Source organism: Arachis hypogaea, chromosome 4 (genome assembly GCF_003086295.3).
Source record: "Arachis hypogaea cultivar Tifrunner chromosome 4, arahy.Tifrunner.gnm2.J5K5, whole genome shotgun sequence".
Lineage (NCBI taxonomy): Eukaryota > Viridiplantae > Streptophyta > Magnoliopsida > Fabales > Fabaceae > Arachis > Arachis hypogaea.
In genome coordinates this window covers 21,593,754-21,665,842 of record NC_092039.1, presented here as the reverse complement: position 1 = coordinate 21,665,842, position 72,089 = coordinate 21,593,754, and the positions used below count along the sequence as shown (strand labels likewise).

The window sequence follows — 72,089 nt, the reverse complement described above, 5'->3', positions numbered from 1 at the left end:
CCAGCTTTTATGCCAGTTTGGGCGTTTAACTCCCATCCTTGTGCCAGTTCCGGCGTTTAACGCTGGGAATTCTGAGGGTGACTTTGAACGCCGATTTGGGCCATCAAATATTGGGCAAAGTATGGACTATCATATATTGCTGAAAAGCCCAGGATGTCTACTTTCCAAAGCCGTTGAGAGCGCGCCAATTGGGCTTTTGTAGCTCCAGAAAATCCACTTCGAGTGCAGGGAGGTCAGAATCCAACAGCATCTGCAGTCCTTTTCAGTCTCTGAATCAGATTTTTGCTCAAGTCCCTCAATTTCAACCAGAAAATACCTGAAATCATAGAAAAACACACAAACTCATAGTAAAGTCCAGAAAAGTGAATTTTAACTAAAAACTAATAAAAATATATTAAAAACTAACTAGATCATACTAAAAACATACTAAAAACAATGCCAAAAAGCGTATAAATTATCCGCTCATCAGCCGCCAGCTTGCCTGCTCCTGGGGTCGGAGGGCCGATGTCGTTGCGCCTTAGGACGAGATCGTTCGGCCCGAATTCCCTTTTAAGCACTTTGGTGTTGTAGCGTAGGGCCATTCTTTGTTTCAGCACCGTCTCCGTCAAATGGGCCATTTCTCTGGCTTCGTCTATTAGGTCTTTCTCCACGGCTTCCTCTACTCCCTTCAAAAGTAGTCGGGGGCTTGGTTCCCCAATCTCCACGGATATCACCGCGTCTAAACCGTATGTTAGTCGGAAAGGAGTTTCCTTGGTGGAGGACTGCTCAGTTGTTCGGTAAGACCAGAGCACCGAGGCTAGCTCGTCGGCCCAAGCACCCTTTTTGTTATCCAATCGCTTCTTGAGTCCTAGTAGGATGATCTTGTTCGCGGACTCCACTTGTCCGTTCGTTTGGGGGTGCTCTACCGAGGAGAACTTCTGTCTTATGCCCAGGCCGGTGAAGAATTCTGTGAACTTCTTGTCGGTGAATTGTGTGCCGTTGTCCGAGATGACGACTTCTGGGATCCCAAATCGCATTATCACCTACCTCTACATGAATTTCCTGCAATTGGATGAGGATATGCTGGCCAGCGGCTCGGCCTCTATCCATTTGGTGTAGTAGTCAATGGCGACTATGAGGTATTTGACTTGCCCGGGATCGACTGGGAATGGCCCTAAGAGATCGAATCCCCATTGCGAGAATGGTCGGGAGGACGTTAACAGGCTTAACTCGGAGGCCGGCGCCCTGTGGAAATTGGCGTTCTCTTGACACTTGACACATTTTTTGACGAACTCCTTGGAATCTGCCATCATTGACGACCAATAGTATCCGGCTCGAATTAGTTTTCTTGCTAGGGCTTTGCCTCCTATGTGGTGTCCGCAGCAGCCTTCATGGACTTCCCTGAGGACGTAGTCCGTTTGGTCGGGGTGTAAGCATTTCAGTAGAGGTTGGTTGAACCCTTTCTTGAATAGCTGTCCTTGAATCACCGCATATTTAGCCGCTTCCCTTCTTAGCTTCACGGCGTCCTTTTCGTCGTCAGGGAGTTTGCCATTTTCTAGGAAGTTGGTGATGGGGTCAAGCCAAGAAGAGCTCAGCCTTGCCAAATGCAAGGTGACCGCCGGCTCCCTCGTCATTCCTTGGATGAGACACCGATTGCCTTCTCCTGGTTTGGTGCTGGCCAGTTTTGATAGGAGGTCTGCCCGTGTGTTCCTTTCTCTTGGAACGTGGTGGACCGTGACCTCCTCAAATTTTTGGCTTAAGTTCTTGACTTTTTCCAGGTACTTTTGTAATAACGAGTCTTTGGCTTGATAGCTCCCGTTTACCTGGGAGGTGACGACCTGAGAATCGCTACATATTTCCAACCTTGTTGCTCCGACTTCCGTTGCTAGGGTTAAGCCTCCTATGAGAGCTTCGTATTCTGCCTGGTTGTTCGAAATGGGGAATTCAAACCTAATCGACTGCTCGTATACAACTCCAACCGGGCTTTCCAGGATGATCCCGGTGCCCCCAGACGTCTGGTTGGAGGCTCCGTCCACGTGGAGCTTCCACCGTGCGCTCGTTTCTTCGGTTGGATCCCCCGTTACTTCTACTAGAAAATCTACCATTGCTTGCGCCTTGATGGCTTGCCGGGGCTCGTATCGTATGTCGTATTGGGAAAGTTCAATGGACCAAGTCATCATCCTTCCCGCCAAGTCGGGTTTTTGAAGTACTTGCCGGATTCCCTGGTCCGTTCTTACGACAACTTGGTGACCTTGGAAGTATTGCTTTAACCTCTGTGAGGAGGTCAAGAGTGCTAGATCTAGCTTTTCCAGTTTGCAGTACCTTAATTCCGCCCCTTGCAAGGCTTTGCTTACGAAATAGACTGGTTGTTGAGCCTTCTCTTCTTCTCGCACCAGAACTGCGGCCAGGGCTTCTCCTGTTATGGCGAGGTACAGGTATAACGGCTCCCCGTCCTTCGGCTTCCCGAGGACCGGGGGTGCCGCCAAGATTTCCTTGAAGTGCTGAAAAGCTTCTTCGCATGCGGGTGTCCACTCGAACGCTATCCCTTTCTTCATGAGGTTAAAAAACGGTAAGGCCTTTGTTGCCGATGCGCCGAGAAACCGGGATAAAGAGGTCAGCCGCCCTGCTAACCTTTGGACATCCTTGATACAACCCGGGCTCTTCATCTGCAATATCGCTTGGCACTTCTCCGGGTTGGCTTCTACCCCTCTCTGTGTTATCATGAATCCCAAGAATTTTCCAGCTTCCACGGCGAAGGCACATTTGAGGGGATTCAGCCTCATGCCGTGTTGTCGGAGAGACGCGAATACATTTGCCAGATCGTTCAAGAGGTCTTCGGGTCGCGTTGTTTTCGCGAGGATGTCGTCCACATAGACTTCAACAGTCTTGCCTATGAGGTCGTGGAATATCCTGTTCATTAACCTTTGGTATGTTGCCCCTGCATTTTTAAGGCCGAATGGCATCACCTTATAGCAGAAGGTTCCCCCCGGCGTTATGAACGCCGTCTTTTCTTCGTCTGGACGGTGCATCGGTATCTGGTTGTAACCGGAGTAGGCGTTCATGAAGCTTAGATAACGGTAGCCCGCCGCAGCGTCGACGAGTGCGTCTATGTTAGGGAGGGGGAACCAATCCTTAGGGCATGCTTTGTTAAGGTCAGAGTAGTCTACGCACATTCTCCACTTGCCGTTATGCTTTTTCACTAGAACTACATTCGAGAGCCACGTTGAGTAGTCTACTTCTCGTATAAAGCCTACTTCTAGGAGGCTGGCCGTCTGCCTGGCCACCTCCTCTGTCCTCTCCGTCGACATCTTTCTCCTCCGTTGGGCTACCGGGCATGCTTCCGGCTTGACGGCCAGATGGTGCAACATAATTTTTGGGTCTATGCCCGGCATGTCGGCCGGTGTCCAGGCGAACAAATCCCTATTGGCCCTTATCATTTCGACCAAGGGCTCCTTCAACTCATGCGGGAGGTTCTTGTTGATGAACGTGAATTTTTCCTCCGTGTCGCCGATCATAAATTTCTCCAGGTCCCCTTCTGGTTCCGGTCTGGGTTTGTCGTCTACTCTGGCATCCAGGTCGGCTAGAAACACGCCGGCCGCCTCTTTGGATTTCTTCCTTAGGGAGAGGCTGGCGTTGTCGCAAGCGACTGCCGTCTCAAGGTCTCCTCTTATGGACCCTATAGATCCGTCATCGGTAACAAACTTCATGACTAGCAGCTTCGTGTTGATTATCGCTTCAACATCGTTGATCGTCTTCCTTCCCAGGATGATATTATAGGCGGTGGAATCTCGGAGGATCACGAACTCAGCCATCGCCGATCTTCGGCCTTGAGACTGTCCCACTGAGATCGGCAGGGATATTACTCCGTCTAGTTTGATGAAGTGGTCGCCCAATCCAATGACCCCGTGTTGGTGAGTCGTCAGATCGGCGTCCCTTAGTCCCAGTGCGTCAAATACGTTGCGGAACATGATGTTCGAGTCAGCCCCTGTGTCAATAAGGATGCGTTTGACGAGACCGGTTTCCACTCTGGCCGTGATGACCATGGGTGGGTTTTCCGGGACGTCGTCAAACCATTGGTCTTCCGGGCCGAAAGAAATGGATGGAGGCTTCTTAGAGTTTCGCACCAACGAGGAGGAGATCGACAAGACCTTAGCATCTTTCTTGTGCGTCGATCGGGATCTTGGCGCGGCGTTTTTGGCCGTCACCACGTTTATCACAGTGAGGCCGTGATCTCTGTCTTCTGGCTCTTGTCGTCGCTTTGCCGAACGGGTTTTGCCTTCTTCGTCTTGGTCGCGATAACGTCTCCTCGGCTCTCTGATAAGATGGGAGAATGATGCTAGCTTACCTTCCCTTATCGCTTGTTCTAATGCATCCTTCAGGTCAAAGCAGTCCTGTGTTTGGTGACCGTAGCCTTTGTGGTAGTCACAATAGAGGTTTTTGTTTCCTCCCGTGCGGTCCTTGAGTGGTCGGGACTTCGGCAGGATTCCTTTCTCAGCTATTTGTTGATAAACTTCCACGATGGGAAGAGTGAGCGGAGTGTAGTTGGTGAATTTCCCAACCCGGGAGAATGGCCTTGGTGCCTTGCTTGGCGCCTCTTCCCTGGTTTGTTCCTTTAGTCTTTCTCCGTTGCCTTGTTGCCGAGGTTGGCTGTAGCTGGACTGCCGTTTATTGGCAGCCACAACTCGGCTGACTTCCTCGTCGTTTATATACTCTTTGGCTACCGTCTGGATCTCGTGCATCGTCCAAACTGGTTTCGTGGTGAGATGTTTTCGAAAGTTCTCGTTGAGGAGGCCGTTCGTCAGGCAAAGGCTGGCCACCGAATCGGTTAGGCCGTCGATTTCCAAGCATTCGTCGTTGAACCGATCCAGGTACTTTCTGGTCGGCTCTCCCTGTCTCTGGGTTATCCCCAGAAGGTTGATCGGGTGCTTTGCCTTTGCTATTCGTGTTGTAAACTGGGCCAGGAATGCACGACTGATGTCCGAGAAACTGTAGATGGATCCCTGCGGGAGGCCGTTAAACCACCTGATCGCGGGTCCCGCTAGGGTTACCGGGAAGGCTCGGCACCTCACCTCGTCCCCTACTCCCTCTAGGTTCATCCTGGCCTCGAAGGCCGTGAGGTGTTCTAGAGGGTCTTGAGTTCCATCGTACCTCATGTCCGTTGGTTTGTCGAAGTGTTTCGACAACCGGACTTCGAGGATGGATCGGTGGAATGGGATGACGCCCATTATCACAGGTTGTCGTGTCCTCCCGGACCTTCCTTCCCCGTCTTCCAATTTTTATGATTGAAAGCACCAGAAATGTCATCCTCTCCTGGGGATTTAAAAGTACCAATATTAAAAAAGGCCATTTTAATACTTTCTTCCGATGGGGTATGTAACGTTGATTCCACTATGTCCTTATCAATCGGAGGGAAAGATATAGTGCAAGGAGTATATCTCCTATCAAAATTCTCTTCATGAAACAACTTACTAAAATCGTTAGCTGTCATTCTTTCTAGCTCTTCTTGGTCCTCCACCCATCTACTTTCATCATCTCTCAGACAAATAATTTTATTTTTCCTTCTACTTATCACTGTTTTAACGTGATAATAGCGAATATTACGGTCGCCACTTTGATCTAATTAGCCCTGGACTTTTGCAACCAAAGCCTTTCTTCCTGGTCAAGAGTGGTATTAAGCTGGCTCTGAAGATCTTTTTCTAACACCTCCAATCGTCTACTTCTACCATACAACTCACACTTCTGAATGCCATCAATCATAGCCATGAGTCTGCGCATCCTTTGGAATATATTGCCAAAAACATGTTTCTTCCACACCTATATGTTTTGTTTCAGCTGGAATTCCTCCCTTCTTCTCGTTTGGGTCAGCAATGGAAATAAAATCACCAATCATTAACCAAGGTTTTGTTATCGTTCTCGCAAATTCCTTTATTTCCCTCCACGCCTCCTTTCTTTCATTTTCTCTAGGGCTTTCGTAGATAATAGAGAGAAACCAAGGAGTTCTCTGAGTTTCCTTTACCAAAGCATGGATATATTAGTTATTAGAAAGAATGAGCTGAATCACAATATCATCCGTATTCCAAATGATCCAGATGCCCCCACTATACCGCCTGGCTTCCACCATAATAAAATTCTTAAAACCCAAATCTTTAATAACTTTATTAGCATTTTCTCCACTACACTTTGTCTCTTGCAAAGCCATAATATCAGGTTTATTCATCTTAAGATATTCCTTGCACCTACTGAAACCCTTTCCGACAGCACATGTAGCATTCCATGATAATATTATCATTATAAACTTATCAATGAAAGGCCCAAAAAAGACTTAGACATGCATGTCGTTCTTCAAAATAGGAGAATCCACTATCATTTCTTCTTCTATTCGCATGTATTGAGCTGGGTTGTTTGGATGTTGGCCATTATCAATTGGGCCCTCTGAAACTAGTCTCGTTTCTTGCATGTTGATTTCTGTTGGTTTGGGCTCCTGCTCGCTATTTCCATTATTATTAGCACTCGCTTCCTCATTATCATCATTGTAATTTGGCTTAGTGGGACCCTTTCCCATGATTGGGAGAACCTGCTATTTTTCATTTTTCGCACTCCCACGGTTATCATTAGCAATGTTCCTCCTCATACTTCTGTACACATCAGGTGATGTCTCGGGCACCCTGCTAACTGAATCTTGTGAATCGTGGTTGTCATTGCTACCCACTACCATTTTTCCTTTTTCCTTTCTCCATTGACTTCCCGTGAGAAAATTTCTTTTCTCTCTTTCCACGCGCTTTTCACTCATCCCCATTCTCACCACACAATCCTCTTCCTCAACCCCCTCAATAGGTGTGTTAGATTCACTCCCAGCCAATGCATTGAACCTAGATAGAACGGCATTTTGTGCTTATTAGTCGTCCTTTCCTTGTTGGAAATTCCTTTTTTGCCCCTCCTTGATTTCTGGACAGTCATCCATTCGCCAAATTGCTCCAGGCTTCTTCTCAGATTCTTCTCCTGACCGTCGTCTCTCTAAACCTCCTTCTCCAAGTTATCTTTTGTCCCAGCTTTATTTTCCATCATATGGGGGAATTGCTCCTTACTCTGTCCATTTATACCACATTGAAAACATATGGTGTGTAGTCCTTCGTATTCCACAAAGGCTATTTTTCCCTTTATCTTTATATTTGGCCTTAATGGTTTTGTGAGGTCGAGTTCAACACAAACGCGGGCGAATTTACCACGCGTCTGCTCCGCTGTGTTGTAGTCGACCTTCAACGTCATCCTAATGGTGTTTCCTATGGTTCTCAGCACATACTTATCATAATATTCTATTGGAAGATCGGAAATCCTAACCCAAGCCACAATTTTGTTGAGATGTTCAACATTTGGGTTAAAATTCGGTCTCCATCTCTGCACCGCTAAATAGTGATCAAAGATCATCCATGGTCCTCCCTTAAAAGCTCCATCATAGTCTCCAAACGATGTGAACTAACCGAACTAAGAAGAAATCATTTCCAACATCTATCAGACTTATCATCCCTTCTTTGCTCCACATACTCTCAAGTTTCTTCTTAAGAACATTGAAACCAATATGTCTCCCTAGCAATTTCACGATAAGTGTATGCTCCCAATACTTGTTCAGCCTTGCTTGTTTCGCTCAGTTGATAATGAGGTTAGGAGATCCATCTGACTCCCAGACTATTTTCCTTCTTGGCAGCTCTCTACCTGCTCTCCAGTTTTCCGTCCCTGGAACCTCATATTCTCTCTCCGAGTATTCAAACTCTGACTCTTCTTCAGACTCACTCGTTTCCTCCATGGACTCCTCTTCGTCCTTCGAGTCGGTCTCATAGACAAAGTCTGGGCCTTTGACCATGCTCACGTAGGATCTCTTCACTCAGGGTTTCTTAGGGTTCTTCCATTGCTCTGCTCCACGAGAAGCTTTTGGTGTCCTCCTGGGTTGCAAGAAAGTTTCATTACCATCTTCATTGCGCAGTTTTCTCTTACTCCTTGTCAAGATATTTGCATCTTTGGCAGATTTTGGTTCTTCGACTCTCTCAGTAGCCATAACCATGCTTTGGTGTATTAGTTATATAAAATGTGTTTATATGCATTGAAGTAGCAAACACGAGGGACAATACATTAGTATTCTTAAGTCCATTAACAAAAACATAAGTTATAAGGAAAACAAAGTTATATTTGACTATTAGATATTTTTGTTAAATATTTAATAGTCCGCTTAAGCAAGTGTAGGGGTTCGAATTCTGTCTTGTGCATGCAGTAACTCATTGGCCAGCGACAAATCCTTAAATCGAGCTCAATAGATTAGTCATTGGCTTACTAGATTGAAAAATATCATAGAAAACAAAAAAAGAAAAAGACATTTTTGTTAAATATTTATTTTTTAAAAAATTATTTTATTCTTTTAAGATCATTTTTCTTAGCACAATAATTTTCTAGGTACTAAAACGTAATTATTTTTTTGAATAATTTGAAAGGAGAAATGCAAAAAAGACTATCAGAATTTATTGTTTTTAACCATCAATTAACCATCAATGTTCAAAAATATAGAATAAAGTATGTCTGATTACTGAATTAAAAAAATTAAATTGATGACTAAATAAAGACCAAATACAATAAATTCTAATGGCCCACCAGCATTTTTCATTTAAAAATATTAAAATTATTTATGTTTTGAATGTTACTATTTCTTTTGGTCTTTTACAAAATCTTGACAAACCAAAAAGATAGAAACTAAAAATAAAACCACAAAGAACTGTGTTTCACAACACTTCAGGTAGCTGGTACATATTACATAACAATGGGAATGCAGTCAATGAACACTACTGCAGTCTCTTATTATCATCATTTCCCATGTGTGAAGCATGATACCAAACTGGGGGTAATCAGCTCGGATAGAAGGTACAGAATGTTTGAATTGGTTTTGAACTCCAAAACTATATAATTCGGAGAAAATCCGGAAGCGAGAAGTCTTTCTTTTTTTTCATTTACGTAAAAACAATTCGTGACTCTATCATCTGAACGAGATATTGAAAAATGTGTAATAACATGTTGGTTTCATGTTTTGAAGTCCTAAAATCAATAGAGGAAAAGGGTCATTAGCTCATAGAGTTTTAAAGCAAGCAAACAAAACAAAACATCTAGACTAGAAGGAAGGATGAAAAAGGCCATTGGAAATAATTGATTTTCATATTGTGGCCTATGATTCATCCATGGGGAGTTCTAAATATATGGTATTCAAACCAAAAACGGCTTTCCAGATATCATGATCAGTAAATACAACTTTGCTTGCTAACATCCATCCCATACAGTGGGAACTTAAAAAAACAACTATTCAGGCTATGCCATAAATAAAATCATTTCTCTCACTAACATCTGAATCCATTCGACAAATTCCAACAACATTTTGATCTAACTAGGTAAATACTGACCACTGACAGAATGTCATGCTCTAACCCCCTATCAATTTTCCGATTGCAAGATGTCCTAATCTGCGATGATTAATGCCTCTTCTTGCTTCCTTTTGTGCTGGACTTTGATGGTGTAGCTCCCAGATACACAAACAGAACAATGATGGATATCACCGAGATAAGAGATCCATACTTAGCCAGCAACCTCTGCGGACAATAAAATTAATGACATTAGATAATGAAGTCAAACTGTAATGCACCAAAAGAGTGGTTGAAAAAGAACAATTCATCAGAATATAAAGAAATATGCATCTGAGAAAGAAAAGTGTAAAAGCATGCATAAACTGATAAACACATCAACTTTGTAGCAGCGCACACAACTTATTAAACTATATGATTCTCAACAAAGTTGCATCAGACAAATCTAATCATGGTTGACATATGACATGCATAAAACCAACCAAAATAGGTAGCACTCATGCTAATTCAATGTCATTCGCGTCATAAAACAATGTCTAAGACTTGCTATTAGATAGAGCACAACTAATGTACATACCTTAGCCTGAGAAATCCAGTCCAACCAGATGAGATTACATGCAACCAAAGAGCAAGATGCAAGTCAATAAAAACAACATTTGAGATCGGTGCATGTATCAATCAGGTATACAAGAGACATACCCATTCAAACTTCTGCTCAGGAGGTCTATCAGCAAGAACATCCAAGGGCAATATGGGAGTTGATAATGCCTCCAAAGAGCAAGAAATTATTATTCTTGTTATTATCAATTCATCACTATTACAAGAAAAATCTCAACACATAAAAATAGGCATCACTCTACCATATATTAAACCTGTAAAGCAGCCTTTGTGGGAACACGGAATTTTATGACAGCTGGTTCGCCAGCAAATACTCCCTTTGTATTTGTCTCAAGCTCAAAAGTGTGGGAGAGGATGCCACCACTGAAAAGTGCAAAAAATTTATTTGCTAAACAAAATATAATGAACCAAAATGCAACAAAGCAAACTGCAAGAGATAACCCAGAGTAGCAAAAAAGTTACAGCAAAAAACTCGACACTCACACATCAAGCTTCTCCCATGACTTTGTGGTGCTACCACTGATTACTGATTACACTAAATTTATCACTTGGCCAGCCATCATCTGTTAGACTTACATCATATGCAGTCCTTTCAAAGAAAAAAGAAAAGTAATTTAAGGGGCAATGATAAGAAAAAGAAAAGTAATGGCAAAAGAGGGATACTAAATAAAATTAGAGACCACAAGATAACTGTAGCTGTCATATATAAAATGAAATCTTCATCAACTTGTCATTCAAACTCATCCCATGATTGTGACACATCTCATTAATTATGCTTTACATGAATGGCTTCATGTACCTAAAAGTTCATTTTATATCACTCCTAATGAAATTTAGAAAGCAATCCTGTAAAGATTAAAATACATTCACGGGTATCAATTTGCGCAAATATATCAGAAAAGTATTGTGTTTGCGTAGAGCTCACACACAGTTTCACTACCGAAATTCCTCATGTTAATGCAATTCCATTATCCAGTAACAGAAAATCCTTTATTATAACAACTTAAAAAGTCAGTATAAACTTGCAAGCCTATTACGTTATGTGATAAGCAAAGAGTAAACAGCACTGAAGGTCCTATCTTATTGATTTGGAACCATTGCTACCATAGTCCATTTCGGTAAATGAAACCCCAGACCCATTAAAACAAGGAAGTTTCCTTCGCGTGTTGGTCCTATCTTGCACAAAAAATGCAACAGTTGAAAGCAACAAACCAAGCTCGCACTGTATCTCTCCATATCTTGAATTACAAACATCAACACATCAAATCAAATTTAGGGGTACAATCAGTATATATGCAATTGAAACCCGTATGAAACCACCAAAAGGTTCAAATTTTCTGTTTTCACAATATTAACTTCAACTTCGCTTATTGCCCCCTATCGATCTTTTCCGCAATTAGATGAAAAAATCGAAAACCGATCATTTTTCCTCCGCTTAATTACAAAAAATTGCCATTTTATATTTAATTTTCCACAGTATCAAAGAAAAGCGAGATCTCGCATAAATCTCTTATCTAATTACACAAGATACATGTACAAAAATCTGACAAATCTCAATAACCTAATTGCACCAATCGATCAGAGCATGGGAATTGAGATCTCAGACACATAAAACAAAATTCAACAAAATGAATAATAGTAAAGGAATAGGAAAATGTTAGGGTTGTAGATCCGAGCATACGAGGTTCCTTGGTTATAGACATCGATGGCGATGGAAACCATCTCAGCACATGAATTGATCCTGTCGAGTGTGGCCTTCTTGTGCCCGACGATAAGAGGGACGTCGGAGGAAGCAAGTGAGGAACACACCAACAGCGATGCTATCAGAGCTACGGCGGTGAGCCGGTGAGTGCCTTCATCATTGGATCTGCCATTAGAGAGAGGATGAGACAGAGATAGAGAAAGAGAGATGGTCAACGATGGAGAAGATGGATCTTTTAGATGCGAAGACTGGTTTATGTGGTTTATATGCAAGGGTCTGTTTGGTGGCCGACTTGGAAGTCAGAGATTTTTTTTAAATAAAATAAAAAAAATAATTATTTTTTAAAATTTTATTTTTTAACTCTCATTTCTCAAATACGATTTTTTATTTAGCGCAAATTCGTCGCATCTGGCGAACTCTATATTTTTTTTATAGAGTTAGCCTATCCATGCAAATTTTAACCCGGCAAACTTTATTCCATTTTTTTCTAAAACCAACGAAACGCAAATTTTTAAATCATTATCATCGTCTCTAAAAATACATATGGTTGCATTTGTTTTCGAAGATAGGACACAGAAACATAAACAACGAAAGTTTAAAAAGTATTTGGAGACAGAGACATGGACACTAAATTCTCGGGACTGTTTTTTATATTTTTGTATCCACTCTCTTACAAAGGACAATGATAGACACAGAGTTTAGAAAAGTCAACACATATTTTTTATTATTCCACTATTATCCCTTACACAGGTTTTTTATTATTCCACTATTATCCCTTCTTCTCTATATCGGTCATAGTTTTTTATTGCAGATGGTGGCTCATGGCGGTGAGCCAAAAATCCGCCATAAAGTTATAGCAGATGGCGTTACGGAAAATGACAGAAATGGCGGATTACCTAAAAAATACACATATATGTACAAAAAAATATGCAAAAAATTGCAAATATAATAAACTATAAAATCTATCTATATAAGCAACTTTCTAGTCATAAAACATCCAATTAATATAGCAAATAGAGCAGCAAATTTAGCAAATGAACATCAGCAGCACAACAATAGGACCAGCAGAGGCAGGGGTAGGGGCATTAGAATTAAGGGCTTGTCTAGAAGTGGACATAGTATACTGAATGGAAAAAAATGGAAGAAGAGAAGTTTAACACTGATTATTGATAAAGAAGGGGCAGCAGGGAAGAGAGAAAAGAAAAAAACAGGAGCAGAGAAGATGAAACATGTACGAACCAGCAGTGATGAACAGGTGATGAGCAGCAGTGATGAAAGAACAGAGACGAGCAGCGCGACGGGCAGAGCGACGGGCGGCGCGACGAGCGGCTAGATGGGCGGCGGCGATGGATGGCAGCGTGGTGAAAAAATCTGGGTCGCAAGGATGAGAGAACAGAGACGAAGAGAGGGATTTTTTTGAAGAAGAGGCAAAGGAGGTAGTTTTTGAATGAGGGGCTAAAAATTAGGGTTAGTGGTTAGTGGATCAGACTTAGGTTTATTAAATTACCCAAACCACCCTTAAATTTTTTTGAAAAACCTGAGAAACCCCCGCTATTTTCGCCATGCAGATTGCGTCCCGCCATGGCGCCACCGCAATTGCAGCCGCCATAGCGCCCCCTGTTATAACCCATCGCGGCGCCGAGTAAATGGCGCCGAGAAAATTGAGTATGTGTTACTCTGTTTCAGGGATTTGAAGTTGAATTTGTGATTTGTGATTTCTTGGGTCTTTTGTAATGCTGCTGATTTGAGTTTGGAATTTGTGATTATTGATTAGTGACTTGTTAAATTACTTTTGTTGTTATGCACTTATGCTGCTGTTTTGTTATGGACTTATGTCACTGAGTGTTTTAAATTTTGAATTTGTGATAAGTGATTTATAATTAGTGATTTTGTTATGCTGCTGTTTTGAATTAATTAGGAGTGATTAATTTTTATTTCTAGTTGTACTGCTACTGTTTGCACCATTGATTATAATTTATTAATTTCAGTTATGGACAGAACTAGTAATCAATAATGCATCTGTTAGTAATAATTCACCTGCCAATCCTAATTTTCCTGGTTCTAACAACAGTCAACCGCAAGGTTCTTCTAATTTACGGAGAAAAACAGATTTATTAGGATATGACATGTGTATTTTATTATAATGATAACATACGTATTTTATTAGATGATATTGATGCTGATTTATACAGTGATGGTAGTAATGGTCTTTATGCTGCATCTCTTGATTCATCTGCTCAAGAGGGTGGAAATGAAGGTGAAAATGGCCTCACCGAAACAAATATGCAACAAGTTCTTGCAGATCAATTATCAAATCTTCATGATATTTAGATATTTCTTTTCACTGTTTAACTTTTGAGACTGTATTTTGATAAGATCATATGGATTTGATTGACATTTCATATATTGTTTTAAATTTAGAAAATATTTAAAATTTATATTAGATTATAATTATATTTTATTATATTTATTTATAATTTATTTATTATTTTATTCTAAAATAATTTTTCTAGTTGAACTACTGGTTAAATCAGTTGGACCGACAAACCAATAAAACAATAATTAGAATAGTTTGATGACCGGTAATTTTTCAAACCTTGACACCTACACGTTTCTGAAGCGAGGCAATGTAAATTTTGATAAACTTATATTAAAGTAACCTATCATTTGTGTTCATAAAATTTTAAAATGTTAACAATCCTATCTATAAATAAATAAAATCAATTTTGTATTAATGAAAGACAAAAATACTATTTTTACTCGTAAAAATTTAAAATATTAAATAAATTTAATATGAATAAAATTAATAATTGAAATATTTTTGTCACATATAAAAATTATTTTTTGTAGGTATAAAATTAATTTTGTTCATTTATGATTAATATTATCAATGTTTTAAAGTTTTATAATTAGAAATAATAATTTATTATTTGTACTATTTTAAAAAAGTTTAATTTTTATGCTCTGATAATATAAAAATATTTTATAGAGTTATTCAATTAAATATATTCTTTTAAATGATTATTTATGCAATCAATATAAAAGATATATATTTTTACTAATGTGATGTTACATAATTAAATGTATGTGTAAAATTATTTTACACTAACAGTGTATCAAAATTAAATTCTTTTAAAAAAAATGCAAAGCTTTAGTAGAGATTGAAACATTAGAGTAAATTACTAAAATGGTGTTCAAAAAGACACACACAAAAAATGGTGTTCAAAATATTTTGTTGTTGACAAAAATAATCTTCAAAGACATGAGCAACGAAAATGCCTTCCTAAAAATAATTATATTTTACAAAAATAAGAGAAAGTATAGGAGAACAATGTATATAGTAAACAACGTGAACAACGAAATAAAAAAAAGATAAATTAATTCAGATTCTTAATTAATTAATTAATATTAATTTTTGAAATTTCAAAAATAAGAATTTACGTAACTCCATTGCCACTCATACAGTTAGTCCATTTTCCCACATCCGTCGCTTACCATACATCTTTCATCTCTGTCCACCACCACAACTCGGCGTCATCGCCAGAGACAGCCGTCCAAACACGGCCGTTCTCCCTCACCCCGTTCAGACGCAGCGGAATGCCGTTGTCCCCCTTCCCCACAGCTCGTGTAGATGTAGTGCAGCCACATCCGTCCGTTTTCGTCACCTTTCCGTGTTGCCTCTGTCTCCCCCATTCACGTGTATAGGAGCGCCACCGCCATGATTGTTGTCTTGCTGTTTTCACGCCACTCTTCCTTGGCGGTGTTACTAATGGTGTCGCGCCACCCTCTCGTGGAGTTGTTGCGGTGCCGCTTCCGACTGCTACCGCGAGAGTGATGCCATCGTGCGCGTTCTCCATGTGCCACTAAGACTGTCTCGTGTTCCATGGGGCGCTGCTACTGCTGCCTCGCGATCCTTGGGCGGCATTGTTGCTATCTCGTCGTCGTCCTCCTTCCGCCGCCGTGATTTTTCTCCTCCTCCTCTTCGTCCTCCTTTTTTTCGGATGTGGATGTTCATTTTACTAGGTATGTGGATGGTTATTTTCATTCTAAAATGGATATTCATTTAATTTGGATCAGATTTAAGTAAATATAATAAAATTTTTTGGATGTTCATTTTACTAGGCATATGGAATTATGGATGGTTATTTTCATTCTAAATCAATGACTTGATTGAGAAGAAGTTTGGCAGTGTTGAGGCTAGCTGGTGAGGGAGGGACCGACAAAACAATGAGGATTTGGGGAGGGGGTATGCGGCAGTAAAAAGGTTAGAAGGTGGATGATTAAAGTGTAAAAGGTGAAAGTAGGATTTTTAAGAGAGTAATTTGTGATGAATTATTTTTTTCACCTTCTGTGGGCCAAAAGTACAACCCATTATTTATGTTATTCACAATCTCCGGTGTCTATCTAGCGGAATTGCAAAAATAATCATCATTAAGTGATTATATTACCGTTAATGGAAAGCATTAAGTTTACTAATTAATTTGAGATGACAAATCTCAATGCACAATTGCGCATAACAATTTCATAACTACAATTAATCCGAATCTTCTACCACCTTCAACACCACCAATAATCCCTTATCTTTGCCATCTCATTTCACGACTGTTGTTATCACTCTAATATCTTACTCCAATTTCAGTCATTGTTAGGTGTCATCACCATCTTTTAGGTCGCATTTGTTTTTGTAAATAAGACAAAGAGACATGGACAATAAATATTTAAAAAAATTAAAAAAAGAGATATGGACACTGAATATAGTATCTTCAGGATAATTTTCTTTACTTTTGTGTCCACTTTTTTACGACGGACACTGATGGATACAGAATTTTACAAGATGGATACGAATTTTTTAATGAAAATATTCTCCCTTTTTGTCCATAGATATTTTTTATTATTCTACTATTACCCTCTTTTATTTTCTTACGAAGAACCCTAATTTAAACTTTTCTACAATACCGTTTTTAAAAAGGTACTCTCTTCTCTTTGCTCTCTCTTCTTCTTCTCTTATGAAAAACCCTAATTTGACATAACACCGTTCTCAAAGAGGTACTTTTCTCCTTGCTTTCTGTCTTTATCTTTTTCTTCTTCTTTTTCTTCTTATTTTCATTACCAAGAAAATGAAAATTCGTGGAGACAATCTTGGTTCTTGTGATGACATGGAGACAGATGAAACTATGAAAATCTAGCTAATCATCCTAAGAGCTTGTTTTCTACAAAATAAGTCTACTAAATTAATATTAAATCTAATTCTCAAACATAATTTTGGAAGAATATCTCTCTGAAGGCTACACAAAATCAGAAAAATAAATGGTATAAAGAAGATGAAGTGAGGTAAAGACAAGGTAGATAGGTCCCTTGAGACTTGCCTAAGCATTCCTATTTTCATAGAAGAGTACAATGAATTGTGCAAATCATGGCAGGTGTATCATAGTGAAAATATTTGAAAAACAAGTGGCTAAGGATATTCTAGAGAATAAACTGAAACACGACTGATTCAAGTTTTACTCATAAATCGTTTTAGACTATTGTGATTCAACTTTTGATCGTAAATTGTCAGATTTTAGGATGATTTACTTGTGTTTTTAACACACAATAGCACGATGTACCTCTATTTTTAGTTGGAACTTTAACTCTTAAATCGTCTCAAGGTAGAACAATTTATGTTCTAACTAAAGCTACGTATCAAATGACAATTTATATAAATAATGAAAGTATTATGAAACCACTTCTCCTAAAAGGTTAAAATCATAAAAAAAGGTACATAAATTATTATATCTTTAATATGTCTCTTAAACATGAGCTTGCACTGAGTCACCGTCGTTGCGCGGCCAAACCCCTCACCGAGTCGCCGCCGTTGCGCTGTTGAGCCCATCACGGAGTCATTGTTGTTGTCGAGCCCCTTTCCTCTAACCGTTGCAACTTCCTGTGTCGCCGTCTTCCTCCTCTGTCTCTTTGCCTATGGTAACGGGTAAGTTTTTCCTATCTCTCTCTCACATTATGAATGTGTGAAAAAATCTACATGTTTGAATCTAAATGTTGGAATCTGAATATTTTGGGAGGTGAATTACTTTTCATCTCAATTATGCTCTGTGTGTGTTTTTTTGGAAGTTTTTGATTGATTATTTGATTTGTTCTTCAATTCACTTCTATACCAATATTCAATATTCTTGTTGGGTTGGATTTGTCTTGTGACTTGTACTTGGTGACAGTACCCACAAAATATTGTGATCACTAAAGATCTATCGGTTTCGCTACGTTACTAACAACATATCTGTCAACTTCTGCCAACTCTTATTTATAATTGTGTTTCATGGAAGTGTGTTCGTGGATGTGTCTAATAAAAATGTCTTTTTTATAACTGTGTTTAATAGAAGTGTCTTTATAGATATATTTTCTGGATGTGTCTCTTTATATATGTATTTAAAATATATTAATTACTAGACACATCTACGAACATACTTCCATGAAACACAAATATAAATAAAAATTCAGAAGTTGGCGGATAATATGTTGATACCCTATATTTTTCTATCTACGAAGATAATGGGGTTTTTGCTCATTGGATTGATTTGGACACTTGTGGTTTTGATTAGAAAAGATATGAAACTTAATGGACTTTTGGGAGTGGGACTTTTGATAATTTACTTTGTTTCTCTGTTTTTGGGGCCGATTCAGATTAAAGGGTCTCTAGACCAATTCTAATAGAACTTGATAATTGATAATTCATAATTATTAAGCCTGCCATTATTGTAAAATTGGTATATTGATACAAGTTTAATAACATAGGTTTAGAAACATTAATGAATGAGTTTTTATTACAAGAGTTCTCAAGTTTATGATGCTATTAAAATTGTGTTCACGATGTAAGAATTATTTATTAGTAAGAATTTACCATAAGTGTTCTGTAGCTATTATTATTAGTATTGCTAAAATGGCTTTGTATTCTGTAAAGGAAACTACAATCTCAACCATGATAGAAAAGTCCGAAGTATAATTTTCATTGCTGCATAGATATTAATATAGAAATTTTGTTTATAGCTTTTATAGATGGTTGGTTAAAAGCTTTTTATTAAACAAAAGAAAAGTGGTTTTGATTTATCTGAAACTAAACCCTTTATGTTGTTTTCATTCTGTTTATTTTATTTGCTCTAATAAATGAATACATGTAGAAGAATTTCTGTTGTGTTGTGTTATGTTAACTTTTTATTGAAATCTATTGATTGACTAGTTTTTCAACTTTTTAAATATGGGTTTTTTAAAATAATTTTATAACTAATAATGTTAGAAAAGACACCTAAAACAATAATGTTGCTTTTAATGTTAATGAAATTGAAGTTTAAACTTTAAAGTAATACTAGACTTCTAATTCTGAATGAAACTTGCTATTATTTAACTGAAAGAGACTTAGATTTTAGATTTATAATAGCCAAAGGGCATGTTGCAGTTATTAGCGTGTTATTTTGATTTGGTTTGTAAGGTTCATATTCGTTGAAGATGATGATGTTTGATGGGAGTAAGAATATTAAAGTGACTTGCATTGAATTTGGTTTCTATATATTGGGTTTGTTTCCACCTACCATTGCTGATATATAGCTGATGAGTGAACTTTGCTACATGTCATGAAATCTATTATGAACAGAACCACATAATATTTATTCCTTGCATATGCTTAGCTTGCAGATACAAATATTCATAAATATATTTCTAATGCTTAAATTAAACTTGGTGTTTCATTCATATAGATATATATCATATGGTATTGCATAGACACGTTATAAATACATGTAAAAAATCTCTGACATATATGATATATAGCATTATTCAATTTCCTTCTTATTTTTCAGAACTATATGTAATATAAAAGGTTACATCCATTATGAAGCATTTAAGTTTATCATTAAATTCTAAAGATAAAAAATGGTCTAAGATGTCTAAAGATATATATGTTATTCGAGTGTCTACAATTATTTTTAAATTTGTTTTTAGTATAAGTGGTCGTGTAATTTTTCTATATTATGAAAAGTTTAAAAAATATATAATTAAAATTTTGATGTGTAACAAAATTAGTTGTGAATAACTTTCGAAAATAAAATAATATATTATTTAATATTTATTTATATTAATTTTTTATATAATACTAATTAATCATTATCTCTTTTGGTTTTTAGGTTTGAATCTTAATTTTTAAAATTTTAATGATGATAAAGATGTGAAAAGTGATAAAAAATAAGGATTGAAGATTTGAAGACTCTTATATATTTAATGATATAATTTTTTTATTATGGTGTTAAATTTGTAGTGATCAAACATTAATTTTTTTTTAATTTCAAATTATTTGATGTTGTATGAATCTTATGTTTGTATTTTAATTTAGGTATGACTTTTAAGTTTTTATCATAATTTTGAATATGTAAAAGTTAAAATGTTATTTAATTTTTATAGGAGTGGTATCCGCTTGAGCGGGTTAAGGTAGAACAGCCTACTACCCGCAAGTAAGGATGGGGCCAGTAGCAGTGAGTGTAAGGAAGGCGGGGTGGAGTCGGATAGGGCAAAAATCCACCTCTACCCGCTCCACTGCCATCCCTACTCCCACTAAGGTGTCAGATTTTTACTATACCACCAAGCTTATGAGGTGCTTGACAAACCGCTATAATAACGAGCACTTAATATACAACTCACGGGATATGATCATCACTTGTATATTAAGTCACTCCATTTAGAGACACCTTCTCTAAAAATTTTCTTGAGTGCTCAATATACCTCTTTGATATCCTCAATGAATATAGTGTATAAACAAGTCTCACAAACTTTGAAAAATTACATTCCAAATCACTTAACAAGAAGAGTTACAAAACTCTCATTTCGTAACTTAAGAAAACAGAAATTGAAGGCTCTCAAGAAGAATAAATAAATACAAATCAAACTCTAATGAACACAAATTTATATATCTTTCAAATTGTGTATAAAACACTTTAAAATTGTTTGAAAATTGATATATGAACTTACGAAATCTTCAAAAAAGCATTATGTATGAAATAATGACTTCAATACACCTATTTATAACATTTTCAAAACATTAGACCATTTCCAGTAGGGAACTCATCCTAATTCCTGTTTATGGCCCACCTGTCATAAAAAGTAACTCCACATTAGCTTTTACGTCATAAACAGTAAATAGGAACTCAAAGCATCTCTCTCTTCTCTATTAGGAGGAACTAACTTTAGTCCCTGTTGTGGTCCCACTTAATTAATTAATTAAAATACTTGTAATTAATGTAATTAATTTTTTTTAATAATGTAATTTAAATATTTAAATGTAAAAATAATTCACTATTAAAAGATATTAATATTAAATAAATTCATATATAACAATAATACACAATAAATGAATTCAGAGTTACACTAATTTGTAAAATTACTTAATACAAAGAAAAACATAATTAAACTCTATAGTTGACGACAAGCATTGTGAAATTGCCATATGTGTTCAATCAAGTCCTCCTTCAATTGTCTATGCTGCTGCCTATTTCGAAGTTGGGCATTTCTTTGGAGAAATTGATGGTATGGTGCAAAATCTTCCTCTCCCAGCTGAGGTTGTGATAAGCCATTTTCAACATCATCATACTCTAAGCCTTGAGCAAAATTTCTTGCATAGCTGTCTCTTTCATCCTCAACAATCATATTATGCAATATAATACAAGCTCTCATTATGTTGGCAAGCTTTTTCTTTTCCCAAAAACGAGCTGGACCACGTATAATTACAAAGCGTGCTTGCAACACTTCGAATGTTCGTTCCACATCTTTTTTTTGCCCTTCTTGGTATTGTGCAAATAACTTGCGTTTCTCACCTTGTGGCTTTGAGATTGATTTGACAAATGTGGCCCATTCAGGATAAATACCATCTGCTAAATAGTATCCCATTGTATAATTATTACCATTAATAGTATAATTTACCTCCGGAGCATGGTCATTTAGAATATCATCAAACACTGGAGAACGATCTAACACGTTGATATCATTATTTGAACCAGAAACTCCAAAGAATGCATGCCATATCCAAAGGTCTGAAGATGCTACAACCTCAAGTACTATGGTTGCAACCCCACGATAACCACTCATGTACATACCTTTCCACGCCTTTGGACAATTTTTCCATTGCCAATGCATGCAGTCAATGCTACCCAACATGCCAGGGAAGCCACGACCCTCCACCATTTGTAGCAGGCGTTGTACGTCATTTGGATTGTGTTTTCGCAAGTATTCATCCTAGAACACGGAAATGACACCTTCAACAAATTTTTCCAAGCATTCGATTGTAGTGCTCTCGCCTATGCGCACATAATCATCAACAGCATCAGCTGCTACGCCATATGCTAACATCCGTATCGCAGCGGTACATTTCTGAAGTGGCGACAAGCCTCTTCTTCCAGTTGCATCAACCCTCTGTTGGAAATACGGATAGACGTTTGAGAGAGCGTCTACTATCCGAAGGAACACATCTCTTCTCATTCGAAATCTCCGTCGGAAAATGTCAGCATTATACACCGGTTCATCTGCAAAGTAATCTTGAAAAAGGCGATCATGTCCTGCTTCTCGATCTCTGTTGATCCATCTACGAGGAATTGGGTTATGGCTTCTATCGATATCTTCTTCTTCTGAATCTTCGAGTAAATACTCATCGATCCAATTATCTATGAGTGTGTTATCTTGCCGTCTTCTTTTGCCATACAAAGCCTCATTGAACATATCATCAAAATTTTTAGCCATATGGAGAAATGTAATTTTTAGTTCTCTGTCGAGGTGAGAAACAAGAGTTGAAGTGGAGTTGTGGAGTCATTGATAGTTGATATTTATAAGTGTGTCTGCAATAAGTACCTTAACGGCTAGTTTTGTAATGGCTAGTTTTGCAACGACTAGTTTTGCAACGGCTAGTTTTCCTTAACGGCTACTTAACGGCTAGTTTTGCAACGGCTAATTAACGGCTAGTTTTGCAACGGTTACTTTCATGAACAATAACGACACAATAATATTGACTAATTTCAAAACTTACATCAGAAATAAATAAAACAAACTACATCACATACCAGTAATACGCAATAAATAAATAAGAATATACTACATAACTCTACGAATACAAGGAACCATTAAGTAAACCACTTGGCCATTATTTTCTCACATGCAATCTCATGAAGAGCTCGTCGTTTCTCACTCATTGTAGACGTGTCAGCATTAAGTATTTGCATATCCATTTCCCTTTCTTTTGCTTTTATCTCAATTTCTTTAATATACCTCTGAGTTTGTAATTGTTGTTCTTTCATTGCCGCTTGAATTTATAACTCTTTCTCTTTGATTGCCATCATCTTTGCTCTATGTTCCTTCTCTTCTTCTCTTTCTTTTTCCCTTTCCATTAGTTCCTTTTCTCTAACAATCTTAATATCTTCCATGAGAGAGAATTTTTGACAACCGATGATTTTCTTTGCTAAAATCTTCAGACATCTGTGCTTTTCCCTTACCTCGTCGCTTGCTCTTCTTTGATCCTTGTGGGCGAACGGAAGAGTCCACACCGGGTTCGTCAGCCACCGGTGTTTCTGGGTTTGATGAGGATGGGTATGCTCCAGTTGCATTAACCTTGGTTCTCTTTGAGCCGCCACTCTGTGTAGGTAGTTGACTTTTCCATTTTTGCTCCAACCGAAGCATGTTCCAATGCCTCTCAAAAGTGAATTTTTGACCATAATTTGTGGAATAAAGTTTATAAGCCAACTCCTTTATATCATCAGCGTTCGAACCACTCCTTATGTTTCGACTAGCTTGATCGTAGCAACCAGCAAATTGTGCAACAGCCTTGCTGATCTTATACCATCGTTTCTTATATGCAACCACCCCCTTGTCATGTCGGTGCAAAATTCTACACAGTAGCTATGAATTCGACTCCAAAATGTTTCCCCCTTTTGATCGGTACCAACTACAGGGTCAGTTGAAACATTTAACCATCCACTGATCAGCATCTCATCCTCTTTCCAATGTCAGTGTTGAATACTATCTTGCCTCCGATCTTCAATATCATCATCATTAAGGTCGATAGCATCTAATCCACGAGGGTTGGCAAAATCTGAATATTGCGAATTTGGACTAGATTGTATAGGAGTCTGAGAGGAAGGGTTAGAAGAGCCACCAACACTAGATGAGTTATGTCTTGATGCACTGGATTGAGTTGAAAACGACAAAGAAATTGGAGTAACATTTCCGAAGAGGGGTTAAATATGGATGAAAATGGAAGATGGGGTGTTTGTGAATTTTGATTTTGCGGTTGAAATATAGGAAATTGATTATTATAAGGAGTTTGAAAATTGAAATTAGAGAGATTTTGTGGATTTGGATTTTGAAATGTATTTGGTAGTATGAAGTTTTGATTTGGAACTTGAGAGTTTGAGGTTTGAGATTGTTGGGTATTTGAAATTTGAGAAAAGTTTTGTAAATAATTGAAAAAAGAGTTGAGTTGGTTTGGATCCATTTTTTCGAACAAAAAATAATAGTAGCAGAATTTTGATTTTGTAAACTTGGAAGAAGATGAAGAAGAGTAGTAGAGAACGTGAAAATACAAGTGTATCTAAGTGGTATATATAGAGTAAAAAAATATTAATTTATTAATAATAACGGTAACATAGTAACAGCTAGTTTCTAACGGTTATTTTTGCAACAGTTAGTTTTACAACGGCTAATTTAATATAATAATATAAATATAAATAATATTTAATAGTATTTTTGATATAAATAATTAATATAAATTATTAATTAAATAAAAATTAATTATTTAATCCAATTAATTATTATAATTATTAATAAATTAATTATAATTTAATTATTATTTAAATAATTAATATAAATCATTAATTAAATAAAAATATAATTACTTAATATAATTAATTATTATTTAATTATTTAATATAATTATTTATTTCAATATAATTATTTAATATAATTAATTAAAATTTTATATAATTATTTATTTAAATAATAACTTGCCAAATGACAAGTTATTAAGAGCACCTACAATGGTGAGTTCCTCTTTTACTTTTTTTTGACACATAGGAACTCTAACCATTGGAGGAGAGAAGGAATGAGTTCCTACACGGGTCTCAAGGTGAGGGAGTCCCTCTAAACAGGGACTCAAATTAACCAATAATAATTTACCATTTGGCAAGTTATTTTAAAAAAATAATAATATAAAATCTGAAATAATTAAATAATTATATTAAATAATAAAATAATAATTAAATTAGTAATAATTATAATAAAAATTATATTAAATAATCATATTTTTATTTAATTAATAATTTATATTAATTATTTAAATAATAATTAATTAGATTAAATAATTAAATTTTTATTTAATTAATGATTTATATTAATTATTTATATCATAATTAATATTGAATATTATTTATATTATTATATTAAATTATAATTAATTAAATTTACTTACATCAAAAAATAAATTTAATTTTTACACCTTACAAAATAATTCTTAGTTGAGTTAGTTATTTTTATTTTTAAATTTAAAATGCTAACGATATTATTAAAATTAGCAGTTGTAAACACAAAATTATAAATTAGTGTAATCCCGAATTATATATTGTGTATTATTGTTATATATAAATTTATTTAATATTAATATCTTTTAATAGTGAATTATTTTTAAATTTATAAATTTAAATAATATTATTAAAAAAATCAATTACATTAATTTTAAGTATTTTAATTAATTAATTAAGTGGGACCACAATAGGGACTAAAGTTAGTTCCTCCTAATGGAGAAGAGAGAGATGCTTTGAGTTCCTATTTACCGTTTATGACGCAAAAACTGATGTGGAGTTACTTTTTATGACATGTGGACCATAAATAGGAACTGAGATGAGTTCCCTATTGAAGATGGTCTTATTTGTTGCTCTCAGAGGGACTTTGTCCCATTGATCCTTGTGCAAGGATTTTACTCTATTTTGCTCCAACGGTCTCAGTTCCCATTTTATCAGAACAGGGCCTCAATATATACTCATTAGAGTTGCTCTTAGAACATTGTAGATTAAGTGAAAAAAACTTTTTTGTCAAAACTATCCATTTTAAATTTTGTGTCAACTAGAGAATGATTCTTTTATAAGAAAATCGATTTTTACTAGTCATTGTATGAAAAATTTTAAAATTCAAATAAAAGAATCAATTCTTTGGCTACAAAATCGATTCCAGAGATTTACAAAATTAAATTTTAATTTTGTAATGTCGGAGAATCTACTCTTTTGTTGGAAAATCAAGTTCTCGTTGAATGATGGTCTCCTAACTCAAAGAATTGCGCAGAAGCACACAATTATAAAAAGAACAATGCTATATCACCAACACTTATTATTTTAGATTAGCATTTAGTCAACAATAATATAAATTTGTACTTATATTTATAAAAATTATATATAAGAGACACATAATTTACATTTTTATTTATCAAAATTTATACAAACAAACTAATAAAATTTATGAACAAATTATTATTTGTATTTATAAAAATTTTAAATGCTGATAAATATATCTAAAAAATAATAAAATTAAAGTTATATTTATAAAAGATTAATTTTGTACGACAAAATTATCTAAATAAAATTAAATTACCCAAAACCCCTCAAATTACTCTCTACTCAGCTACCATCACACCCCCTCTCTCTCTCTCCACCCCAACCCAAATCAACCCTCACCAAAACCAACTCTCTCTCTCTCTCCTCATCCCAAATCAACTCCAGTGCAACCAACTCCAATTCACTTTCTTAATTTTAGCGAAAACTTATATGTGCACCACGATTATTGGTGGAGCTTTGATTTTACAGAGGCATAACTGTCTATGATATTCTCGTCCTCCATGACGGATTGTGATTGATGAATGAAGTAATTGAACCTTCTTTAGTACTTTGGATAAGTTGAAGTTGCTTAATTAATTTGCACTAGCAATCTTTACCAGAAACCAATAAGCTGAACATAACATGTGTTATCTGCTTGCTTTTTCGTCGCAGGGAATTCTTTGACGGCTACCACGCACATAATAACTGTGGTGATTGGGGCTGGGGTTTTGGCTCTAGCGGATGCCATGGCGCAGCTAGGGTGGATAGCTGGTATAGCGACTATGATAGCCTTCGCAGTCATCTCCACTTTCACTTACAATCTTGTAGCAGATTGCTATAGATTTCAGACCCAGTTACTGGCAAGAGAAATTACACTTACATGCAAGCTGTCAAGGCATACTTAGGTATTTACCCTTATCTCATTTAATGAGCAAGATAAAAATTTGAACCCATCTTGCAAAAGGAGAAATTGGGCTGAACCCAAGCACTCCAAGCCAGCTCAAATTCAGGGTCCTCTTCCCTTCCATCACAATCCAGACACAGAAGGCCAACAATCTCATTTCTCCTCTCTCCCTCTCAACTAAGTGCGGGGCTGCTGTCAAAAGAACCACCGTCGGCGAGCCAAGCACCACCGTCTGGCTCCAGTGGCTCCTTCTCCACCTTCCCTCAGTTCCGTCGCACCGTCCGTTGCAGAATCCAATGCTAGCTGCGGCAACCCGTCGCTATCTCGTGCTCCATCGTAATTCCCTGGAAACGCCACCGCCACCTGCTTCTTCGTCGTTCGAGCCTCCTCTTCGAGATCCCAAGGGAAGACCGCCGCAAGGAGTGGAGCTGGTCTTGCCAAGATCGGAGAAACGCGCCGGAACCCTCCGCCACACCTTCGAGGATCTCCGGTGCCGGTCGCTGCTGCCATTCCGTCAACCCAGGGCGTCGCGAGCATCTGCTCCCCCCTCACGGAGGTGCCGTCCTCGGCGCCGCTACCTGTTGTCAGATATGCCGCTGCTTCGTCCTCGACCGGATTTGTTCCCCGCCACGGACGACCACCGGCATCCAAAGATTGCGTTCCGGCATACAGGTAAGCTGGTCCCTGAATCAGGAAATCTGATTCCAGAATTGAAATTCGGGTTGCTTGTGTGTTCAAATCGGTTGAACTTGTTCCTGGAAAAAGATATCTCTGATGCGGTTTTGTTTGGATGTGGAATTGAAAATCTGGATCTAAAATTGTTGATACATTCTGCAAATTTGTTGTGGAATTGTTTGTTGAATCTGAGTTTGCATCGAGTTATTCTTCTTCTGCCTCCATGATTTTTGAAGTTTGGCATGAATTTTGTTGTTGTTGCTGAAATTGTGGCACCGCATATTTGTAACTATGACTTGACAATGAGGATTGCTGAATTGTTGTTTGAACTGCCATTTCTGTTGATTTTGCTTGTTGCTGCTGTGGTTGGACTAGGAAACACAAATCTGATTCTTCTTCTGCGTCTTCTTCGTCTTCTTCATCTTCTTCTTCTGTGTGAACTGGAATTTCTGTTTGTATTGCATAATCTGAGTTTGTTGTGAGATTTTCTGCTTGTAGATTTGTTGCTGAATTGTTGTGTGATGAGTAACTGAATTTTCTGCTTGGTGATGATTCTTCAAGTTGCTGTTGTTGTGATTGAATTACCAAATTAAAATCCGAGGATTCTCCTTCTGCTTCTGTGGTGTGTTGTTCTCCAAATTGTAGAGCTGTGAAAATTTCTGCTTCAGGAGTTGTTGAATTATCTGCTTCTGGATTGTCGTGAATCTGGAACATTGGAGGCTGCTGGAGTCGTTGATGAATGCGCAAGGTTGCACAAATTTTGTTGCAAGTTACCTGAATATCTTCAAGCATCTTGGTCCTTTCTTGATAATTTGAATTCAAGTGATCTAAGCTAGTTTGAATTTGATCCCAAATCAAATTCGAGGAATTACCGTGGGAGTTTGGTATGGTGTTCAATGAAAGCACCATTTGATACGAATTTGTATCAAGAACTAGGGAGAATTAGAGATAATAAGAGAGAGTAGAAGAGAAATCCCTAGACTTAGGGCCAAAGAGGGAAAATAGAGTTTCCAATTACATCATGCATATCCTACATTATTACATCATACTCCTATTTATAGTATAGCTCTCTAATTGGGCTAGCCCAATACTAATTGTATCACCATGTAAGTTTGTTATTCTGAATTCTTTTTTGTGATTCTTGAACATGATCTTTTGGGTTTTGGCCTCCAAAAGCAAGAAGTGTATGTTGTTGCCAAGGATGTGATTAGAGGTAAAGGAATTGCTCTGAGATGATGAACCTGGATATAAGAATTATGTAGAGTTTATTGTTGTGCAAAAAGTCAGAGAGAGTGAAAGAGAATTTGAGAATGAAGAAAGAAATTGATTTAATTATGATATGTAGGTTTCTTTTACACTGAAATGTACAAATATTTATAATAAATTGCTTTAGTTTCTATAATATTTACATGTATATTAAATTTTAATAAATTTATTATATATTTAATTAAAACGGTTTAACCACGGTTTGATCCCGGTTGAACCATTGAACCGGTTCAATGACCGGTTCGGTTCCCACAATCTTGATAAGTAATTAATCATGCTATTATGCTCCTTGAGTTTGAATTTCAATTTGTTTGGACTGATTGATTGATATTCTGCTGAACCACTGCAATATGTTGTTGATTTGTGTCATTGATGCTGAATTTTGTGAATTGATATTGAAAGAATGTTTGTTAGTGTTATTTTGTATTGTTTATGTCTTTGCACGTTAACTGTTCGATAATATGGCTCTATGACTAATTTGGATTTTAAATTGCATGTTGTAGCTACTATGTAATTTGAATTAATGATTCATGTTTAGGCAATTGATTAAGAATAATGTATTTATTACTTGGTGATATTTGTTCATATTGATTATTGCTTTGATTGTCAAGTTTGTACATTTATGCCTTGTTGACATACTAGAATCTAAATTGTTTAAATGTTTGTACTTCACATAGTTTTTAAGAGAAGAAGAAACTCACTTTTTTTTATTTAAGGAATTATTTTGAGAAGCTCTTTTTGCTCCAAAAAAAATTGAGCTTTTTTCTCTTAAGACATGCCAAAGAAAAAAAAAACAATTTTGTTGTAGTGAACTATAACCTGAGAAATAATTTCAGAACGTTGTTGTTAACCGTTGGTTAGAGTCTAGAGTCTGTCTTTTTTATTAGGCTCGAGTTATGGGCTTCACTGTTCAAGGCCCAATAAAAAGGACAAATTCTATACTCTTATCAACAGTCAATAACAATGTTCTGAAATTTTTCCTCGGGTTATGGTTCACTATAACAAAATTGTTTTTTCTCTTTCTTTGGCAGTTCTTAAGAGAAGAAAAGCATACTCTTTTTTGGTGGCAGAAGGAGCTTCTCAAGGTAATTTCTCAGCTAAAATTGAACTTTTACTTTTTTCCTATTTTATATTCTTATGTTTTTTAGTTTCATCCATTATGCATTTTCGCTATAAAGGTTGTATTTTTTTGAATACAGTGTCCGTAAAACTTGGTTGGCTATTTGATGATGGTATGAATTTGAGCTTTTCATCCAAAAGTCGTAACCTTTTGGCTCGAGCTTTTCATGCTGGTAAGCGTTTCTTAAACCCAGATTCTGGAGATATTGTTTTCAAAGCTATTTGTGTTAATTTAAAGCATAAGAGATGGAGTGTATTGGAGCGATTATCCCCCAAGCTCACCAGCTCTTTGGTGAGCCAAGTTGTTTGCGAGTTCCAAAACTCGCCACAGTTGGCTTTAGATTTTTATAACTGGGTTGGAGGGTTGTTCCCTCACTCATTAGATTCCTGTTGCACTTTGGTTCATGTGCTAGTGAAGTCAAGAAAATTTCATGAGGCCCTGTTTCTGCTGAGAAACTTGATTACTCAAGACGGTACTTCTCCATTGGTGGTGTTGGAAGTATTGATAGAGAGTTATCGAAAATGTTGCTCTAGTATTGCGGCTTTTGATTCATTGGTGAGGGCTTGTACTCAGGTTGGGGCTACTGAAGGTGCTTATGATGTCATCTATAGTTTAAGGAGTCGGGGTTGTTTCATTACTATTCATGCTTGGAATAATTTCCTAAATCACTTGTTGCAATTGAATGAAATCGATAGATTTTGGAATTTGTATAGAGGAATGGGTTCTTTTGGTTACATGGAAAATGTGAATACTTTTAATTTGGTTATCTATGCTCTGTGTAAGGAATGCCGACTAGTGGAAGCTATTTCAGTTTTATATAGGATGATGAAGGGTGGAATTTTCCCCAATATAGTCTCGTTTAACATAATCATAGACGCGGCATGCAAGATTGGCAAATTGGGTCTTTCCTTGAAACTTTTTAAAAGGATGACCATGATATCAGGGGATTTTGTTTGGCCCAATTCTGTTACGTACAACTGCATAATCAACGGGTTTTGCAAGACTGGGAAATTATTACTTGCAGAAGAAATGCTTCATAAAATGGCCAAGGCTGGTAAAGAGCCGAGTGTTCGTACATATGCTACTTTGATAGATGGATATGCTAGGTGGGGAAGTCTGGAGGAGGCACTGAGGTTCTGTGATGTAATGGTGGAAAGGGGATTGGTCCCTAATAACGTTGTTTATAATTCGATTTTATATTGGTTTTATCGTGAAGGAGGGATTGAGGAAGCTTCTATGCTACTATCTGACATGATTGATAAGCATATATGGCCTGATCAATACTCATATGCAATTCTTACCAAAGGCTTTTGTAGAAATGGAAATCTGACTGAAGCTCTTAAGTTTCATAGCCAGATTTTAGAACATAACCTAATACATGATTCTTTTTCTCACAACATACTTCTTAATTATATATGCAAAAGGAAAAACATGGCAGGAGCTAAGCAACTATTGGGCAACATGATTACTCGTGGCCTTGCTTTTGATGTTTATACATACGGAACTATGATTGATGGATACTGTAAACTAGGTAACACAAACGACGCGCTCCAAGTTTTTGATTGGATGATAAAGATGGATGAGAAGCCCAACTTGACAATATACAATTCTGTCATTAATGGTCTGTGTAAAATGGCCTCAACAGATGCTGCAGAATACATAGTTGATGAATTACGAAAGAGAAGATTATTTGATGCAACGACATTTAATACCTTGATTAGTGGATATTGCACTAGTGGACAAATTGATAAAGTGTTTAATTTGACGATGGAAATGAAAAGGTTGGGAATTTCTGCAAATAGAGTCACATATAATACACTGATAAACCTTCTTTGCAAGTGTGGTTGCGAGGAAGAAGCAAAAGAATTGATGAAGATGATGATTGTCCAGGGTATTTGTCCTGATTTTGTAACGTACACTATACTTGTTACTCACTTCATCAAGAAATGTAGTCCTAATGAGGTGATTGCATTACATGACTACATGATTCTAAAAGGAGTTGTCCCTGACCAGAAAACATATGATATCATTGTAACACCACTTTTAAAAGAAGAAGGATGAAAGAAAAAGTCATAATACGATATGTATAGTATTCTAAAAGGTTGTCTGGTCTCAGTTTGTCACTTTTCCATTTTTTTCTTTAATACTGACAGATCATACCATTCATTCTTTAGTGTACCAATTATATTCCTGTCAATTCAAATTACTTCATTTTAATTTTGATGTCGAACATTAGCTTATTTTTTTTTAATTATATATTGTACGCGGGAAGTGCATTTTACTAATTTTTTGTACATAAATTGATATGCTGCATGATCTATTATGCATGATTTATAAATAAAAATATATTTTTTAAATAGTCTTAATAAACCAATTGAGGTAACAACTCTTATTGCTGCATTTTGATTCTTGAATAACTACTTCATAACTTTTGGTTTTAGCCATTCATTAATGAAAAGAACTTTTTATATTTATGCGCTTAACTGGAGGATTATGAGCCACTCTAAAAAATAAAAAAATAAGAAAAGTTGTTTATCTTCTTTAGGGTTCAGCGTTCTTCCTCTCCTCAATATAAAAAAATAAGAAAAGTTGTTTATCTATCAATTATGTTTGGATATAACAATATAAAAGTATTTTTTTGTTTATTTATTATATGAAAAACATCTTTTTTTATAAGAAAAAAAGATCTTTTAGAAAAAGATGTAAATTACAGCTTCTCAAAAAAGAATTTTTTTATTTTACTAGTACTATTACTTTTAGTATTAGAAATTTGCCAAACACCTTAAAAAATAAAAAAAGATTTTTTTTATTAAAAATTTTTTTTTTTAACAAAATAATGGCCCTAAACATGCACGATACCCTGTCAAATTTTCTAAATTAATAGAGGATAAGAGAAAATCGAGGATGTCCCCGTGTATGCGCTCAGCTACCCGTCGGAGGAGTTCTTGCTGGTTGTCGGAGCCTCTTCTGCTTCAAGCCCAAGCCCAGCTCCGCCAAGTTTCCACGGTCGACCCTCGCATGCGTGGCGGCTCCAAAGTTGTTCCCGTTGTGCTCAACAAAGTTCCCTAATTTCTTCATTGCATTCTCGTTCCTGTCCTTGAATTTCAATTTCATCCATTCTAGTATTTATCTTAAAATTTCTGTTTCTGATAGGTTTTTCAGCTGAAGGTGAATGGCATGGCATTTAGATTGATACCTGAGCAATCTGAAGTAAAGAATGCCCTGCAAGTGAGTTCTATTTTGCTCTCAGTATTATGTATTGATGTTCAATTTTCTTACGTTGATATAACTTTTTAATAGCCCTGTTTGGGCTGTTACTCGTGGTTCAAGTTATGAAGTAATCATTTATGCTTTGTGCATTACACAGGTGAGGGAGAAATCTGGCTCTACTGCCAATAGCTTTCCTGTTGTTCCTGTTTTCCAGGTTCTCCTCTCAGTTGCTTAAATCTGGATATCTCATTTGAGTTTTTGTTTATAGTATTGTAATATGTTTGATTTTGAAAGTTACAACAACAGTTCACTGTATGGATTTTAGGCAAAAGCTGGGGAATAGAGAAGTGCACATAGAAAAAACAAACAATAATTAGAGATGAGTTGTAGTTGTATGCGTCTACAATGAGAGTGGTGGTAATACTCATCAGCATTGGAAGTTTAAAGGACTTAGAAACTAGTTCTAAATATTTAGATATATAATAATGGTCAGTTGATTTATCTTTTTTGTTTATGATTTATGAAGCGGAAAAAAAAATGTTGATGTCATATATAAAGTTAGAGACCTTTTAAATTGGATTTGTTCAACATTTTTAGAAATGTACTTAGAATGATGATGCATATAAGCTTGTTAGCATAGCTTGTTGTCATTACTTGTAATTTTGAATGCTTAGTTAATCTATAGGGAGTTTACCTTTTGGTTTGTAGCTGTCTCTCATAAGATAGCTTTGATTAATCTTGATTTTCCAAATTCTATAGTCTCTATAACTTTCTTGCTTGATTCTGCAATTTTTTATTACTTTATTGTTTCATTGTTAACAGAAAAACAAAAAAGGAAAAGAGTGACAGTTAGGTAGTTAGAATTACTGAATTAGCCTATTTGCAACAGCTGGTTAAGGAAGAGTGATGTATAGCATCACTCATTGTAGAGAGAAAGCTATAATTCTGATTTCTTGTTTTATGATCAATAACAAATCACAAAACTTGATTCCTTTTTTTTCTTTAGTTTATTGCTTTCTATCTTTTTTATTCAAGAAAGTTCCAGTTAGCTTTCTTGCCAAACCTGATACGCAGCAGCTCTATGTCTTGCAAGTTGTAACGATATATATATTTGTAATTAAGGAAATCATCATAATAAAATAGATATATAAAAAGTTGGTACTATATATGCAGACTGTAGTACCAAAAAATTTGGATGACTGAATAAAGCAAAGTATAAATAGATGTGCTAAAGAGTTTTGCACATATTCTCTGCCCCTACGAATTTGTTTAGAATAAGCATTTTGTTAAGGACTAAATTTGCATATATGAAAACACTAAAATTTTCAATGTCCTTTGTATTAAAAAACTGGAGAAGCAAATTAAATGGAACTTTTTAATAACTAAGAAGCAGCTAAGAAATTACAAGTTTCCATTTTGGCTAAAATATGTGTAGTAGTGCGTGGATAGCTTCTTGAAAAGCATATGTATGTAGAATTGGGTGACTGAGTTGAGGTCAATTTCTATGAAATTCTCAAATTAAAGCACTTAGTAATTAATTGACGCTTGTGATTTGGCTGACAATTTGAATTGGTTAAAGCCAACTTATTGCTTAATTGTGTGCTAATTTTCCCCCTTTTTAATGTTCATCTCTGGTGTAAGTTTTACACTTTATTATTGCTGATTATTTTGTTTAAGTGTGGTAGTGATACTCTCTCTTTCTTATGAATAGGTTAGTATTATGTACATTAAGATTGCATATTCATGTATATTCTGATATACTAGAAACCATGAGAGTAGATTGTTAACTATTTCTTTACTAGGCATATATATCTTCACGTTGTTATGCTTGTATAGCTATATAGATAAAGATGATGCTCCTAGCTAATAAGTCAGATTATTTTTATCTGAACGCGTTGTATTGTTGTTTTCAAAAGAAAGAACGTAGAAAGCTAATAAGTCAGCATTTTTTCCTGTAACTGTTGGTTGCCATAATAATAACATTCTTAAGCACTAATAACTCTTAGCTTTCATAGAATTTGATTGACTAATAATTTTAGTGATAAAAAACTGAGTTCATTTTGATTATTCCATTCTTCTAGCATTTATTTAGTAGCTTACAGTATCAATGTTGTTAAATTTGTAAGCTCAGTCATGGATGATAATGACAGAGAGTCGTATAAGAATGGTGATCACTCTGATGATTTAAGTTTGAGTATGAGTGTAGTTCCGATGAAAGTGATGATATGGTGGATGTAACTATAGATATGGCAGAGGCAGATACAATTAATACTTATGGTTTTAAAAGTTGATAACTGATTTGACATCAAAGACATGAGGATTGGTGTTTGATACGGAATCTCAAATGATCAAATTGTTAATTTCAGTTTCAAATGATATATATATATATATATATATATATCGTATTTAGTTTTAAGGTTGTGCGAGGATGATCCATGGCAGTAAGTTTTCTACTTCATAATTGATTTTCATGTTATAATGAAAGCTAAAAAGTTGCAATGCTATCTTTGGCTGCAGTGAGTTTTGCAATGTGGTGTGCAAGATCCATATATATTCCCAAGAAGAAGTGGAGAAGATGACAATTGGGATAATCAACGATGAAACTAATAGCAGTTTGGATGATTCTGGAGCCTTCAAAGTCCTCCTCAGTGGGCCAACCAAATTATTATTCTCCTACAGTTCTCAAAGTCTAAAGTTTCAGGGCTGTAATTGAGATCAATCATGTTATGTTATGTTAGCCTTGTTTCTATCTTATTTACTGCATGCACTTTAATGCTATTTGTGTTATGATAATTTATCTTATGAGCTCTTCTTAACCCCAGAAAAATTCTGAACTATTAGCATTGTGTAACCTGTAACTGCTCGAGTTACATACTCTTTGAAATCATGGTGATCATTTCTTAATTTCATGCCATGGTTCCATCTTGTGCAATATATTTACTTGGTATTGTTATGAATGTGCAAATTAACTACAAATAACAAATGAAACATTTTTGGTAAAAATAGCTTTCCTTTATTAATAATGGATTCTCATGACTAATTTTGTTCCCCTTTGATGAATGAACATTTACTGTTACATAATGAACATTTCACTACTGCTCCTTGAAGAGTTCACGTCCAATAATCATTCTTCTGATCTCACTAGTTCCTGCACCATTCTCATAGTTTGGCATCTCTCAGAAGACGAGGAGTTGGATACTCATTCACATATCCATTTCCTCCCAAACATTGTTTTGCCTGCAAATTATGATGGCTAATTATAAGCACAGTAACACGAGAAGAAAACAGAAAAAATAGTTAAGTGTAAATTACGCCGACCTTCACTGATTTTAGGCTATTATCCCAAAGTTTCTTAATTTGTCATATCGATACTAATGACGAATAGTATCATCTGACTTCAAGAGAGGTCAAACGTAATTTACCCAAAATGTAGGAGTAAGAACCTATGCGGAGTTAATAATTTTCTAAAATCACTTGAGCTCTTACTATACCACTATATTTAATAGTCATCATGATTTCTATAAATTTTGGCTGAAAAGTATTACCCAAAAAACTCAGAATAGTAGCTGCAACAAATAACCTGTGCAAACTATTTACCTGCAAAGCAACTTGGGTTGCTCTCTCAGCTGCTGTAAGTATAATTCCAGCACAATCTTGAAAGCAGTAGCCATTACATCATGTTTTGCAATGAATAGGAAACAATACCAATGAAAAATCAAGAAACTATAGAAGTTTCTTGCATCGAGGATCGGACAGAAAATCCGCAAGTAGAGTTGTAATTAGTCAACATCTTAAGTCAATTTGATGCTTGAGTTCAGAACGCATTGCAGAAACATATGCTAACATTTTAGCAATGATAATTTATTCTTAGTCTATCGTGACAGCATAATGGTATTGCATTTCACACGTGCCACGACACTCATATGTTGGTATAATACTATGTCAAAATGGACCTGAAACAAAATAAAAAGAAAAAAATGAAAGAGAATACCCTATGGAAGGAGTTTCAATAGTAAATATTTGTCATTTTATTTAAAAAACCTGATGGTGCTTATGTTTTCAAGAAATATTTAATGTACTATGTTAACCACAGGATGAAGATATGTGGATGCACCTTTGCGTCTACTTTTTCATTGTTGCAGTCCCGAGCCACCGAATACACATAAGCCCTGAAATGAAAAATGTTATCCTGCTGCCAAGCAAGCTAAATTAGAAAGAGAAACAGCATCCAGACATTAGAATCTCATACCTTGAGGACGATAAAGTATACATGTCGGCAACTTTCCCCTGTAACAAGATCGATCTACAATGTAATGTCTAAAAACCACATGCAATAAAATGCCAGGATGATTGTAGAAAAACCATTTCTCAACTATATAGACCTGTATAAACTGAAATTCCCCAATAGGATGACCGAACTGCTCTCTTTGTCCAACATAAGGAAGGACCACATCAAGACATGCCTGCATGATACCCAGGGGACCAGCTGCCAAACCAAGTCTCTCCAGAACCAAACCAGACATCATGACATAGACTCCTAAAACAAGAACTGATATTATAAACTATGGTTGGCACGCATACAACGAATAACACAAGCAGTTTTTTATTAGGATATTATAGAAGACCAATGATGGTCATACAACAAACTTTTGCAGGGTTGAATATACAAAATAACATAAAGATGATTTTATTCTAAAGTTGTGCAAGACCTTTTCCTACTTCCCAAAGAACATTTTCTTCAGAAACAAAGCAATTCTCAAACGCGAGTTCACATCTGCCAACACAAGTCATTTATTATCAGTAAAAGGAAGGGACATCGACTAAAAATGGATTAAGTATAGAAAAGTTGTCACAGAGCATGCATACATACGTATCACTTCCTCGCATCCCAAGTTTATCCAATTTCTGGGCCGTGCTGAATCTGAAATCAAACAGAAGCAAAATTCATAATTTTCATCTTTCACTCCTAATTTCCCCCATATACAAGTGACTTGTCATTTATGGACCGCCTCAATGTTTTAGCCATTTATTTTTCAGTTACATGACTTTACTTTTTCCTCAATTTTCAGAGAAGGAATTTTGCAAGCTAAGGACTTGGTAATCAAATTTGAACTATAAGATGAGACAAGGAGCCAGTAACCAGCCTTTTATATTTGATAAAATTACTGCCTTAATATTTTTATTTATTTTCAAGAAATAACTGAACTGTAAGCTTGAAATGCAGAGACTTTAGTACACTTTAAATTTGACTAGGTTCACTATAAGTACCCTGGCATTCCCTTCTTGATGATGAATGCAGTGATTCCTTTTGACCCAGCTGTTATGTCTGTCTTTGCATAGACAACCTGATTCAGTTCAATATATCAAATGTGCTATACATTCTCAGCATCTATGCAGACTATTAATCAAATGTGCTATAATTAGCATTTTCATTGACAATTTGAGGAAACATTGCCCTTCTACATTTATAAAGGCAAATTAAACAAGCGCAAAGTCAATACAAAAAGGATGGGAAAATGCAGAAACGATTGAAGAAACATACCAATGTTTGAGCGACTGGACCATTAGTAGACCACATCTTGTTTCCATTAAGTACGTAGCCACTATCAACACGATCAGCCTTACATTTCACGCTCACAACATCAGAACCAGCTGCACGAAAAGACCAATCCGCTCTATGAAATCCTTGGAATATCTTAAAAGATGCAATACACTCCCTATAAATTAATTAAGCATTCAAAGTTACAAGTATGAACCAACAGAGTTCTTAGTTTCCAGATCTTAAGAGTGTAAGTAATGACAAGCAACTCATTTGCCAACATTTGTTACGAAGAAACAAATACATGATGCTTGAGATATTTGAAAAATACAAAATTGAACATTCACAAACTCGAATTTTCAACATCAATAAAATTCAGTTGAAAGGAATTCTAGTAGTGAAATGCAATAATCGTAACTATAGGAAGTTAAAGTATGATCATCATACTGCATATTTTTGGCAAAACAAAGAAATAAAAGAGATTGAACCAAAGAGAAAAAAAGTAATTAAAATCCAGACAATCATATGATTAAAATCATGTCCCGTTTGAAGAAATTCCAATTAGTAATGGTATGAGCAAGGCTAAAGCATGCTAACATTTACCAAAATCACAGCTCCAATTTGCGTCCCTGCCACCAACAAGTCAAATTTGCAATCACAGAGTCCATGGAGATAGCGGGGTCGAGGAGCGAGCGGAATCTTCTTGGTGTGGCGATGGACTTGTTGCGCTTGAGAAGGTGCAGCGGAGCAGAGCAGAGCAGAGGAAAGCTTCAGGCAAGCAGCGAGCAGTGGTACACGAAGGGCTTCGTCTCTGGCAGCTGCAACAGATTCGAACCACGCACAACTAGGAGGAATGGTGAGCAGCTCTGGAAAAAGAGAGAAAGCAGAAGAGCCCGGCGTCGTCGCCTTCGTCGGATCCAAAAGAAACAGTGCTGATTGGAGCTCGGGGAAAGGGTTAGGGTTAGCAGGTTTGGGACCGTCACGCATGGGAGGATCCATCTTGGAAACCTGGCGGAGCAGGTCTTGGGCGTCGTCTTCGTTGAAGCATAAAAGGCCGAGATTCTTGCCGGTGGAGGCGGAGCCGGAGCTGCTCTTCTTCTTCTTTCCAGGAGAGAAAGAAGACAAGTCCGGGAAGATGAACAACTCTTTTGATTTTTTTTTTTAAATTTTCAGATGTATTTTTGTTTTATTTTTTAAATTATTTAAAATTTAAATATCTAAAATTAAAGTTAATTAAATTTTAAATTTTGATTATTAAAAAAGATAATTTGTGTCTAATATAAAAAATATTTAAATTTTTTTATAAAATTAAATAATAAAATATTTTTATTTTTATTAAATTATAAAGATATTTTAATAAAAATAATTACATAATATATTTAAAAAATAAATAAATACTGACGTGAAAAATATAATTTATGTGTTATATTATTTGTCTATATTTTTATTGCATCAGTACATATAAATTTATTATCGCATCAAAGCAAACACCAAAAATATATCTATATTTTTTAATGTTAGAATATTTACTGAATAAAATAGAATACAACAGTGACGATAAATTTAAATAATTTATACAAATATTATTTTTTTAATAAATTTATCAAAAAGAATAGAAAGATCATAATTTAGATTATAAATTATAGTATATGTTAATATAATTATAGGTGAGAGTAGTTATTATAACATTTAAACATTTAAACATTTTTGAAATATGATAAAATTGAAAAGAAATAAAAATTGGTCAATAAATAATCAACTATTAGTTAATATAATATCTTAGATGTATAGTTATTAGAATTTGAGCGTGTAGTTTTTGAAATTTTTAAAAATACAAATTTTGTATGAGTAGTAATAAATTAGTAATCATGTATATTAAAATGAAATGACATTTACAACTAACTTAAACATGATCACATTTAGAGGTGTGGTAATTTTAAGAATAATGCTTTATATTTATATTTGACCTTATCATAGTAGAAGAAAGTATAAATTACTCAAAGCGTGATCTAACTGCTTTTAATAAATGGTTTATGCTTTATTTATTACATAGATTTCATGTAAAGCAAAATATAGTCGTATAATATATAGTCGTATAATATATACTAATAACATTGAAACATATTTCTATATAAAAAAAATTTAATTAGTGAATGCTTCCATTAATTTATCTCTGTGGCATTTAGGACCTCTTCGATGGTCTTCACTTTCACTTACCCTTACTTCAGTTCATCAGCCGTAGACCAAATTCTCTGAGATGAAACATGACTAATTTTAACTGAGTTTAGTAGTACACCACTTAAGAGCCTACACAATTCAATGTAATATTGAACTTCTAAAACTTTTGACGATATTAAATGTACTGGATAAAATTTAAACAAATAAATTTGTGCTTAAAACTGACTACCTCTATTAAATCCGGGTCAATGTGGATCTTAAAAAGGTAAAAGTGGCTCTGAACAGTAGTTTTGCCATTCTAGTAGGATGTTTTGAAATATTACAGCACAACGATAAGGGGTTCTACACTTCCTTCTTCAAGGTATGGAAGGATTTGATACACCATCTCCCTAAACAAAGTACACCCAATCTTATCGTTTATGTCGAAAACATAAAAATGCATTATAGTATTGTATAGTCTAAAACTATGTTTATATAGATTAGCCAATTTTTTTTGAAATAGCACATACTCTAAATCTTCTAACACAACAGCCAGACGTTTGATTTTTTTACCTTTACTGGTAACCAAATCCTTTGGGTCCTCCTTTCAACTATTTCAGTAATCATGTCTACAGAGCAAGAACCAACAATAAGTTATGACTATTAGCCTTAAAAAACAGATTTCGAATGAAGTTCACACAACAACTTTTGAATTAGTGTAAGTGACACTTATCAAACAGATATGTGTCGTCCATCCTTTCAGCATTTAACAAATCTGAAATAAAAAAGGCAGACTCTAGACTCTAATCAATTGTCAACAATATTCTGAAATTGTTTCTCAAGTTACGGTTCACTACAACAGAATTGCTTCTTCTCTCTTTCTTTGGTAGTTCTTAAGAAAAGTAAAGCTAACTCTTTTTTTTTTTTTTTTTTTTTTTTGCGGCAGAAGGAGCTTCTCAAGATAATTTTTCATCTGTGTTTGGTTGGTGTTCTCCCGACACAAAGACATATACAAATATACAAGTAGACATAGACACATGTATACACAAATATTTTTATCATGCTTGGTAATAATACACACCACACTGTTATCTCATTCAAATGTCAATTTTATCCCAATAATAACCACCACCATCACCATCATTATTCCTTGTTTCCACCATCAATGCTAATCCTTTAGCCTCAATCCAAATCAATATCATCAATAAAATTTAATCACTAGTTCAACAATTCAAATTAAAACTTGAAACAGTATGAAATATTTCCACAATTATGTTTTAAAAATAAAAACTAATAAAAAAACAGAAATGAAGATGAGAGATGACGAAAAAGTGCATATCTAGCCCCCCCAAAAAAAAAAAGAAAATAGAGGGAGCTTAAATAGATATGAAAAATGATAGCGGTGATTCAATGACACCCGTAATGGTGACGCAGTGAGACTGTGGCAGTGACAATCCGCAACGGCGAGGAGGAAAAACGCGGTGACTCGTATTTACGAGAGAAGAAGGCACAACGAGATTTTGTGGAGGAGGAGTGACAATCTGCGATAGCGATGATGGGGTGATGCGGTAACCTGTAACTGTGAGAGAAGAAGAGGAGGAGGAGGAGGAAGAGGAGGAGGAGAGGAGGAATGGCTGCAATGGAAGATCGCAGTGACCCGTAATCGCGAGAGGAGGAGGATGAGGAGTGGCTACATTGGAAGATGAAAATGGAAAAAAAGAAGAAGAAGGTGAGAGAAGAAGAGGCTAAATGATGAGGATAAATTTGAAATTTTGAAAAAATATTAAGGGTACATTCATCCAAAAATAAAATTTAAGATTTGTCTTCGGTTAAAAATTTGTGTCTCATTATTTCAGAGAAACACAAAATACACGTATTTTATATGTAACCGTGTCTCTCTTTTTTTATGTCTCACAAAACAAATATTGGACGTGTGTAACCGTGTCCATGTCTTTGATAGACATGGACACTTACCAAATGGGTCCTAGTTTCATCCATTATGCATTATCGCTGTAAAGGGGTAAAGGGTGTATTTTTTTTAAATACAGTGTACATAGAACTTGGCTGGCTATTCGATAAAGTGGTAAATTTTTTACCTTCTTTTCATCCAAAATTCAAAACTTTTTGGCTCGAGCTTTTCATGCTGGTTAGCGTTTCTTAAATTCAGGTTCTATAGATATTGTTTTTAGAGCTATTTGTGTTAATTTGAAGCATAAGAGATGGAGTATCTTGAAGTGACTCTCCCCCAAGCTCACCATCTCTTTGGTGAGTCATATCGTTTGCAAGTTTCAAAACTCACCACAGTTGGCTTTGGATTTTTATAACAGGGTTGGAGGGTTGTTCCCTCACTTATTGGATTTGTTGTTGTACTTTGGTTCATGTGTTAGAGAAGTAAAGAAAATTTGATAAAACTTTATTTCTTTTGAGAAATTTGATTACTGAAAAGGGCACTCCTCCATCAGTATTGTTGGAAATATTGATAGAGAGTTATCGAAGATGTTGCTCTAGTATTGCATTTTTTTATTTATTGGTGAGGGATTGTACTCAGACTAGGACTACTGAAGGCGCTTATGATGTCATCTATAATTTAAGAAGCTGGGGTTGTTTTAATACTATTCATGTTTCGAATAATTTCCTAAATCACTTGTTCTAATTGAATGAAATCGATAGTTTTTTGAATTTGTATAGAGGAATAGGTTCTTTTGGTTACATATGAATACTTTTAATTTGGTTATCTATGCTCTGTGTAAGGAATGCCAACTAGTGGAAGCTATCTGAGTGTTATATAGGATGATAAAGGGTGGAATTTTTTTCAATATAGTCTCGTTTAATGTAATCATAGACACGGCGTGCAAGATTAATAACTTGGGTCTTTCCTTGAAACTTTTAAAAAGGATGACCATGATGTTAGAAAATTTTGTTTGGTCCAATTCTATTACATACAACTGCATAATCAACGGATTCTGCAACAATGAAAAATTATTACTTGTAGATAAAATGCATCATAAAATGGTTAAGGCAACTAAAGAACCGAGTATTTAAACATATGCTACTTTGATATATGGGTATACTAGGTGGGGAAGTTTAGAGGAGGCGTTGAGGCTCTGTGATGAAATGGTGGAAAGCAAATAAACACGTCATTATGAGACTGACCAAGCTTTTTCGTTTTCACGCCCCTTTTTTATTAATCTTCAGTCCTTGACTATGAAATTCTTAGCACCTTTTATCACATTTATTTCAAGCTTTACCTTAGCCTTTTATTTAAGAGGTCACATTAAACAAAATTAAAAAAAGTTTGCCTACTTTGAGAGAGAAAATAACTAAGTTTTGAGAGAGAGAAAGAGAACATTTATACACCTTTTCTTTACTTTTTCATCGAGCATTCAAGTAGTTCTTCTATTATTCTTCACTTGTTCTTCAAGAATTCAAGCACAATTCTTTGTTCATTCATGCTAATTCTTGTATTTTCACACAAAATTCCAGTAAGGTAAGTCCTTGTTATTTACCTATTCTTTTCAATTTTTCAAGCTGAATTTAAGGTGAATTTTTGTTCTCTTCCATGTCTAGATAACCACTCTTAAAGGACATATGAAGCACTCTTAAAGAGTGAAGGAAATTTAAGTTCAAAGTGGTTAAAATTCATCATTTTTTCAGCACACCAATTCGGTCAAGATTTCTAAGAATTCATCAATTGTCTTCCTCCTTTTGCTTGGTTGATTTCGGGTGTTTGAGTGGTTTAAGGGCTGAATTAAACAAGAGATAATAGCTAGAATTAGTTAAAATATATTTGGGCTTGATTTGATGTTAATATGAACCATTTTGTGGTGAATTTATTCTTAATTTGTAATTCTAAAAATTTTGTGAAGCACTTCTATTTTTGACTTGTTATTTATGTGGAATATGAAGTTTTGATGCCTATAATTATTGTATGAGACAGAGCATCACGTAAAAGCAATTTCGATTTAAGTTTCAAGCCCAAAAGTCACTAATAAGTGGAGAAACACCTAGAAAAATGTCCTTGAAAAATCAGCTACAAAAAGTGTAAAATAGTACAGCAACTTGTGCCTTTTAACTACAACATCCACGGGTTAAATTTTGAAGTAACACTAATTTTGTTTGAAATTTTATTCAATCTAGATTATCACCTGAAATTTTATATTTTTAGGAGCTAAGTATTTGGAGATATAAATTTTTAAAGATCACTACCTAAAATAAGAAAAATCAGATTTCAACACTTGTGACAATGACTTTCAATGCTCATAACTCCTAAAACTAAACAGCTCTTGGGGTGCAACCAATGCACAATTGTTGCTGGGTGGATTGAGAGTCTCTAGTCCAAAATTTAAGTTAATTGAGGCCTTGTGGTAAGAGTTATGCAAATTGAAAACAACCATGTTTTCTGAATTAAAAAACATAATTTGTTAGATTATTACTCAACTTTCAAAGGGCATAACTCCCACCTTAGTGCAACAATGGATCTGACACTAGTTTGGTATGGAAGAAGGATGTGTCTAGATGAATCTCACCAATTTTGGGACTAGATGTGTTAAATTAGATTTTTAACGATTTTTTTTACAAGATGTGTAGCAACCTCAATTTTAAATATAAATATAAATAACTTATAATTTATTTTATAAAATTAGAGTTTCTTATTTTAGAAAAATTATTTTTATTATCAGTAATTGAATTAATTTTATAATAATTTAAATTTAATCAAATTCAAATTTTTATTATTATTATTATTATTATTATTATTATTATTATTATTATTATTGTTATTATTATTATTATTAATCATAAAGCACAAAAAAAAAGGCAGTGTTGATTATGCATTACGATTGTATATATATGTATATTATTCTAATTATTATTACTATTATGCATGGACGCATATATATATGTAAGGCGGCAGCCATTTACTCAATGGAAAGCCATTGCATATGGATACACATATATATAATATCTAGGTATGAGTATTATTATAGTCTTATTATATCATTAGCTATATATAATAGTATCAACCGAAGAAATTAAGTAATATTTACTTCATTATTATTATTATACTTGCGCCGCCATATATATATGTATGCATATACAAGAATGAGAGGCGAGAGAGAAGAGTAACCAAGAGGAGAGGAGCGAAAGAACGTAAACCCCGTTAAACGTTCGGTTTCGATTTCTTACAATCCGTAACTCCAATCAAAAATCTAATCCGGTAAGAGTATTCGTAACCTCTTCTTCTACACGTTGGCACCATTTTTGATTAGTGGAAGTTGACAGTGACATAGCTCATCTTTTCTTTGGGTTTGGCCAACGGAAATTTTAGGAGACATAGACGATTCTGGACATTTTCTTCTTCGATAGCTCAGTCAGAAAGCTTCTCCGAAGCTTTGAATATTTTGATTCCGTACGAAGGTATGGTTTTGGTTTCTTGTAGTTAATGTTTAATGTCACGTGAAAACATAGGCTAGAAGACCTTAAGATACGAGTGAAATGAATGAATAATTGATGGATTGTGTATATGGTATAAAATGTGAGGTTTAGCTGTTGTCAATAATTTGTTGTTGAAGTTGGTCGGTTTGGAAAAAGATTTAATATTAGTATTTGTTTGATTATGAAATAATTTGTTACTGGACATGATTTGAGTGACTGAGAGGTGTTTGGTTGATAGTTGGGACCCTTGAAGGGTGGCAGAAATTTGAGTCTTAGAGGAGATATTGCGAAAATTTCTTTAAGAATTGGAGTTTGATTTGAGGTAATATTTTAAAAGGAAAAGAGATTATTATGTGGCTTGTGTATTTGAAACTATTTGTTGACCCTCTGTCGCAAGATGTGACCGGGCACTTTAACTCCCCGGATTCCCCCATGGGCATGCATATAAATATGAATATTGAATATTATTGAGCTTGGAGTTTAACTCCATGGAATACTATACTATTGAGCTTGGAGTGTGACTCCATGGAATATTATATTTGAGCTTGGAGTTTGACTCCATGGAATATTATTGAGCTTGGGGATGCGCGCACAGAGGGACTGTCCAATGGTTAACTACCAGGACTTGTCGGGTTGGCTGTATAACCGACAGATGAGACTCATCAGCCATAGGACAGGCATACATCATATGCATTTGTTTGCTTTGTTTGGGTGTACAATGCTTTAGTTTGTGTAACTGTTAAATTCTACTTATCTGCTACTTGTTCTACTTGCTGTAAATGCTTCTCTATCTGTGTTTTCTTTGCTTGAATTGTATGTGTATGTTTTTTTTGGAAATTCCTCTTGACGAAGGTGTGAGGAGAGAGGATTGTCCCACCAATGATTCGGAGGATTAGAGGAGACAGAACGTGAATTATTAGGTTAAAGTTAGATTCAGAATTAGAATACCTTAGATAGCTTACCTAACTTTTGGTTTAGTTTATTTTCCTTAAGAATGATTCTGAGTGTCGAAGTTTTAGGAATGCCTCTGGCTTTCCCGAGACCTTTTATATTAACTATGCGGGCACCTTTACCATACTGAGAACCTCCGGTTCTCATCCCATACTATGTTGTTGTTTTTCAGATGCAGGTCGAGAGACACCTCGTTGAGCATTTGGGTATCCTCTTTACGAGCGAAGAACTGTCTTTTGGACTGTCATATTTTGTATTAGGCTATGTATATATGTTTATAAAATCTCCGCATGTATATTTTGTGTTTTGTCCCTCCTAGAGGTCGACTTGGAGATACAGGGGTTTATTTTGTGGTTTGAGTTTTATTTTGGGTTGTATATAAACATAATTATATACTCTGGTCGGCCTTAGCGTCGCAGGTCGAGTCTGGAGCTTGCTATCTGAGTTTTGGAACTCTGATATGTATATATATGTGTTTAGTTATCTTTTGATGTTACCTGTCCGTTTTACGAATTATCCTTGCGAGTGTGTCACGATTTTCTGTTTATTAATTTGTTTAGCTTGTTCATCAAGGCTCCTAGATATGATTTCACCCAACTGTATCTATGTAAATATCATTTTCTTTTAGAGGTCGTAACACATTGCCACCTCTGCTTTACGACTTAAGCGTAAGGCCCTGTGTGGTAGGGTGTTACAAGATGTATGCGGTTGTCCTACTGCCAAAAAAGTCATGATTTTTCCTTAACTTTTGAATCTATAGTGGTCAGAAAATTATTATCCTTGACTTGTTAAAAACCTTAGTCTAAGACAGTCGTGCGATTTGCGCAATTCTAAGATCATTTAATATTTTTAGGATAATAAAGAAATTGAGTTGTCAAAATTGTTTTGGCAAAGGACTTGGTACGAAAATTTAAATAGTCAATCAATAAAACACTTAGGAGTAAAATGGTCTTTTGCATAAATCTAGGGGTAAAAATACTATTTTGTGTCATTAGGGGTAAACTTGACATTAATTAAAAGTGTTAGGGGTAATTTGTCAAGGAAGAGTTCTAGAGATAGATTGGTAAAATTTTGATACTAAATAGGCTAAAAGTAAAATCTAGAGTACTTAAGGGTATAATGATAATTTTGACATAAAGTAAAAGGTAAAAATGGTTAGTTAACTTAATGAGAGATAAAAAAGTCTTTTTTAAAAAAAATATGAGTACAAAATGGTAAAGTGTTAACATTAGGGATAAAAGTATCACTAAAAACTAAAAGAAAAAGATTAAAAAAAGTTTATTGTAAAAAGGGAAAAAATAGAATTTCATAAAATAATAAGGTCAAAATAGTAATTGTGATTACAGGTTTAAAAGACTAAGAGTAGAAAACCAGACCCGAAGTTATTACAAACTAAGGGTAGAAAAGTCCATTAAAGAACATTTAATATAATGTACCTCAGAGAAAAAACTAAAAATCCTAAAGATTTTATCTGGGGGAAGAGGAGTGTCTGCTCTGACAAAACCAGAACCATGCAAAGAGACTATCTAGGGAGGAGGAATGTTATTTCTGACGGAACCAGAATCATATGTTGTAGGGACGCCCACCATATGGACCATTACTCGCTGGGAGCACATTTTTCTTGGGCCATTTTTGTTAGTGTCGCGATTGTACATGGTTTATTTAAACTCAGAGGTATCTGTGCACGATGGTATCCAGTAGAGTAACCATATCCATACTTAGGGTTGGGTAATGTCGGGTTGCGAGTAGTGAACCGATGCATGAGTTCATGGCCTGCATTAGGAACATGCATGCATCATACTTGGTTGTGTATTATCTGCGTGTTGTACTCTATGCATTTTTTCTGTGTTTGTATTTTCTGTTCTCTTATTCTGTGACTTGTTGTGCTGGTTTATTAATTTGCTACATGATTACTGTGATAAAGTATGACTTAGTTAATAAGGGATCGAGACTAGGATAGATACAGAATGCTATCCTTACTTTTAGAGTTAATACAACAAAATATACGATGATCTGAATCGCTAGAGCAGTACCCTAAGATCAACACCCAGCTGTTCTCTTTCCTAGGATAGTACCCTATTGAGAACCTTAAGTTCTCACCCAATTCCTGCTCTCTCTCTACAGATGGAGACAACGTGACGCTAGATGAATACAGAATCAAACATCTCCAACCACCCTGTTTACAAAGTACATGGAGTATGCGACAAAAGATTTTCGCAATTATACGTCACCATAGAGACTAGAACATATTTTTCTCTATTTATTAGTATTTTTGAGGGATACGTTTTAACTATTTACTGGTAGTACCAAGTTCCAGTCTATGGGGTTCCTAAATAGACCAGGACCTTGGAATCTATAAGTTCTCAGTTGTCTATATCATTTCATACATATGTATATATGATATACTGAATGAATCTATCTCGAACTATCTTTTGTTGTGGATAAGTGTTATTATTCCATATACTTATCATCCTGTACTTATGATTACTGCTTATCTATTTGTATTACTAATTGACACAAACGCATATTGTGAGAAGAACATGCTCAATATTATATAATACTATACAAAGTCTAGATCTCCTAGGTTGACCGATGGCTAACGCCTAATGATTGGTATTTATCTAGAAATACTGAAAGTTGGGTCATTACAATTGGTCCCTAATAATGTTGTTTATAATTCGATTTTATATTGGCTTTATCGTGAAGGAATTATTGAGGTAAGTTTCTTTGCTACTATCTGACACGATTGATAAGCATATATGCCCTGATCAGTACTCCTATGTAATCCTTACCAAAGGCCTTTGCAGAAATGAAAATCTGACTTAAGCTTTTAAGTTTTATAGCCAGATTTTAGAATATAACGTAATACAAGATTTTTTTTCTCGCAACATACTTCTTAACTATATAAGCAAAAGACAAAACATGGCAGTAGCTAAGCAATTATTGAGCAGCATGATTACCCGTGGCCTAGTTTCTGATGTTTATACATACGAAACTATAATTGCTCGATACTGTAAACTAGGTAATACAAACGATGTGCTCCAAATTTTTTATTGGATGAGAAGCCCAACTTGACAATATACAATTCTGTCATTAATAGTTTATGTAAAAATGGCCTCTACAGATACTGCAGAAATACATAGTTGATGAATTACAAAAGAGAAGATTATTTGATACAACGAGCTTTAATACCTTGATTAGTGGATATTACACTGGTGGATAGATTGATAGTGTTTAATTTGACTCTGAAAATGAAGAGCTTGAAATTTTTGCAAATAGAGTCACATGTAATAAATTGATAAACCTTCTCTGCAAGTGTGGTTCAAGGAAGAAGAAAAAGAATTGATGAAGATGAAGATTGCCCAGAGTATTTGTCCTGATTTTGTTACATACACTACACTTGTTACTCACTTCATCAAGAAATGTAGTCCTAATGGGGTGATTGCATTGCATGACTACGTGATTTTAAAGGGAGTAGTACCTGACCAAAAAACATATGATACCATTGAAACACCACTTCTTTTAGAAGAAGGAAGAAAGAAAAAGTCATAATACAACCTGTATAGTAGTGTAAAAAGTTGTTCGTCTCACAGTTTGTCATTTTTTCATTCTTTTCTTTAATACTAATAGATCATATCATTTATTCTTTAGTGTACCAACCACAGTCCTATTAATTCATATTACTTCATTTTAATTTTAATGTCTTACATCAGCTTATCTTTTGTTAATTATATATTTTACACTGAAAGTGTATTTTGCTAATTTTTGGTACATGAATTAATATGCATCTTGATTTATTATGTGTGGTTTATAAATAAAAATATATTTTTTGGATAGTCTTAACAAACAAATTAAGGTAACATAGCTCTTATTGATGGATTTTAGATTCTTGAATAAGAACTTTATAACTTTTGGTTTTAGCCATTCATTAATGTGAAGAACCTTCTATATTTATGTGCTTAGTTGGAGAATTGTGAGCCATTTACTAGATAAAATAGAATGCAACAATGACGAGGAATTTAAATAATTTATACAAATATGATTCTTTTTTAATAAATTTATCAAAAAAATAGGTCACATTTCACATAATAAAATTATGGTATATGTTAATTCAATTATAGCTGATAATAGTTATTGTAATATTTAGGTATTTTTGAAATAGGATAAAATTGGAGAAAAATTAAAACTAGCTAATAATTAGTCAACATATATTTTAGATGTATAGTTCTTAGAGTCCAAGTGTGTAGTTTTTAGAATTTTTGGATGCGCAAACTTTACATGAGTAGTAGTAAACTAGTAACTATGTATAACAAAGTGAAATAGTAGTTATAACTTACTCAGACATAATCACATTTAGAAGTGTAGTATTCTAAGAATAATCGTTGCATATTTATATTTGACCTCGTAGTCGTAGAAAAGCATAAATTGCTCAAAGCTTGATCTAACTACTTTTAATAAATGGTTGATGCTTTATTTATTACACGTATTTCATGTAAACCAAAATATAATTGTATAGTATATAGTCGTATAATATATACTATTAACAATGACACATATTTCTATAAAAAATTAGTTAGTGAATGCTTCCATTAGTTTATGTCTCACATTTAGGGCCTCCTCGATGGTCTTCACTCCTATGGACCCTTGCTTCAGTTCATCAGCCGCAGACCAAGCTCCCTGAGATGAAACTTGACTAATCCTAACTGAGCTTAGTGGTTCACCACTCAGGAGCCTACACAATTTAATGTAATATTGAACATTTAAAACTTTTGACCGATATTAAATTTACGGGATACAAACTAGTTAGGGTTTAAACAAATAAACCTATTCTTAAAACTGACACCTCTTTTAAATCCGAGTCAATGTGGATATTAGAAATATAAAAGTGGCTCTGAACAGTGGTTTTGTCATTCCACCAGGATGATTTGAAATATTGCATGATGCATGAAAACTTTTCTCTCAACAAATTTCCTTTCGGCAAGTATACCGAATTATCGTCAAGTAAAAACTCACAATAGAGTGAGGTCGAATCCCACAGGAATTGATTGATCAAGCAATTTTAGTTGGAAAAGTATGCTAGTTGAGCTAAACAGAATGTAGTTTGAGAGTTACAGAAAATTAAATGGGGAGAAAGTAAATAGCAGAAAATAAAGTGCAGAATCTTAGATGGGAAATTGGGAAAATGAGCATGTAAATAAATTGCAGAAAGTAAAGAGAATGGGTAAGCTCAGAAATGGGGAATTCATTAGACTCAGGAGATGTTGTATTCTCCGGATCAAATTCATTTTCATCTCTTCCTCAATCAAAGCATCTATTGATCTCCTTGGCAATCTTAAGTTATTGGGTTCCAATTCCTTGGCAATCCAATCTCTCTAAACTTGAACAATTGCCCAATTCCTTGATTTAATTACTCATGGGAAGAGATGAAGTGTGGTCACTGATTATACCATATGTATTTTGATGCATGGGAATTTGTCTCTCAACAAATCTCATTCGCCAAGTATACCGAATTATCGTCAAGTAATAACTCACAAAAGAGTGAGGTCGAATCCCACAGAGATTAACGGATTAAGCAAACCATGTTTAATTGATTGCCCTAGTTAGACGAATCATATTGGAGTGATGAGTAGCAGGAAGTGTAAATGGCATAAAAATAAAGAAAGCAATAAAGTGCAGAAAAGTAAAATGACAAGAAAAGTAAATGTAAGAACTAAAAATAAAATGAACATTGGGATCAAGAGATATTGCAATCCTCCGAATCAACTTCATTCTCATCTCTTCCTCAATCAATGCATTCATTGATCTCCTTGGCAATATTAAGTGATTGGATCCCAATTCCTTGGCAATCCAATCTATCTAAGCTTGAACAATTTCCTAATTTCTTGATTTAATTGCTCATGGAAAGAGATGAAGTTTGATCACTGATTATACCACACACATTCATAGATCAAAGTATTGGTAGGATTACATGTCACAATATCCATCCGACCCCCAACCTAATCCAATGTGAGAGAGCATTTTTAGCAAGATTTCCTTATTCCTCTTCCAAGGTTCAAAGAAAATCCAAGTATGAGCAATTTCTCTTCCGAGACAATTACCCAATTGGATGAAGATCGAAAGCTCTCTAGTAAAATCAAGAGAAAAGAAAGAAGAAGAAGAATAAGAACTACAATTGATCCATTGAATCACAATAGAGCTATCTAACCCAATGAAAAGAGTTAGTTGATCATTGCTCTACCCAAGATAGAAAAGAAAGAAAGTGCAGAAAAGTAAAGATGAAGATTAAAACTAACATTGAAACTTCCAAATTCATAAATGAAAAGTACAAAGAAAAGAAAGAGAAGGAAAAATGTGTGAGGGGAGGGAGTCCGAATACCCCTCTTCCATCCCCCAATCTCCTAAATTCCAGCCCCCTTGAATGTACAAACTAAGGCCTTTATATAGGCTCTCCTAAATTACAAAATGAAATTAAAAGCAAATTACAATTAAATGAAAATTCCTATTCTAGATGCTTCTTGTGGCCTTGATTGGTTGACACTTGTGAGCTTGCTTCCTTGAGCTTTGAAGTGGACTTGAGAGAGAAGTGAATCAAGTTGAGGTCCAGGTGGTGCAGCGTTAGTGCCAAAGTTATGTTGCACTTGTTACCAATTGGTGTTTCTGGGGCTTAAAAGATGCCTCTTATTTGTGCTCCAATTTCATTCCCACTATAGACTATTATATATCTTTGGAAAGCTCTGAATGTCAGCTTTCTAACGCAACTAGAATCACCTCAATTAGACCTCTGTAACTCAAGTTATGCTCCTTTGAAGTGGACAAGGTCGCTGGCATAGTCGCTAGCGTTACTAGAAAACGTGAGTCACAATAACGCTAACGATTAGGGGTTTAATATTACCAGGTTCTGGAGCTCAAACTTAATGTCCACCCCATACTATTATATATTGTTGGAAAGCCTTGGATGTCTACTTTCTAACCCTATTGGAAGCGCATCATTTTGAGCTCTACAGCTCGAGTTATACTTCTTGGAAAGTGAAGAGCTCAGCTGGCCTTACTACAGGTTGATACTATGTTCATCTTTGCACTTTTGAGACAGATTTTCTCCCTCAAATTTAGTGTCCACCATGTAGTGCCATATATTCCTGAAAAGATCTAGAATCCTACTTTCCAATGCCATTGAAATCACCTCATTTGGAGCTTTGTGGCTCAAGTTATTCTTGTTTGAAGAAGGCATGGTCAGGCTGCCAGGTGAGACTTTTGCCCACGTTAACTACCACGTTAATGTAGTTAACGTGGCCGTTAACATGGGTCTTTTTGCTTTGAAAACGTTAGTGGAGATCACCTTTTCCACTAACGTTGGCATCTCCCTTTCCTTCCACGTTAACTACCACGTTAATGTAGTTAACGTGGCCATTAACGTGGGTCTTTTTGCTTTGCAAACGTTAGTGGCACTCACTTTTTCACTAACGTTGGCGTTTCCCTTTCCTTCCACGTTAGTTCCCACGTTAATGTAACTAACGTGGAAGCTAACGTAGACCTTCTTTTCTTCGCAAATGTTAGTGGCGTTCACTTTTACCACTAACGTTCCATGCTCTCCTTCTTCAAAGTTAATGCCGCTAACTTTCTCACTAATGTTGGGGCTTCTCTTTTCTTCCACGTTAATGGCCACGTTAGTGGCACTAACGTAGCCACTAACGTGGCTCTTCTCTGCTTCTTGTTACCTGAAATCAATCAAACAAAGTGCATCAAAGTCTTGCTCTTAATCATGGGATCATGTATCATCCAATTTATCATTTAATTCATGCATAATTCTCATGAAATCATTCAAAATTCACAATGTTTGCTTGAATCATGGTATGATTGCATTTTCAACCAAATACTTGCTTATTTCCTAAGAAAATGCATGAAACCAACCTAAAGCATACAAAAAATAGCTAGTAAAACTAGCCAAGATGCCCTGGCATTACAATACCAAACTTAAATCTTGCTTGTCTCCAAGCAAGAAAAGAACTATGCACAAAGAATTCTCTTAATTGGAATGTATTGAAGAATTGCTTAAGATGCCTTAGTGGGTGAAGTGAATAAGTGCAGTACGGTGAACTCTAATTTGTATGCTGATGCAAGGATTCCAGTGCTCATTAGTTCTTACATTTTGGAAGTCTTAAATCTTAGGACTTTCATTCAAATGATATTATGGAGAACTCTTTATAGATTGTCACCTTGAAGCAGCACTTATTTTCTAGCATTTTTCTTTCTTTGTGGAATTTGGCCTCAACTCTAGGTGTCATGTATCAAAGTGGCTTTTTAAGATAAGCTTTCAATCAATACTCCCAAACCAGTTGGTCTAAGGTATTAGGTGTTGAAGCACCCCTTAGGATTTACTTGCTCAAGCCTCTCTCCTTGATACAAATCTACCACAAGCATTTAACTAGGACAATAACTCTTTGAGTTCTTATTTCTTTCTTTTTCTTCCTAGTAATTGATGCTCAGAGCCTTGGGCTTGTTCTTTGTTTTTCTTTTTCTTTTGTTTTCTTTTGTTACTGCTTCTTGGATCAATAGATGTTTGAGAAATTCCATAATACTTCTCTAAACTTTATTTCTTGTCTATGAGCTCCCATGCAAGTTTTCACAAACATACAACCTCAATACACAATCATAAAATTAGAACCTCCAGTCCTCTTAATCTTTTGCTTGCCCCATGATTTATAAAATTCTTCAATATTTTCCTTTCAAAAGAATGATTTCTTTGTTGCATTCTTAAAGATATTGGGTGCAAGTAAAACTCAAGATGATAATCATGATATCATAGCAACATGTTACAAATCAAATATCACATTATGCTTATTCACAAGGAGTAATCACACATGCATACAAAGAAAATATAAGACAATCATGTAATTTAAAGTGCTGGAAATAAGTAAGAGGAGAAAGGAACTTTACCACCTTGTAGTTTATCTTCATTGTTGTTGCCCTTTTCCTCCTATTCTTTCCCTTCCCACACCAAACTTAGAATGCTTGCTTATACTCAAGCAACAATTAAAACAGTGGTGATGGGGTCTATAATGGATCATGAATGTCTTAGAATGAAGTGTGAGTATGCATGTGTTTCAGCAAGTCAGATTAAGAATACAATAAAGGCACAAGAGATACAAACAGAGACATTTTGATTGCATTAATAGGTGGTATGCTTGGTACCTTGCATGAAAAATAAGTGGCAACACCAAACTTAGTGTGACACTCTCAATTTAGAATGTTGCAAGTACCCAGTGAAGATTGAAAATGAAATTGTTGCATGGCAACACCAAACTTAGAATGCAATCATATGCCAAATTATTGAAAGTAAACTAAGCAAGGAAAGAAAATGTTACCTACGGTTGGGTTGCCTCCCAACAAGTGCTCTTTTAATGTCATTAGCTTGACATGTTGTTCATGACTTTCTTCCTCTTCTTCCAGTTTGTTAAGAGAAATGACCTCAAGAGGAAAGAGGGGCCGGTTAATGCCCCTTGTTTAGAGTGCCTCTCCCCAGCAAGCTTTCTTTTGTTGTTAGCTTGAGTAAACTTGCTTGTTGGGGTGGGAGTGGGATGGCTTTTGGTTGACCTTTTCTTCTTCATGGATATTGTCCTTCTTTTCTTGCTCACCATCCTCTTTTTAGTGCTCATGTTGATTGCCATCACCACCTTGATTTCAGGACTTGGGTGTTGTATGATGGTTGGAGCATCCTCTTCATCAAGTGCTTCTTGAATTGGTGGTTCAATGAACTCACCCTCTATGCAACTCTCTGTTTTATTGGAGTGTGGGCTCCCTTGATTGACTTCCTCCCTTTCTTCTACATGATGTTGCATTAAGTCTTTTGGGAATGAGTTTGCATGTTCCTTTGCCACCACTAGTAACCTCTGTGGGTAATGAACCTTATGTTTATATATTCTCACAACCTCCTCTTTCTTCATAGAAATCTCACTTGGTATGGGTGCCTCTTTTTCTTTTTCTTCTGATTCCTCCCTTGTGTTTGCCATGGTGTCACTAAGGGAATTATAGGTATGAAATTGCTTTGATAGATATCCAACTTGTGCCTCAAGCTTTTTAATGGCAAGCCTCTGGTCCTGCATAATGGATTTTACTTCCTCTTGGAAAGTCCTCGTATCCTTAGATTCTTCCAAGAGCATTGCTAGTAGGTTCTCTATCCTTGATAGCTTATCCTCGAGGGGAGGGTGTGCAGCTGGGGTGAAATTTGGAGGTTGAGAATGACTACTTTGTGAACGAAATTGGTTGTTTTGTGGTTGTATGTTCTGAGAGTGGTGTGACTTTTGTGGGTAATGATATGGGTTTTGTGGACTGTGAGAAGAATTTTGTGTATAATGGAATGCATTGTGTGAGTGGTGAGATGAATTATATGAATGTGGGAAGGAATTTTGTGTTGAGGCATGTCCAAGTGATGAAGGGTTTTGATGTGGAAAGCTATGAGGTGAGGTCAAATAATTAAAGGATGATGGCTCTGGATGAATGGGGTGTGAATAAGTGAAATTTCTTTGGTTTTGATCTCCCCAGACACAGCTTGAGTAGTGATCAAAGTCATCAAAATATGGACCATTTGTGGCTCTGGAAAGTACCCCATTTCATGTTTTTGATACTCCCACCCACCATAAGCATAGTAAAGCGAATCATTCTGTGGTGGTGGGGAGTTTCCCTTGAAATTTGATTGATGAAAGTATTATGGATGCTCCTTTTTTTCTGGCAAAAAGCTCTGTCTCAAAAAATAATCACCAAAAGAAATTGGAATCTCCATTATCACAGATGAGGAAATTCCCAGTGAGGAAATATCACAAACAGTTAATTAGCAAAAGAAAATAAAGAAACAAAAGAAAACAAAAACAAAAGAAAAGTGTCTAATCTAGTAAATCAATCAACTGGTAGTTTGTTAATCACAATTAATCCCCGGCAACGGCGCCATAAACTTGATGCATGGGAATTTGTCTCTCAATAAATCTCCTTCGGCAAGTATACCGAATTGTCATCAAGTAATAACTCACAAAAGAGTGAGGTCGAATCCCACAGGGATTAACGGATTAAGCAAACAATGTTTAATTGATTGTCCTAGTTAGACGAATCATATTAGAGTGATGAGTAGCAGGAAGTGTAAATGGCATAAAAATAAAGAAAGCAATACAGTGCAGAAAAGTAAAATGGCAAGAAAAGTAAATGTAAGAACTAAAAATAAAATAAACATTGGGATCAAGAGAGATTGCAATCCTCTGAATCAAGTTCATTCTCATCTCTTCCTCAATCAATGCATTCATTGATCTCCTTGGCAATCTTAAGTGATTGGATCCCAATTCCTTGGCAATCCAATCTCTCTAAGCTTGAACAATTTCCCAATTCCTTGATTTAATTGCTCATGGGAAGAGATGAAGTTTAGTCACTGATTATACCACACACATTCATAGATCAAAGTATTGGTAGGATTACATGTCACAATATCCATCCAACCCCCAACCTAATCCAATGTGAGAGAGCATTTCTTGCATTATTTCCTCATTCCTCTTCCAAGGTTTAGAGGAAATCCAAGTATGAGCAATTTCTCTTCCGAGACAATTACCCAATTGGATGAAGATCGAAAGCTCTCTAGTAAAATCAAGAGAAAAGAAAGAAGAAGAAGAATAAGAACTATAATTGATCAATTGAATCACAATAGAGCTCTCTAACCCAATGAAAAGAGTTAGTTGATCATTGCTCTACCCAAGATAGAAAAGAAAGAAAGTGCAGAAAAGTAAAGATGAAGATTAAAACTAACATTGAAACTTCCAAATTCATAAATGAAAAGTACAAAGAAAAGAAAGAGAAGGAAAAGTGTGTGAGGGGAGGGAGTCCGAAGACCCCTCTTCAATCCCCCAATCTCCTAAATTTCAGCCCCCTTGAATGTACAAACTAAGGCATTTATATAGGCTCTCCTAAATTACAAAATGAAATTAAAAGCAAATTACAATTAAATGAAAATTCCTATTCTAGATGCTTCTTGTGGCCTTGATTGGTTGACTCTTGTGGGCTTGCTTCCTTGAGCTTTGAAGTGGACTTGAGAGAGAAGTGAATCAAGTTGAGGTCCAGGTGGTGCAGCGTTAGTGCTGCCGTTAGCAACACTAACGCTACAAGTGTGGCGTTAGTGCCAAAGTTGTTGTGGCTAACGTTGCACTTGTTACCAATTGGTGTTTTTGGGGCTTAGAAGATGCCTCTTATTTGTGCTCCAATTTCATTCCCACTATAGACTATTATATATCTTTAGAAAGCTCTAAATGTCAGCTTTCTAACGCAACTAGAATCATCTCAATTAAACCTCTGTAACTCAAGTTATGCTTCTTTGAAGTGGACAAATTTGCTGGCATAGTCGCTAGCGTTACTGGAAAACGTGAGTCACAATAACGCTAGCGATTAGGGGTTTAATATTGCTAGGTTCTGGAGCTCAAACTTAATGTCCACCCCATACTATTATATATTGTTGGAAAGCCCTGGATGTCTACTTTCCAACGCTTTTGGAAGCGCATCATTTTGAGCTCTACAGATCGAGTTACACTTCTTGGAAGGTGAAGAGGTCAGCTGGCCTTACTACAGGTTGATGCTATGTTAATCTTTGCTCTTTCGAGACAGATTTTCTTCCTCAAATTTAGTGTCCACCATGTAGTGCCATATATTATTGGAAAGATCTGGAAACCTACTTTCCAATGCCATTGGAATCACCTCATTTGGAGCTTTGTGGCTCAAGTTATTCTTGTTTGAAGAAGGCATGGTCAGGCTGCCAGGTGAGACTTTTGCCTACGTTAACTACCACGTTAATGTAGTTAACGTGGCCGTTAACGTGGGTCTTTCTGCTTCACAAACGTTAATGGAGATCAGCTTTTCCACTAATGTTGGCATCTCCCTTTCCTTCCACGTTAACTACCATGTTAATGTAGCTAACGTGGCCATTAACGTGGGTCTTTTTGCTTCGCAAACGTTAGTGGCACTCACTTTATCCACTAACATTGGCGTTTCCCTTTCCTTCCATGTTAGTTCCCACTTTAATGTAACTAACGTGGAAGCTAACGTAGACCTTCTTTGCTTCGCAAAAGTTAGTGGTGTTCACTTTTACCACTAACGTTCCATGCTCTCCTTCTTCAAAGTTAATGCCGCTAACTTTCTCACTAATGTTGGGGCTTCTCTTTTCTTCCATGTTAATGGCCACGTTAGTGGCACTAACGTAGCCACTAACGTGGCTCTTCTCTGCTTCTTGTTACCTGAAATTAATCAAACAAAGTGCATCAAAGTCTTGCTCTTAATCATGGGATCATGTATCATCCAATTTATCATTCAATTCATGCATAATTCTCATGAAATCATTCAAAATTCACAATGTTTGCTTGAATCATGGTATGATTGCATTTTCAACCAAATACTTGCTTATTTCCTAAGAAAATGCATGAAACCAACCTAAAGCATACAAAAAATAGCTAGTAAAACTAGCCAAGATGCCCTGGCATTACAATACCAAACTTAAATCTTGCTTGTCTCCAAGCAAGAAAAGAACTATGCACAAAGAATTCTCTTAATTGGAATGTATTGAAGAATTGCTTATGATGCCTTAGTGGGTGAAGTGAATAAGTGCAGTGCGGTGAGCTCTAATTTGTATGCTGATGCAAGGATTCCAGTGCTCATTAGTTCTTACATTTTGGAAGTCTTAAATCTTAGGACTTTCATTCAAATGATATTATGGAGATCTCTTTATAGATTGTCACCTTGAATCAGCACTTATTTTCTAGCATTTTTCTTTCTTTGTGGAATTTGGCCTCGACTCTAGGTGTCATGTATCAAAGCGGCTTTTTAAGATAAGCTTTCAATCAATACTCCCAAACCAGTTGGTCTAAGGTATTAGGTGTTGAAGCACCCCTTAGGATTTACTTGCTCAAGACTCTCTCCTTGATACAAATCTACCACAAGCATTTAACTAGGACAATAACTCTTTGAGTTTTTGTTTCTTTCTTTTTCTTCCTAGTAATTGATGCTCAGAGCCTTGGGCTTGTTCTTTGTTTTTCTTTTTCTTTTGTTTTCTTTTGTTACTGATTATTGGATCAATAGATGTTTGAGAAATTTCATAATACTTCTTTAAACTTTATTTCCTGTCTATGAGCTCCCATGCAAGTTTTCACAAATAGGAAACCTCAATACACAATCATACAATCAGAACCTCCACTCCTCTTAATCTTTTGCTTGCCCCATGATTTATAAATTTCTTCAATATTTTCCTTTCAAAAGAATGATTTCTTTGTTGCATTCTTAAAGATATTGGGTGCAAGTAAAACTCAAGATGATAATCATGATATCATAGCAACATGTTACAAATCAAATATCACATTATGCTTATTCACAAGGAGTAATCACACATGCATACAAAGAAAATATAAGACAATCATGTAATTTAAAGTGTTGGAAATAAGTAAGAGGAGAAAGGAACTTTACCACCTTGTAGTTTATCTTCATTGTTGTTGTCCTTTTCCTCATATTCTTTCCTTTCCCACACTAAATTTAGAATGAAGCAACAATTAAAACAGTGGTGATGGGGTCTATAATGGATCATGAATGTCTTAGAATGAAGTGTGAGTATGCATGTGTTTTAGCAAGCCAGATTAAGGATACAATAAAGGCACAAGAGATATAAACAGAGACATTTTGATTGCATTAATAAGTGGTATGCTTGGTACCTTGCATGAAAAATAAGCGGCAACACCAAACTTAGTGTGACACTCTCAATTTAGAATGTTGCAAGTACCCAGTGAAGATTGAAAATGAAATTGTTGCATGGCAACACCAAACTTAGAATGCAATCATATGCCAAATTATTGAAAGTAAACTAAGCAAGGAAAGAAAATGTTACCTACGGTTGGGTTGCCTCCCAACAAGCGCTCTTTTAATGTCATTAGCTTGACATGTTGTTCATGACTTTCTTCCTCTTCTTCCAGTTTGATAAGAGGAATGACCTCAAGAGGAAAGATGAGCCAGTTAATGTCCCTTGTTTAGAGTGCCTCTCCCCAGCAAGCTTTCTTTTGTTGTTAGCTTGAGTAAACTTGCTTGTTGGGGTAGGAGTGGGATGGCTTTTGGTTGATGGTGGATGAAATTGTGATTCGTACTCTTTATACTTGTATGAAATTTAATTCGAGATAATAGCTCTTTACTATGTGTGGTCACAACTCCGTTCAACTAACCAGCAAGTGTACTGGGTCGTCCAAGTAATAAACCTTATGTGAGTAAGGGTCGATCCCACAGAGACTGTTGGTATGAAGCAAGCTATGGTCATCTTGTAAATCTCAGTCAGGCGGATTTAAATAAATTATGGAATTTGGAAAATCAAATAATAGTAAATAAACATAAAATAAGGATAAAGTTACTCATGTATTTCCATGATGGAAATTTCAGATAGGTGTATGGAGATGTTGTGCTCCTCCTGAATCTCTGCTTTCCTACGGCTTCATCCAATCCTTCTTACTCCTTTCCATGGCAAGCTGTATGTAGGGCATCACCGTTGTCAATGGCTACATCCCATCCTCTCAGTGAAAAAGGTCCAAATGCTCTGTCACAGCACGGCTAATCATCTGTCGGTTCTCAATCAGGTTGGAATAGAATCCCTTGATTCTTTTGCGTCTGTCACAAACGCCCAGCCTTCAGGAGTTTGAAGCTCATCACAGTCATTCAATTCCGGAATCCTACTCGAAATACCACAGACAAGGTTAGACCTTCCGGATTCCCATGAATGCCGCCATCAATTCTAGCTTATACCACGAAGATTCTGATTAAGGAATTCAAGAGATATGCGCCCGGTCTAAGGTAGAACGGAAGTGGTTGTCAATCACGCGCGTTCATAGGTGAGAATGATGATGAGTGTCATGGATCATTACATTCATCAAGTTGAAGTGCAACGAATATCTTAGAATAGGAATAATTCGAATTGGATAGAAAATAATAGTAATTGCATTGAAACTTGAGGTACAGCGGAGCTCCACACCCTTAATCTATGGTGTGTAGAAAATCCACCGTTGACAATACATAAGTGAAAGGTTCAGGTATGGCCGAATGGCCAGCCCCCCCAAAACATGATCAATAGTCTCCTCAGATGAAGAATAAAATAAAACTGAGACCAAAGATGTCTAATACAATAGTAAATTATCCTATTTATACTAGACTAGCTACTAGGGTTTACATGAGTAAGTAATTGATGCATAAATCCACTTTCGGGGCCCATTTGGTGTGTGTTTGGGCTGAGCTTGATCTATCCACGAGCTGAGGCTTCTTTTGAAGTTGAACGCCAAGTTGTAACGTGTTTTGGGCGTTCAACTCCGGGTTGTGACGTGTTTCTGGCGTTTTACTCCAGACAGCAACATGGAACTGGCGTTGAGCGCCAGTTTACGTCGTCAATTTCCGAATAAAGTATGGACTATTATATATTTCTGGAAAGCTCTGGATGTCTAATTTCTAACTCCGTTGAGAGCGCGCCATTTGGAGTTCTGTAGCTCCAGAAAATCCATTTCGAGTGCAGGGAGGTCAGATTCCAACAGCATCAGTAGTCCTTTGTCAGCCTCCTATCAGGGTTTTGCTCAAGTCCCTCAATTTCAGCCAGAAATTATCTAAAATCATAGAAAAACACACAAACTCATAGTAAAGTCCAGAAATGTGAATTTAACATAAAAACTAATGAAAAAATCCCTAAAAGTAGCTTGAACTTACTAAAAACTACCTAAAAATAATGCCAAAAAGCGTATAAATTATCCGCTCATCAGTTGACCTTTTCTTCTTCATGGATATTGTCCTTCTTTTCTTGCTCACCATCCTCTTTTTAGTGCTCATGTTGATTGCCTTCACCACCTTGATTTCAGGACTTGGGTGTTGTATGATGGTTGGAGCATCCTCTTCATCAAGTGCTTCTTGAATTGGTGGTTCAATGAACTCACCCTCTATGCAACTCTCTGTTTTATTGGAGTGTGGGCTCCCTTGATTGACTTCCTCCCTTTCTTCTACATGATGTTGCATTAAGTCTTTTGGGAGTGAGTTTGCATGTTCCTTTGTCACCACTAGTAACCTCTGTGGGTAATAAGCCTTAGGCTTATATATTCTCACAACCTCCTCCTTCTTCATAGAAATCTCACTTGGTATGGGTGCCTCTTTTTCTTTTTCTTCTGATTCCTCCCTTGGGTTTGCCATGGTGTCACTAAGAGAATTATAGGTATGGAATTGCTTTGATAGATAGCCAACTTGTGCCTCAAGCTTCTTAATGGCAAGCCTCCAGTTCTGCATAATGGATTTTACTTCCTCTTGGAAAGTCCTCGTGTCCTTAGATTCTTCCAAGAGTATTGCTAGTAGGTTCTCTATCCTTGATAGCTTATCCTCGAGGGGAGGGTGTGCAGCTGGGGTGAAATTTGGAGGTTGAGGGTGACTACTTTGTGAACGGAATTGGTTGTTTTGTGGTTGTATGTTCTGAGAGTGGTGTGACTTTTGTGGGTAATGATATGGGTTTTGTGGACTGTGAGAAGAATTTTGTGTGTAATGGAATGCATTGTGTGAGTGGTGAGATGAATTATATGAATGTGGGAAGGAATTTTGTGTTGAGGCATGTCCAAGTGGTGAAGGGTTTTGATGTGGAAAGCTATGAGGTGAGGTCGAATAATTAAAGGATGATGGCTCTTGATGAATGGGGTGTGAATGAGTGAAATTTCTTTGGTTTTGATCTCCCCAGGAACAGCTTGAGTAGTGATCAAAGTCATCAAAATATGGACCATTTTGTGGCTCTGGAAAGTACCCCATTTTATGTTTTTGATACTCCCACCCACCAGAATCATAGTAAAGTGAATCATTCTGTGGTGGTGGGGAGTTTCCCATAAAATTTGATTGACGAAAGTGTGATGGATGCTCCTTTCTTTCCTGTAAAAAGCTCTGTCTCAAAAAAAATCACCAAAAGAAATTGGAATCTCCATTGTCACAGATGAGGAAATTCCCAGTGAGGTAATATCACAAACAGTTAGTTAGCAAAAGAAAATAAAGAAACAAAATAAAACAAAAACAAAAGAAAAGTGTCTAATCTAGTAAATCAATCAACCGGTAGTTTGTTAATCACAATTAATCCCCGGCAACGGTGCCATAAACTTGATGCATGGGAATTTGTCTCTCAATAAATCTCCTTCGGCAAGTATACCGAATTGTCATCAAGTAATAACTCATAAAAGAGTGAGGTCGAATCCTACAGAGATTAACGGATTAAGCAAACAATGTTTAATTGATTGTCCTAGTTAGACGAATCATATTAGAATGATGAGTAGCAGGAAGTGTAAATGGCATAAAAATGAAGAAAGCAATAAAGTGCAGAAAAGTAAAATGGCAAGAAAAGTAAATGTAAGAACTAAAAATAAAATAAACATTGGGATCAAGAGAGATTGCAATCCTCTGAATCAAGTTCATTCTCATCTCTTCCTCAATCAATGCATTCATTGATCTCCTTGGCAATCTTAAGTGATTGGATCCCAATTCTTTGGCAATCCAATCTCTCTAAGCTTGAACAATTTTCCAATTTCTTGATTTAATTGCTCATGGGAAGAGATGAAGTTTAGTCAATGATTATACCACACACATTCATAGATCAAAGTATTGGTAGGATTACATGTCACAATATCCATCCAACCCCCAACCTAATCCAATGTGAGAGAGCATTTCTAGCATGATTTCCTCATTCCTTTTCCAAGGTTTAGAGGAAATCCAAGTATGAGCAATTTCTCTTCCGAGACAATTACCCAATTGGATGAAGATCGAAAGCTCTCTAGTAAAATCAAGAGAAAAGAAAGAAGAAGAAGAATAAGAACTACAATTGATCAATTGAATCACAATAGAGCTCTCTAACCCAATGAAAAGAGTTAGTTGATCATTGCTCTACCCAAGATAGAAAAGAAAGAAAGTGCAGAAAAGTAAAGATGAAGATTAAAACTAACATTGAAACTTCCAAATTCATAAATGAAAAGTACAAAGAAAAGAAAGAGAAGGAAAAGTGTGTGAGGGGAGGGAGTCCGAAGGCCCCTCTTCAATCCCCCAATCTGCTATATATTGTTGGAAAGCCCTGGATGTCTACTTTCCAACGCTTTTGGAAGCACATCATTTGGAGCTCTACAGCTCGAGTTACATTTCTTGGAAGGTGAAGAGGTTAGCTGGCCTTACTACAGGTTGATACTATGTTCATCTTTGCACTTTCGGCACAGATTTCCTCCCTCAAATTTAGTGTCCACCTTGTAGTGCCATATATTCTTGGAAAGATCTGGAATTCTACTTTTCAATGCCACTGGAATTACCTCATTTGGAGATTTGTAGCTCAAGTTATTCTTGTTTGAAGAAGGCATGGTCAGGCTGCCAGGTGAGACTTTTGCCCACGTTAACTACCACGTTAATGTAGTTAACGTGGCCGTTAACGTGGGTCTTTTTGCTTCGCAAATGTTAGTGGAGATCACCTTTTCCAATAACGTTGGCATCTCCCTTTCCTTCCACGTTAACTACCACGTTAATGTAGTTAACGTGGCCATTAACGTGGGTCTTTTTGCTTCGCAAACGTTAGTGGCACTCGCTTTTTCCACTAACGTTGGCGTTTCCCTTTCCTTCCACGTTAGTTCCCACGTTAATGTAACTAACGTGGAAGCTAACGTAGGCCTTCTTTGCTTTGCAAACGTTAGTGGCGTTCACTTTTACCACTAACGTTCCATGCTCTCCTTCTTCAAAGTTAATGCCACTAACTTTCTCACTAACGTTGGGGCTTCTCTTTTCTTCCACGTTAATGGCCACGATAGTGGCACTAACGTAGCCACTAACGTGGCTCTTCTCTGCTTCTTGTTACCTGAAATCAATCAAACAAAGTGCATCAAAGTCTTGCTCTTAATCATGGGATCATGTATCATCCAATTTATCATTCAATTCATGCATAGTTCTCATGAAATCATTCAAAATTCACAATGTTTGCTTGAATCATGGTATGATTGCATTTTTAACCAAATACTTTCTTATTTCCTAAGAAAATACATGAAACCAACCTAAAGCATACAAAAAATGGCTAGTAAAACTAGCCAAGATGCCCTGGCATCATATTTCCAAATCAAAGTGTTGGGAGGATTACATGTCACTATATCCGCCCAGACCCTAATTTGGTCCAACATGAGAAAGCATTTCTAGCATGATCTCCTCATTCCTTTTCCAAGGCTCAGAGGAGATCCAATTATGGAGAGTTTCTTTTCCAAGACAACTAACCAATTGAATTAAGATCAAAAGCTTTCTAGTAGATCAAAAGAGAGGAAAGAAGAAGAGAATGAAAACTATAATTGATCCATCAAATTACAACAGAGCTCCCTAACCCAATGAAAGGGGTTTAGTTGTTCATAGCTCAAGAAATGGAAAATGACAGAAAAGAATACATCCTTAGCTAAATGTGCAGAAAAGTAAATATACAGAGGGTAGTTCTCCAAAGTGCCAAAAAGCGCATCTATAGTTCAAAACTACTCCTATATATACTACTTCTCTTGATCTTCTAGTGAGTTCTTCAAGTCTTGGATGTGGGCCTTAGATCTTGAGTTGAAGCAGTTACAATCTTTAGTGAGCTCAGCTTGCAGAAAAGTATGAATTAGGCATGGGCGTTAGTGAAGTTAACGTTAAGTGACATTGTGGGTTCGAGAACGTTAGTGGCAATTACCTTTTTCACTAACGTTCCACCCCTATATAACCCACGTTAACTCCATCGTTAGTGGTACTAATAACGTTGTCTTATAAACCTTCGCAAGCGTTATTGGGACTCACCTTTCCCAATAACGTTGCCTTGTGCCCCTTGCTCCTACGTTAGAGTTTATGTTAGTGTAACTAACGTGGCTCTTAACGTGGGTATGCCTTATCTTCGAGAGCGTTAGTGACACTCACCTTTGTCACTAGCGCTCCAAGTGCCCCTACTCTCCACGTTAGAGCTCACGTTAACTAAGTTAAAGTGGACACTAACGTGGTAATGAATGCCATCTCCAATGTTAGTGACAAAGGTGAGTGTCACTGACGTTGGCTCATCAATCTTAGCTCTACGTTAACTTTCACGTTAGTGGCCTTAACATGACCAATAACGTGGGCAATGCTAGTTTGATCCAACGTTAGTGACAAAGGTGAGTGTCACTAATGTTGGCATTGTTCCTCTCTTCCACGTTAGAGTTTACGTTAACTAAGTTAACGTGACTCTTAACGTGGCTCATTACCAAATCTTGGAGCGTTAGTGGTGTTCACGTTTACCACTAACATTGGGGCTTTCTTCTTCTCCACGTTAACTACCACGTTAACCTAGTTAACGTGACAATTAACGTGGGCTTATGATGGGTTCACAGGCGTTATTGGTGATCACTTTTCTCCTTAACGTTGCAAGCTCTTCCCCATTCCACGTGTCACGTTAACTAGGTTAACGTGGCTACTAACGTGGTTCTTCCTTGCTTCCTTTGTCCTGAAATCAATAAAATAAAGTGCATCAAAGCTCTAGTCAAAGTTATGAGATTATGCATCATCAATTTGTCATTCAATTCTTGCAAAAACCTCATGAAATCATGTGAAATTCACAATAGTTGCTTGAATCAAGGTGTGAATGTATTTTCATCAAAAACTTACCTTATTCTCTAAGAAGATGCATGAAACTATCCTAAAACAGTAAAGAAAATGTCAATGAAACTGGCCTAGATGCCCTGGCTTCACAACACCAAACTTAAAGGTTGCTTGTCCCTAAGAAAGTACTGAGATATAGGAAGAATGAATGAAAGAACAAGAAAACAATATAGAAGTAGAATTCCTGGTTTATGGGATTTCATGCATAGTGTTAAAATAATATAAGAGAGAGAATGGTAATTTTTTATTAATATGAATTTTTTTAATAAAAAAATCTTTTATCCCATTTACGGTGACTATAAATATGCTAAATGCTTAAGTTTTCTATTCACATAAACATAGCAAAGAAAACTTTCTATTCACACAAGCATACCAAGAAAAAAAATTCTATTAATGTATTACTTCTAACACTCCTTCACCAAAGATGGGTTGAAGAATTTTCTATTAAAAAAATTCATATTAATAAAAAATTACTAGTCTCTCGCTTCTCTTTGTTTTTAAAGAATTTTATCACTAGACGGAATAAGTATTAACTCTGATACCACTTGTAGGAGTTCTGATACCACATGTAAGGATACTTTGGGGAGGAGCTCTTGATCAATTAATCATCGATCTTGATATCATTTGTAAGGAGTTTAATATTGTAAAATTTTACTGGCAAACTCTCAATTAGAAAAATATTTTTATATGAAGAGGAAAAAATACCAAATAATATATAAATTATTAGAATAATATTTTAATGAATAATGAAAATACAAAACTTAATTTAATAAAATTAATAAAAAAAGACACCGGTAATATATAAATTGTTAGAATAACAATTTTCTATAATCAAATAATTCTAAATTCAAATTTTTAAAATTTCGTTATAACAATAACTTTTTCAACTAATGAATAAGCAAGGACTAAGAGGAAAAAAATAATTTAATCAAAATCTTTCAACACACATATTCAGTGCCTTCTTCGAAGAATTTCTGTTGCCACCACCTCCCTCATTCATACACATTGTCCCCCTCGATAATGTATTCTACTTGCTAACACTACTCCACAAGCATATACTATTTTCTCTTTTTTTTGCCAAAGATATCGGTTACAACGCATAAACAGATGAATAAATGTAACTGTAAGGTGTAAAATTTTTTTTTGGAGAGGGATAAAGTGTAAAGTGTAAATCTACCAACCACTTCTCATGAAGAATATTGAGTTAACCTCTTATTAGGATCAGTTTATAGTCTTCACTGTTCAAGGTCCAATAAAAGGACAAAGTCTATACTCGAGTCAACAACGTTGTTTGCAGTATAAATTCAGATGACCCATCTAATATGTTGATAGGTTCGTTGTTCGCAAAAGAAGGAAGGAAGAAGAGAGATGTGAGCATCCATGATAGTTGCGACATCCTTGGGTGGCCATGTAGATCCATTTTTTCAAATGATTGAACCGAGGGAGAGGAGTAACTTTTGTTTTGGATAGGTTGGCATTGATTCATGGACGGGTGGAGTTGGAAGGATCCAGAATGTTGGATGGGTTAGGTCTTTGTAGGACTTAAGCCCATGACCCAAAAAATGAAATGTTGTCCTGAAATTGTTATGGACTTATGGGTTCTCTCATTTGATGCTTTCTGCCATCGCCTACAGCTTGGTTCGGGGTACTCCATTCCTCCACTGCACTGGCCACCTGTGACGGCCTCCACCAATCCTCTTTCGCGTAGCGTCTTCTTTCGTCTGGACTATTTCCATTGTAGTGGGTGTGCTCAACCCATTTCGTTGACCAAAAGAAATAAAAAAGCTCACTCTTGATACTACTTGTAGGAACACCTTGGGAAGGAACTCTTGACCAATTAATCATCGACTCTGATGTAAGAGATTTAACAGTGTAAAATTTTATTGAAAAATTCCAAATTAGAATAATAATCATATATGAAGAGGAATAAGCAACAAATAATATATAAATTGTTAGAATAATATTTTAATAAAAAATAAAAATTGCAAAAATTAATTTTAAAAAATTAATAAAAAAGACACCGATAATATACAAATTGTTAAAATAATATAAGGTAGAGACTAGTAATTTTTTTATTAATATGAATTTTTTTTAAAAAAAAATCTTTTATCCCATTTACGGTGACTATAAATATGCTAAATGCTTGAGTTTCCTTTTCACATAAACATAGCAAAAAAATTTTCTATTCACATAAGCGTACCAAAAAGAAAAATTCTATTCATGTATTATTTCTAACACTCTTTTACCAAAGATGGGTTGAAAAATTTACTATTAAAAAGATTTATATTAATAAAAAATTATTAGTCTTTATCTTCTCTTTATTTTAAAATTTTTTTATCACTAGACCAAATAAGTATTAGCTCTGATACCACTTGTAGGAATTCTGATACTACTTGTAAGGACACTTTTGGGAGGAGCTCTTGATCAATTAATCATTGGCCTTGATATCATTTATAAGGAGTTAAATATTGTAAAATTTTACTAGCAAACTCTCAATTAGAAAAATAATATTAGATACGAAGAGGAAAAAATACCAAATAATATATAAATTATTAGAATAAAATTTTAATGAATAATGAAAATACAAAACTTAATTTAATAAAATTAATAAAAAAAGGCACCGGTAATATATAAATTGTTAGAATATCATTTTTCTATAATCAAATAATTTAAATTCAAATTTTTTAAAATTTGTGAGAATAATTACTTTTTTAACTAATGAATAAGTAAGGACTAAGAGAAAAAAAATAATTTAATCAAAATCTTTCAACACACATAGTCAGTGCCTTCTTCAAGAAATTTCTGTTTTCACCACCTCCCTCATTCATACCCATTGTCCCCCTCGATAATGTATTCTACTTTCTAACACTACACCACAAGCATATACTATTTTCTCTTTTTTTGTCATAGTTATTGGTTACAACACATAAACAGATGAATAATTGTAACTGTAAAGTGTAAAGTTTTTTTTTCTTGGACAGAGATAAAGTGTAAAGTGTAAATCTACCAAACACTTCTCATGAAGAATATTGAATTAGCCTCTTATTGGGATCGGTTTATAGTCTTCACTGTTCAAGACCCAATAAAAGGACAAACTTTAGACTTGAGTCA

The 72,089-nt window shown here is 35.6% G+C and overlaps 1 protein-coding gene, 1 long non-coding RNA gene, 1 other non-coding gene and 3 pseudogenes across 4 annotated transcripts; 3 read left to right on the top strand and 3 right to left on the bottom strand.

The window, feature by feature from the left end:
* Positions 1 to 9,128: 9,128 nt before the first annotated feature.
* On the bottom strand, positions 9,129 to 11,878 carry LOC112796502 (uncharacterized; annotated as a pseudogene).
* An 8,857-nt stretch (positions 11,879 to 20,735) lies between these two features.
* LOC112794744 (uncharacterized) lies at positions 20,736 to 22,458 on the bottom strand (annotated as a pseudogene).
* A 3,867-nt stretch (positions 22,459 to 26,325) lies between these two features.
* Positions 26,326 to 32,251, top strand: LOC112796499 (uncharacterized). Of its 2 annotated transcripts, XM_025838966.3 has the most exons (4): positions 26,326 to 26,616; positions 26,742 to 27,645; positions 29,946 to 29,999; positions 30,114 to 32,251. In XM_025838966.3, the coding sequence occupies exons 2-4, from the start codon at positions 27,270 to 27,272 to the stop codon at positions 32,093 to 32,095; spliced, it is 2,412 nt and encodes an 803-aa protein (XP_025694751.1). In that variant the 5' UTR covers positions 26,326 to 26,616; positions 26,742 to 27,269; the 3' UTR covers positions 32,096 to 32,251. The 2 variants fall into 2 exon arrangements, with proteins under 2 accessions (XP_025694751.1, XP_025694753.1); XM_025838968.3 differs by lacking the exon at positions 29,946 to 29,999.
* An 876-nt stretch (positions 32,252 to 33,127) lies between these two features.
* On the top strand, positions 33,128 to 35,790 carry LOC112796500 (uncharacterized). Its single transcript, XR_011881021.1, has 3 exons — positions 33,128 to 33,262; positions 33,402 to 33,458; positions 35,762 to 35,790. It is a non-coding gene; the product is annotated as an uncharacterized protein (transcript).
* A 444-nt stretch (positions 35,791 to 36,234) lies between these two features.
* Positions 36,235 to 39,954, bottom strand: LOC112796501 (isovaleryl-CoA dehydrogenase, mitochondrial-like; annotated as a pseudogene).
* A 6,104-nt stretch (positions 39,955 to 46,058) lies between these two features.
* Positions 46,059 to 47,775, top strand: LOC140184302 (uncharacterized). The gene is made up of 3 exons (XR_011880729.1): positions 46,059 to 46,155; positions 46,267 to 46,355; positions 47,497 to 47,775. It is a non-coding gene; the product is annotated as an uncharacterized lncRNA (long non-coding RNA).
* Positions 47,776 to 72,089: the final 24,314 nt, after the last annotated feature.

Excerpts from the sequence above, each read along its gene's own strand:
- LOC112796499 (XM_025838966.3), top strand. The coding sequence starts at position 27,270 with ATGCTAGCTGCGGCAACCCGTCGCTATCTCGTGCTCCATCGTAATTCC. Across the intron at positions 27,646-29,945 it reads GATTGCGTTCCGGCATACAG|TTCTTAAGAGAAGAAAAGCA; the intron begins GTAAGCTGGTCC and ends TTTCTTTGGCAG. Across the intron at positions 30,000-30,113 it reads GGCAGAAGGAGCTTCTCAAG|TGTCCGTAAAACTTGGTTGG; the intron begins GTAATTTCTCAG and ends TTTTGAATACAG.